Raw genomic sequence first — 72,089 nt, forward strand, 5'->3', positions numbered from 1 at the left:
CCGCTTAATATATTGTACTACTTCAATTCTTTAATCTATGTATTAATGCACCAATGAGTACTTCTGTCTCAGAGACTTGAAGGCAGGATCTGATTCTCAGGCTTTTGTCACAGATATTTCACAGTCAAGAGCAGAAGGTCCCACTCAACCTCGGCTAAAGATTTTTCCCAAGACTGTCCAAGGTGAGAAGAGGAGGTCGTTCAATCCGCCGTGGTATCAGCTGCATTCATGGCTTGAATACTCACCAAGCAGAGATTCAGCCTACTGTTATCCTTGCAGACACTTTTCCCTGCCTAGTGCACCACAGTCTGTTTTCACGTCAGAATCAGGTTTTTCAAATTGGAAGAAAGCAATGTTCAAAGATGGAGGCTTCAAGCAGCATGAGAAATCTGAGTGTCACACTAATGCCATGTTTGCTTTGAATGAGTACAAGAGGGCAGCACTTATAGATGCTTCCATAGTAGACCTGATTAACAAAGAATACAGAAAAAAAGTGCAAGAGAATCGCAGCTACATAAAAACAGTTGCAGATGTATTGCGTTTGACTGCAACTCAGAATATAGCCCAAAGAGGTCACAGTGACTCTGAAGAGCACAAAGGGAATTTCTTAGAAATTCTTGAAATGATTGCTAAACACAATCCTTTGGTAGCCAACAAAATGAAGGCACAAGGTAATGCAAAATACACCAGCAATACCATCCAGAATGAAATTCTGCAGTGCCTAGCTGGTATGGTGCGTGATTCTATTGTGGCAGAAGTGACGAAGAGTGAGTTTTTTTCTGTGATTGCTGATGAAACCAAAGATCTGCAAAAGAAGGAGCAGCTCTCATTGGTTGTTCGATATTATTACAACGGGGCTGTCCATGAAAGTTTTCTGGATTTCAAACATGCCCAACATCTAGATGCTAAGGGGCTTAGTGACATGATCATCCAGTCTTTAGAAAACTATGGCCTCGACTACAAGTCTAATCTGGTTGGGCAAGGCTATGATGGGGCCTCATTGATGAGTGGCAAACACTCGGCTGTGGCAGCCAGAATTAAGGCAGAGGCCAAGCATGCGTTTTATGTACACTGTAATGCGCACTGTCTGAACCTGGTCTTAGTTGACACTGTAAAGTCAGTCCCAGAGGCTGATTGCTTCTTCTCACGTCTTGAGAAGATCTATGTGTACATGTCTGGATCTTATGTGCACCAGAAATGGCTTGGTGTTCAAAAGGAGATGTATGGTGGCCAGGCCAGGGAGTTGGTAAAACTAAGTGACACAAGATGGGCATGTAGAGCATTGGCTTGCAGGAACTTGATGGATAGGTTACCAGCCATGTTGCGTGTTCTTCAAGATATATGCACAGAAAATCATAGAGACAGATCCATTGATGCTCGAGGTTTGCTTGCACAGATTGACCTGACCTTCATTGGCCTCCTTGCAACCTTCAGAAAACTGTTTGGAAACACAAAGCTCCTTTCTGACTTACTACAGTCACCTTCTGTTGACTTGGCTATGGCAGTGGACATGGTAGAGTCACTTTGTGATACGTTTCAGGAGTACAGGACTGAGACATTTTGTGATCAACTGTGGCACGACATAAAAGAAACAGCCAAACAGTGCAATATAGCTATTCAGGATGGTGAGAAGAGGTCACAAAAAGTTAGCTCCAGGCTTGGTGGGTCTTATGTGACATGTACTATAGGTCTGCGACAGGGTCATTATGATAAAGACGCATTCAGACAGAGACTACTCTACCCCATCCTTGATTCACTAATCGGTGAAATTAACAGAAGGTTCTCAAAACCAAACTGCTTAATAATGAAAGGCATACAGGCCCTACATCCTAAAAGCCATACCTTCCTGCAGGATGACCAGGTATTTGGCTTAAGTGAAACATATGGATGTGACCGTGAAGATCTTACTCATCAGCTTCACCAAGCTAGGAGAATTTTGAAAATGAAGGCAGAGAGTGGGGCTGTACAGTTGACAAGCACTTTAGACTTGTTTTTAGAGCAATACCCAGAAGTTTTTCATGAGCTTTTCAGACTTTGCAAAATAGCTGTAACCCTTCCAGTCAGCAGCGCTGGCTGTGAGCGGAGCTTTTCAGCTCTAAAGCTCATTAAAAATCATTTGTGGACAACCATGCTAGACAGCAGGCTAAGCCATTTAGGTGTGCTAAGCATTGAATCAAGACGAGCTAAGGCATTGAACATGGATGACTTTATAAAAGTGTTTGCAAGCAAACACAAGAACAGGCGAATTAACCTGTTTTGAGTCAGTGCAATGTATGCACAGTGTACTGATATTGTTAACATTCAAAAACATGTTGATTCTATTTCTGGACAAAAACTGCAAAATATTTTTTTATTTTTTTTTAAAATTGGAATATCACCTAACATACGTACGTAGGCCGACACACGTTACATTTTACAACATCTATTTATCAAATTAATAAATGAAATGAAAAAATACATGTACTGTATATGTTAGTTTTTTTCTTTGCAGTTTTTGTCCAGAAATAGAATCAACATGTTTTTTAATGTTAACAATACCAGTACACTGGTATGTACTGGTATTGTTATCCAGTACACTTCAGTAGATGTGGCTTTGAATTTCTCGTAATCTGATTTCATTATTTGCCAAAACCAAGTTTACAATGGCAGCTTCCTGTACCCCGGTGAACATTTGGCATTTTTTCCCCCACAGTAGAGTAAATTGTACAGGAAACTTGAAACTTTACAGTTAAGAGAAGCAATTAAAAAAATGTGTAAGAAAAAGAAAGGAGAGGCAGCTTATGTTAATGTAACATATGTTTAAGAATTATTGTTTTTCCTTGTACCTGTACAGTGTTTTTTGTTTTGTTTTGTGTTACAATTGGAGTGCCTGCATGTTAGTGTACAAAATGTGCTGGTTTGTTTAAAGAATAAAAAACATCTGAGTGTAATATTACATTTGTATGGAGCCACTCTGTTGTAGGGGTGTAAATCACCAGCTTCATCACGATACGATATTATATCGATTTGTTTGTATGACGATACAATGTTTGACGATATCACAATGTCAGTCACGATACGATTTCGATTCGATTCAAGATCGATATGACGATATGATCGATATGACGCGATATCATATGCCAATCTAACACAATTATCAATTGTAATAAGTGGTAATTAACATACAGCTCATTAACATACACACACACACACACACACACACACACACACACACAGGTTCAGAGAGACATCCAGTCACACACGCACACACACACACGTCCACACACGTGTCACACACGTCCAGCAGGTCTGATATTGGTCTGACTGGATTCGCCTCGAAGAGTAGATGTTAAAAAATATCTTTGGTGTCCAAAACGGTCAATGTATTCGCCCATTAGACTCCCGTTAGACGCACTCTCATTAGACGCACTCACACAAGCCGAACATTTCCGAAGATCACCGGAGATTGCCGAACGCGAGAGGAGGAGGAGCCGAGAAGTGGAGCCGAGCCAGTAGACAGACAGTCACACACGGTGAATGCGAAGTCATTGCGAACGCGAGTATGTTCACTTCCCTGGTTCAGAGAGATGTTCCAAAATATATATTAAAAGGGACAGACTTACTGTCTCTCATCAAAAATGAAAAACATTCGTATCTTTTTCAAGTCTCTCTCTCTCTCTGCGCGCATAAGATGACGATATATATCGATGTTTTTACATTGCGTCGATGTAATCAGATCGTTAGTCAATGAATCGATGCATCGATGTATCGTTACACCCCTACTCTGTTGTGTTGTGATTGGTAGCACTGGGACTTTTAAACAGGGATTGTAATTTTAGGGTGTGTTCTCACTAGAACATTTGCTTCACTTGGAATCAGAGTTTAGGATAAAATTCGCTTTGCTCTGCGTTGTTTGGAGCTGTGAGAACGGGCATTCGAAGTCACTCCCGGAGCAAACAACCAACACATGCTCCGGCGCTTGAAAAGGGTGGTTTCGCTCCGGTTAGAAACGACGCATCGAGGCTGTCCATAGGAAAACAACAGCGCATGCGTGTTGATCTGGATAAGAAAATTGTGCCACCCATGCATAACAAGGTGCCCCACCTGGGCCACCCCAGTGAAAAAGGTCTGGACACGCCACTGGGAGGTAGACAGCCGAGGGGCTTTGAACATTCATCATTATTTTTGTCCTTTTCAAGTCTTGCAGCTGCAGTAATGAAATGGAGCACAGACGCAACTGAGGAGAAAGGCAGTGTAAAGGTCTCTAGGCACAGAGGAACGGTGTACTCAATGAGTTTGTATTGTCCTGAAAGATTCAGCCCCGCCACTGACGGGCTGAAGAGGTTCCTAAATAATAACAGTCGTTCTATCTCTCTCTCTCTCTCTCTCTCTCTCTCTCTCTTGCTCTTCCTCTCTCAGTGGCCGCGTGTCTCTGCCTCTGCCTACTACCGGGGGAACAAACACACACAGGTTAAATAGACCAGTAGGATAACGAGTCTGATCACTGACACCTGTCCGTAATCAGCTCGTCACACCCCCTCCACCAACAGTCGCTATCTGATTGGCCGGTGATCTGCGCTGTTCTTTCGACAAGATGAGTGTTTCATACAGTTTCTACCACTCAGCAAATACGATAATACACTACGAGAGCACTTAGAATACATAATAGTTTACAAGTAATACGTTTATGTATTATATTATTTATCCCCCCTCACATGTATTGTGGTTAACCTACATGTTTTGCTCACTGCACTTCTTATCCACCACTGATGTAAAAACCGAACAATTTCAGAATGTTTGCTTTTATAATATAGACTACCCACTTCAGACACCTACACCACTGCTAGAAAGCATATGTTTGTAGTTGGAACAGGGAGCATTTTGAGGGAGGGGGTCAGAATATGGCAGCCTGCCTTTCGTGCTGGCATATTCTGACCCCCCCCCCTAACTATTGTTTGCAAAGTCTGAGACACTTCATATTGTTTGTGGTGACATCTTTAGGTCACTGGGTGGTACCCCTAAAAGCACATGCTTGTAGTTATAACAGGGAGCATTTTGAGCATATTCTGACCCCCCCCCCCCACTATTGTTTGCAAAGTCTGAGACACTTCACATTTATTGTGGTGACATCCTTAGGTAACTGGATGGTTGTAGGCTACAATTATTTGTACCTTCAAGGGCATGTGAATTGCCTATGTGTTTTGATTTTTCATGATTTATATGTTCATGCGTGACATAGGCTATGCCTATTTGATATGAACCATTTTCTATTGTCATAATAAAGATGATTTGTGAACATCTAAATCTTCCTTTATTTACAGCACCCTCTCCCAGAAAAAAGTTCCAACATTACATTAAAATGACAAATATATAAAAAATACATGTTTTATGCTTCTGTTGCAGGTTGTAAGAGATGTAGAGATGACGTGTGTGGCGCACTGGCTCAGCTGTGCAGTAAAAGTACTCTATTGTTGAATTGTTTGGTTTAACCTTTATCAAAGTGGACATTCAAGGCTAGGAATACACTTTCACCACTGTCGCAAATATATCCTCAAATGATTTGTTCGTTTTCTTTTATTTTCAGTGAATAGTTTGTGTCTTTATCGTCACGTTTCTTAAATGTAACTGCTTTGGGTGCGACAATGCGCTGTTTAGTGAACAAACTTGTTAAAGCTCGCATATTTGGTGGACTAAATAAAACTTTGTAGAGCGCCTTTTATTTTAACGTTTTGACAGTATCCAAACGATTCTAAAGCTGATAGTTTAACACTCTAAATTGTAAATGCAAAACTAAGTGTTAGGTAAACTGGGTAACCAAGCACAAAATATGACCGCAACAAGATTAATGAAAATCAATAACTTTACAAAGTTATGTATTTTCAAAGGGTATAGCTATCTAGAGAGAAATGTGTCATTTGCCATAACGCAAGTAAGCCTACGTGTTAGCTAGCAAGCTGGGCTAGCTAGCTACATTGTGGTGTTAGCTAGCTACGGCGTGGGTTAGCTAGCAAGCAGAGGACTAGCTAGCTACAGTGTGGTCCTATGTTAGCTAGCAAGCAAATGTTTGCAATGTAGCAGATGAGTTTTATGAGGACACTGCCGTCTAGAAAATGCAGCCACATTATTAACTAGCTACCAATTGATAGCAAGCTTCACAGTAGCTAGATTGATTTGTGCAGTAGAGTGATGCAATTAAACAGAACACAATTCTGCCTGATCACTTACGGAGTCAAAACTAGATTGAATGGTGTGCGTGCCTTGCAGACAGCTCCATGTGGGGAAAAAACTTGCAGGGGTACGTTTATTGTGGGCGAGTGGTCAGCTAGGAAGGTAGGAGGTAGACAGCCGAGGGGCTTTGAACATTCATCATTATTTTTGTCCTTTTCAAGTCTTGCAGCTGCAGTAATGAAATGGAGCACAGACGCAACTGAGGAGAAAGGCAGTGTAAAGGTCTCTAGGCACAGATAGTCAGGTTTGTTATATAATTTCGTGGGAATTTTTTTGGGATTTGCTAATCTATACATTTTTGGAAAGGGCATTGTATGAGGAATCAGAAAATATATGTTTCCATTTGCACAGATGTCTGAAAGGCGGCCATCTTTGCATTTACAAAATGGCTGCCATAATACACACGTTTTGTAATATCTTGGCTTCTAAATAAGCTAGAACATTGATTTTAACTGCTAAACCTACATTTTCAGGGTCAAGGAATCCAATGGTTGTAGTTACAAAGCAATTTTTTGTATTCTTTTATATTAATATCATCACATAAAAATGTGTAACTTATACTTTAAGAAATTTTTGTTTTTCTATTACTTCCATACGTGAGTCCACAGACCACAGTATGATCATGACAACCTCCTGCATTAGATAGTCTCAATGTTATGATTTAAACTTTTGTTGGCTTTTTGGGGGGATTTGCTAATCTATACATTTTTGGATGTTATGGCAACAGCCAGCAACCAGTAAGGCAATACAGAGGCAGGTAAATATTTAGCCTAATGGCATATTTAATGATCTTCTTTCGGCGTATGGGTAGTTGTTTTCCTCTCCACTCCACCAGGCTCGGGGCCGAGGGGCTACCCTTTTACCACCCCGAGACCTGGTTGAGGGGCTCACCCGGGCTATATTTCTGGACACCCCTCCAGAAGCCACGTCATCGTCTCGTCATCTAGTACCGACAGACCATGCATCCCGTTGGGTGGGTGGTACACCGGGCAATCCAGGATAACATGGTCTGCGGTTTGGTCCTCTGCGTCACACTCGCACAACGCATTTGGGGCCAAGCCCCATCTGTGCATTGATGAGCGGAAACGCCCGACGCCGGTCCGGAGACGATTGAGCCTCACCCAGGATAGCCTTGGCAAGTCCATCCTGAGGGGCTCAGGGCCGGCGACTGGGATGTGGTCGCGGAGTTTGGAGGTGTTTGCCTCCCACTCCGCGCGCCACATATAATCCGCCCATCCTGCCTCACTGATGTTAAGATCTCTGCATTGCTGCCTGAGATCCTGTGCGGCAGGCACAAATGGGTGTCTCAACTTGAGACGCCGGGAGGGCTCCGCTGTTATACAGACTATATCAAGTTCTGCGAGGAGAGCATCGTCCCCATTAAAAAGGTACGGTGCTTTCCTAACAACAAGCCGTGGATAAATGGGAACATTAAGAACCTTCTGAAAAGGAAGAGGAGGCTGTTTAAGGCAGGGGACACTGAGGGAGCCAGGGCCACTCAGAAGGAGGTGAAGAAGGAGCTGAGAGCAGCCAAAGAGGAATACAGGAGGAAATTGGAGGGCGGGCTAGAGGCCCACAGCTCCAAGGAGGTGTGGAAGGGCTTCAAGAAGATCACGGGCCACAAGCAGCCACATCCTGTGGTGGAGGGGACCCGAGAGCAGGCAGATGACCTGAACTGCTTCTTTAACAGGTTTGACCAACCATCCCCCTGCCACCCCCCACAGCCCCCCGACCCTGTCACAGCCCCCGACCCTGTCACAGCCCCCGACCCAGCCCCCGACCCTGTCACAGCCCCCGACCCAGCCCCCGACCCTGTCACAGCCCCCGACCCAGCCCCCGACCCTGTCACAGCCCCCGACCCAGCCCCCGACCCTGTCACAGCCCCCGACCCAGCCCCCGACCCTGTCACAGCCCCCGACCCAGCCCCCGACCCTGTCACCCCCCCCATCCCCCTGTCACCCCCCACAGCCCCCGACCCTCTCCTCCCCTCTCCAATGTACCGCACCCCTGGCAACAGTAGCCCCCACTCCCCCTGACACCCCAGCAGCACCCCAGCAGCAACTGCCTCCCCTTACCAACACCAGGAGCCAGGGAGCATGCTTCACACCTGGAGACACCGGTACTCACAGCTTTATAACATCTGAGCAGGTGAGAAGGCAGCTTTCCAGGGTGAATGTGAACAAGTCCAGAGGTCCAGACAACATCAACCCCAGGGTTCTGAAGGTGTGTGCTGGAGAGCTGGCGGACACATTCCAACATCTCTTCAGTCTATCTCTAAGACTGAGGAGGGTGCCACAGCTCTGGAAGACCTCTTGCATCGTCCCAGTGCCAAAGAAGGGACGGCCCAGCACCCCAAACGACTACAGACCTGTCGCCCTGACACCACAGGTCATGAAGATCCTGGAGAGGCTAGTGCTGCAACACCTTAAGCCCCAGGTGAAGGACTTCCTGGACCCCCGGCAGTTTGCATACCAGGAGAGCATTGGGGTGGAGGATGCCATCATTTACATGCTGCACAGGGCCTACACACACCTGGAGAGGCCACAGAGCATGGTGAGGACCATGTTCTTCGACTTCTCCAGTGCATTTAACACCATCAAGCCATCACTGCTGGCTGACAAACTAGCAGTGATGTGTGTGGAGGACTCCCTGACGGCTTGGATCCACAACTACCTCACAGACAGACGTCAGTATGTGAGACTGCAGGGCTGTCAGTCTGAGGTGGTGGTGTGCAACACCGGTGCCCCCCAGGGAACTGTTCTGTCACCCTTTCTCTTCACCCTCTATACCTCCGACTTCCAGTTTAGCTCCGACCAGTGCCACCTGCAGAAGTTTTCTGATGACTCCTCTATCGTCGGTTACATCACAGACGACAGGGATGAGGAGTACAGGGCCCTGGTGGAGAGCTTTGTGCAGTGGTGCGACACCAACTACCTTTTGCTTAACACCAGCAAAACAAAGGAGTTGGTGGTGGATTTTAGGAGGAAGAGAAGGACCCCAGCCCCCATCACCATCAAGGGGGTGGAAGTCGAGAGGGTGGACTCCTACAGGTACCTGGGAGTACAAATTAATAACAAACTGGACTGGACTGACAACACCGAGGCTCTTCTCAGGAAAGGGCAGAGCAGACTGTTTTTCCTGAGAAGGCTGAGGTCTTTCGGCGTCTGCAACGAGCTGCTGCGAATGTTTTATCAGTCGGTGGTTGCCAGCGTTCTGTTCTTCGCCGTGGCCTGCTGGGGTGGAAACATCTGTGCCAGGGATGCTGCGAAGCTAAACAAACTGGTGAAGAAGGCCAGCTCTGTGGTGGGGACCGGGCTGGACAGCCTAGAGGTGGTGGCAGAACAGAGGATGGGGAAAAAACTGGCGGCCATGCTGGCCAATCCCTCCCACCCGATGTACTGCGAGCTGGCGGGGATGAGGAGCAAGTTCAGCCACAGATTTGTTCTCCCCCGTCAAAGTACAAAAAGATTTGGACAGTCCTTTATTCCAGCTGCACTCCGACTCTACAACCAGGCCCTGCAGGGTGGGGGAGACCTGGAGATGGAACTTTTGGAACTTTTTACTTATTGAGCCTGCACTGTTTTATGTTTTTTATTGAATGTTTTTCTGTTTTCTGTACTGAATGTTTTCTGCCCTAACTGAGCTGTTTGACAACAAAATTTCCCCATTGGGGACAATAAAGGTTTTCAATCAATCAATAGTGAGCCTATCGTGGAGCAGATGGTTATTAAGCTCCACGGCCCGGCAGGCGAGACGTGCTGTGGCTCCCATGCGGCGGAGGCCTGCGGGCTGGATGCCTGCTAGGATGGGAAGGTTGTCCACGGGGGTAGGACGCAGGCATCCTGTCACAATGCGCAAGGCTTCGTTTATAGGCGAGTCGATGAGGCGGGTGTGGGCACTGCGACACCATACTGGGGCGCAGTATTCACTAGTTGAATAAACGAGGGCTAGGGCTGCCGTGTGCAAGGTCTTTGCGCCGGCGCCCCAGCCCGAGCCAACCAGTCGCCTCATCAACGCCACACAAGCTGTTAACTTCTTGCGCAGTGACTCGAGGTGCCGGCGAAACGTGAGCGTCCTGTCCAATGTCACGCCGAGATAGATTGGCTCAGCGGAACATGGCAGGGGAGTTCCATCTAGGTATACTCTAAGCTCACGTTTAGCCTCCCTGTTGTTAAGGTGGAAGGCAGCCGATACCGTCTTTGCCTCGCTAAGCTTCAATCTCCATTTCCGGAAGTATGCCACTAGTGTCTGCATGTCCTGGCTCAGAATCCCCTCCACAGACTGCCAATTTCCAGCAGAGTACACCACTGCGAGGTCGTCTGCGTAGGCGTACTTCCGCGAGAGTGTGTTGGGCAGGTCATAGGTGTATATATTATAGAGGAGGGGGGCCAGGACCGATCCCTGAGGGACGCTGTTCTTAAAGCGTCGAAGCCTGCTTAGCTGTCCGCAACCGGTGGTGAGAGTAAAGCTGCGGTTACGGATGAGCTCCATGATCATTCTGACCATGTGCCTGTCCGGCAGTAGGCGGAGCAGCTTGCAGGTGAGGCTGCGATGCCATACGGTATCGTAGGCAGCCGTCAGGTCTATAAAGACGGTCCCGGCCTTCTTTTTTGCCGAAAAGCAATCCTCGATGTCTTGAGTCATAAGGGTGACTTGATCTACGGTCGACCTCCCGCGTCGGAACCCGGCCTGCTCACGTGGGAGCAGCGGGTCGACAATTGGTTCGATGCGGGTGTAGATGAGACGCTCGAGGATCTTGAAGGGGATGCATAACAGAGAGATGGGACGGTAACTCTTAGGGTCCCCTTCAGGCTTATTCGGTTTAGGGATCGCAACAACTAGGGCTCTTCGCCAGATTTTGGGGATCTTGAGTTGGCGCAAACTGGAAGTGAGGAACGCTCTCAGCCAGGACTTCAAGGTGGGTGCGGCATGGAGAATAAGCTCCGTATATCATATTTAATGATAAAAATAGGGAATGAAACAAAATAAATGAATGGGAGGAATGTGGGGAGTGTATAGTGTGCTGGTTGATCTGTTTGTGGGATGTGTATTTACTCTATGTGTAATGACAGGCGGGTTGTGTCTCTTGACTATGTATAAGCGTTTATGCTATGTGTGATGTGATAAGTGAATGGCGAGTCCAATGCGTGCCAATGTGAGCTGGGCTGTTAGATTAGTTCATCATCATCACTTTCGTGCACGGCTTGGGAAACGTCATCGTTCTGGCACTGGCTGCTGCACTGACACATGTCGGTACAGGCTAAGTTCTTAGCTCTGCATGAACATCTGCCAGAAGAACAGTCAGTTTTGCATTTGCATTGTACCATCTCAATGATGGACTTTGGGGCTGGGAGGACGTCTGTGGTTGTTGGTTTAAGCATGCCATCCTCATGTTTGGAGTACCAATTTTGCAGGGGATCCAATTATGGATCCTGCAGAGCAATGGCTGCCTGTGCCCATATACTTTTATTTTTTTTGAAGAATACAAAAAATAGCTTTGTAACTACAACCATTGGATTCCTTGACCCTGAAAATGTAGGTTTAGCAGATGTTCTAGCTTATTTAGAAGCCAAGATATTACAAAACGTGTGTATTATGGCGGCCATTTTGTAAATGCCAAGATGGCCGCCTTTCAGACATCTGTGCAAATGGAAACATATATTTTCTGATTCCTCATACAATGCCCTTTCCAAAAATGTATAGATTAGCAAATCCCCAAAAAATTCCCACGAAAGTTTAAATTGAAACATAGTTAACCTGACTAAGAGGAACGGTGTACTCAATGAGTTTGTATTGTCCTGAAAGATTCAGCCCCGCCACTGACGGGCTGAAGAGGTTCCTAAATAATAACAGTTGTTCTATCTCTCTCTCTCTCTCTCTCTTCCTCTCTCAGTGGCCGCGTGTCTCTGCCTCCTCCTACTACCGGGGGAACAAACACACACAGGTTAAATAGACCAGTAGGATAACGAGTCTGATCACTGACACCTGTCCGCAATCAGCTCGTCACACCCCCTCCACCAACAGTCGCTATCTGATTGGCCGGTGATCTGCGCTGTTCTTTCGACAAGATGAGTGTTTCATACACTTTCTACCACTCAGCAAATACGATAATACACTACGAGAGCACTTAGAATACATAATAGTTTACAAGTAATACGTTTATGTATTATATTATTTATCCCCCCTCACATGTATTGTGGTTAACCTACATGTTTTGCTCACTGCACTTCTTATCCACCACTGATGTAAAAACCGAACAATTTCAGAATGTTTGCTTTTATAATATAGACTACCCACTTCAGACACCTACACCACTGCTAGAAAGCATATGTTTGTAGTTGGAACAGGGAGCATTTTGAGGGAGGGGGTCAGAATATGGCAGCCTGCCTTTCATGCTGGCATATTCTGAGCCCCCCCCCCCCCCCCCTAACTATTGTTTGCAAAGTCTGAGACACTTCATATTTTTTGAGGTGACATCTTTAGGTCACTGGGTGGTACCCCTGAAAGCACATGCTTGTAGTTATAACAGGGAGCATTTTGAGCATATTCTGACCCCCCCCTAACTATTGTTTGCAACGTCTGAGACACTTCACATTTATTGTGGTGACATCCTTAGGTAACTGGATGGTTGTAGGCTACAATATTTGTACCTTCAAGGGCATGTGAATTGCCTATGTGTTTTGATTTTTCATGATTTATATGTTCATGCGTGACATAGGCTATGCCTCTTTGATATGAACCATTTTCTATTGTCATAATAAAGATGATTTGTGAACATCTAAATCTTCCTTTATTTACAGCACCCCCTCCCAGAAAAAAGTTCCAACATTATACCTAGCGTTATACCCTATTCCTAACGTCAACTTTTTGTAATCAAGGACAGGCCCCTATCTGGGCCTACCTGCCAGAACCCAAGCTGTGGTTTTGATATAATTGTTTTACAGTTTTTCTCAATTGCTAAAACACATTTCACAAAACGTTCCTCCATTTTCCCAAAACTCTAAACACAACACACTTTTCTAAAGCTACATAAACAAAACCACACCTTCTCTCTTCAAAACTCAAACTTTCACACCAAAACAGCTGCTCAAACTGAGGGAGCCGGGTGCTTGTTTCTGTACGCCGTGCTCAAAGAAACTCGTCTACGGCAGTAGTGGGAAGAAGGTTATTGCTCGACATGCCTCAGATCCCGGTCACCAAGCTTCGGTTCGAGCGCTTGCTCATACAACAACCTTGCCGGGAGTGACGGCTACAGGTACCACATCATCTTCAATAAACGACCGTGTTTGCGAGCAAAAGATCAGAGTGTGCGCGTTTATAGCTGAACATGGTCTGTCTTTCACAATGGCTCAGCCACTCGTCGATTTGTGCAAGAAGCTATCAGAAGACAAAAATGCACTGACAAAGCTGTCCGTTTCCAATCAGCACGCCAGCTATTTAAACACACATGGCCTTGCCCCGGAATTTAAAAAACGGCTGTGTGAAAAGCTTAAAAAAGCAAAGTTTTCAATGAATATCGACGAAGCTACTAATCTTAACATGGACAAAATCCTCAATGTCCTTGTTCGTTTTTTTGATGATGATCTGGCCAAAGTAACAACACAACACCTAGCCAGCAGGAAAGTAAACATCGCCAAAAACATCGCCAACTCGTCAGCCCTCATGCAGGAGCTCAAAGATATCCTGGAGTCCAATGGTCTTGACTGGTCACTAGTCATCAGTATTCTACTTGATGTAGATCTATTGTTATACTGATAGTGGCTTAATAAGTGATGCAATCAGTTTGGCCTTAAGTGATTTAATCAGTTTGTTCTTTTAAAGTCATCAAAATATATTATTTTATTTTGTATTGAGTATAAACAGTATTAATTCATTTTAACATTGAGACCAGTGTTGCCACAGTTACTTTGAAAAAGTATTCTGATTACTGATTACTCCTTTAAAAAGTAATCTAGTTACTTTACTGATTACTTGATTTTAAAAGTAACTAAGTTAGATTACTAGTTACTTTTTTAGTTACTATTGGCAGCTGCCTAGGCACCCGACCCCCCCCCCCCCGCAACATAAAAATGAAAACTGGTTTTGCCAAAACTCACTTTATTTTAACAGTAACTTAAATTACATAATTAAACTTTAAACAATAACTTAAAACAACAAAATAAAGAGTCTTTCTTTGCCTCACCCAACATAAATACTTGTTTTTAAACAATAAAATAAATATAATCTTTATTTAACAGTAACTAGCAAGGAGTGGTTTCACAAAACCTAAAACCTACCCTGACCATTCAGATATGATCCTAATATAATCCTAATCCTAAACTGTGTGAGTCTGAGTTTATCAATGATCAACATTTATGTTCTTGTCATCCTTTGCTGACACAAACTCAAAATAATCCTTATATTTCCAGCTATTTAACGCATATCTCTGTTCTCGCTCCATTGTGTAGGCTACGCTTCTGTTTACACTGTGCAATCAGCGTGGTGATACATCAGGGAGTAGCAGCAACTTTCTGCTCGGCGAGAGAAAGTTGCCGACAAAAAACAGCAGTCGTATTTCTTCCCAGAATGTGTTATCATAATTTCAGCAAATAAAACCTCAACTGGGATGTTTTTACGCCATCTTTGGGATCTTGACAACTTGGAAGTATGACCAATATACTTACTACAATATACGTGGTAAGTTTCTTGCGTCTTGATCGCGACGCGGACGCGCACTGGGAACATGTTGACATCGATAGCTGCTGGAATGCAGCGGGTCATAATAACCCTAACCTAACTTTCTAAAGGATATCTAGATTAGTTGCCATTGATATGTGGTTGATTAGGTGGTTTGGTATTGCATTGTATTCATTTGATCTGCTTTTTGGTGCGATCATGACTCACACTACACTACAGCTGTGAACACAAATCCAAGATGGCAGCATGCCTATTGTCTCTGTACAATGTTTGTTAGTAATTAATAGTTTTTAGTGGATTTTAGAACTTTTAGCACCCCTTTATAGTAACTACGAGTTTTATTTGGTGTAGTAATAGTTTTTTACATTTTAAAACGGGAAGAAGCTTATTCCCGACGAGAAACTACGCGATCACAGACATGAGCGGTCGTTCCTCTCAACGCGCCTCCTGCTGCAACAATGCAACAACAAGGATTATTCCACATTTTCTCCTGTTCCTTCTGTGGATTACGGATTTATACATTAAATCACCACAGAACTTACATCTTATGGAGAAGGAGACAAACTTTATTGGAAAAAATGAGACCCATAGCGACTTTTATCTCCACGCCGCAACGAAGTATATAAACTTCGGGACGGCAGCTATCCACACAACGTTGACTGCTGACCCGACGCGAAAAAACAAGCCCCCGGCAGGTAGAATGGACCGAAGGACCATGATCTGGCTCTATCTACTTCTCTCGGGAGACATTCAGCTGAATCCCGGACCAGTCTCAACCAGGCAGGCTACACTTTTTTGCCGTTCCCAGGCAAATGGTACTAGCGAAGCCATTGACGGCATTGTCGACAAACCGGTCAAACCGGTCACACCGGCATCTGCAGCGGACTTCCTGGATTCAGACGAGGCTAACAAAACAATGGGTAGCTATGCTAATAACATTACCCCCCCACCTAACTTCCACCAGCTATCAAGTGAACACAGAGGCCTCCCACCCCCGGCAACGACCCCCCCCTCCCTCCCCCACCCGACGACGACCCCCCCCGCCCCTTCTCCGCCCGGAGACTCTCTGACGAAACCGTTGAACAATGGGCGACCCCCCCCATCCCCCAATCCTCAACGTGAAGATGACCAGAATGGTGGTGACTATTTCCAAGTCAAGGACATGAACTCTCTATTTGGACACAGCAGTAAGGGCCTGCATATTGTTCACCTTAATGTGAACAGTCTTGTGCCTAAACTGGACCAAATCAGAGAAATGTTCCATGACAGCAAGGTTCACATTTTGAGCTTCTCTGATGAAAGTTTGATGAATCAATAAAAGACCCAGAGATTGAAATAGTTAACTACACAGTCATCAGAAACGACAGGAACAGGTATTGGGGTGGTGTCTGCATGTACATTCACAACGATATTATCTTTAACACCCGGTGTGACCTGAATCGTGACAAATTAGAATCTGTTTGGGTTGAAATTATATTTAACAAAGCAAAACCGGTGCTGGTTGGTACTATCTACAGACCTCCCGATCAGAGTGATTTCTATGATATTCTTGAGGGGTGCTTGGATGACGCTGACTGTGTGGAAAAGATTCTTATTGGGGATTTGAACACGGACATGCTCAGAAATGAAGCATCCGTTTTCAAATCCTTCACTAGGTTTTCTGAATTGCACGGTCTCCGTCAACAAATTACCAAACCCACTAGGGTGTCTATTTCTACTCAAACCACCATAGATCTCATTCTAACATCGGATGAGTCCAAAATCTCCAAGAGTGGGGTTATTGTATGTGGGCTAAGTGATCATTACATGATCTTTTGCACTCGTAAAAAACATAAACCCAAGGCTGGCGGTCATAAAACTGTAACCACTAGATCCCTTAAATCCTATTCTAGTGAGGCCTTAAACCATAAACTGGAGAAACAAGACTGGTTAGATGAACTAAAATGCACACAGGTTGAAGAGGCATGGCTAGGTTTCAAAACCAAATTCCTAAATATTATTGACAGTATAGCCCCCATGAGAACCACCAGGGTTAAAGCCCGATCGGAACCATGGATGAATTCGGACATTCTAAATGCTATGAAAGTCAGAGACCTAAAATGCTCTGAAGTTCAAAAATGCAAATCAAAATTAGTGAAACACTTAAACGAAGATCACAAAACCCACTATGAGAAAATTAAAAAACAATGCAACAAACTATGCAATCAGGTAATTACCATGACCAAATCTGCTAAGAAAGAATACCTCGATAACAAAATCGAAGAAAACTTAAACAAACCACGTGCCCTTTGGAAGCTACTTAATAGCCAACTTCATTCCAAGATGGCCGCGCGCTTAGACGCTGAGGCTCGGGGGGCGACCACACTGGTGTTTCATTGTGTTTTTAATTACCTTTGTATGTTCACTCTTTTTTTAGTACTTATAGGGAACTCCCCTCCTAAATTTCGTCTCCCCTCCTAAATTTCGTTGTTTGGTACCTGTACTGTAACAATGACAAATAAAGTCTATCTATCTAACTAGGTTGCAGTCAAAAACTCAAAACCAGGTCTACAAACATCAGCATAAAATCTGGAGATTCTCTCCTTACAGACAAGCTGGATGTGGCTAAGTGCTTAAACACTTTCTTTACAACCATAGCCACTAAATTAGTTAACAATCTACCACCCCACTCAGGGCGTTATGGTGTAGAGCACATCCGTGCGTTCTACAATAAACTGGGTGTACGCAAAGATGATTTTAAACTCTCCATGGTGTCAAACGATGAGGTGTTTAAAAAGCTGGGCGCTCTACACTCAGAAAAGGCCACGGGCCATGACAATATTCCAGCCAGATTTCTAAAAGACTCAGCTGCCTCCATTACCCCAATCATCACCCACATAATAAACCTCTCCATCAAACAGGGACACGTCCCCCTTGACTTTAAAATAGCAAGGGTAACCCCACTGTATAAAAAAGGAAGCAAATTAGACCCAGGCAACTACCGACCTGTTTCTATTCTTAATTCCATCTCTAAACTTATGGAAAAAATAGTTTATGAACAGGTTGATAGGTACCTTACCGAAAAAAATCTGATGTATGAATTTCAATCAGGATTCAGAACATCCCATTCCACTGACACATGCCTTCTCTATTTGAACGACCACATCAACCATGAGGTGGACTCGGGCAAGTACTGCGGCATGGTCATGCTGGACCTCCAGAAGGCCTTCGACACAGTAGATCACCACATATTGTTAGATAAACTGAAAGCAATTGGGTTCGATAGAACATCGGTGGGCTGGATGCAATCCTACTTAGAGGGGAGGGAACAGGTGGTTAGTGTGAACGGAACACTGTCCCCCCCCCTCCCAGTGACCTGCGGCGTTCCACAAGGAAGCATATTGGGACCTTTACTGTTCCTAACATATGTGAATGACATGTCATCAGCATGTGATTGCAATTTGTTCCTGTTCGCGGATGACTCGGCTCTGCTGGTCTCTGGCAGGGACATATTGCAGGTGGAAAAAGCGCTAAGCACTGAACTGAGTAGAATCTGCATCTGGCTAGCTGACAATAAACTATCAATACACCTAGGTAAAACTGAAACCATCCTATACGGATCCCCATCTAAACTCAGAAAGGCTGAACATTTTAAAATAAAAGTGGGTAACATTAATATCACAAGAAAAGAGGATATTACATACCTGGGCTCCATCTTAGAGGCAAATCTTTCCGGAGATAAAATGGCAGCAAAAGTAATCAAAAAAGTGAACTAGATTCTTGTACAGGATATCCTCACTTGTCAGTAAAAACACACTGAGGACCCTATCAGGAGCTCTCATTCAATGTCACTTCGACTATGCCGTAACATCATGGTACTATAGAACCACAAAGGCCCATAAAACAAGACTCCAGACAGCCCAAAATAAACTGGTTAGGCTTCTGCTAGGCCTCAACCCTAGGACACATCTAACCGCTGCTCATTTTTTGAGCCTTGATTGGCTACGAGTAGTTGACAGAGTGCAGCAGCTTGCACTGGGCCTGGTCTTCAAGATACGCTACACCACAAAGACACCCAAGTACCTGTCAACATACTTCCAAAAAGTGAACAACGTCCACACATACAACACCAGAGGAAGCTCCACGAACCACGTTCAACCGCGTTGCACCACAAACAAGGGGTTAAACTCGTTTGCAAACTATGCAGTAAAAATGTGGAACGCCCTTCCTATAATCTTAAAGGAGTTCAAAACACTGCCCACCTTCAAAACCACTCTCAAAAAACATTTACAGGAGGCTGCAATCCGTAACTGGACCCTCTAAATCAAAAATCAAAAATCAGATTAAAAGACCCGAACTACCCACTGTACATACTTTGTGTTTTGTCCCCCGCCCCCACCTGTGGTGTATGTCCCCACCTGTCCTACCCGCTGTACATACCTGATGTTTTGTTGTATTGTATATCTAGTATTGTTCTTCCCATGATGGATGTATTTTTTATCTTGTAGATAGTAATAGTTATTTGTCTGTATTATCTTGTAGATAGTACTAGTTTTTTTTTCCCTGTCTGTCTTACATGTAACGATGAATTGAAAATCAAGGACCCCAATTGAAATAAGCCAGTGGCTTTCTTGGGTTTTTATCCTTTTAGATGACCTTGTATGTAATATGTACTTTCATGTACCTACTTCTGCAAATCTTCTAATAAAGTTTTCAATCAATCAATCAATCAATCAATCAATCAATCAAACACGTGAGCGATTCTGCTGCAATCTCGCGATAGTCGAGAGCCGTTTTTTGCGGGCATGGCCTTCCATAGTAACCTCGTGTTGAAAACGTGAGCACTGACGTCACTCCCCAAGACGCGAGAAAAGCGAACAAATGTTTGTTTACTATCGAACATTACAAAGAAATACTGCATTTAGCCTAAGTTATGAGGTAGTAACGCAATAGTAACGCACTGTCACTTGAATAAGTAACTTTAATCCGATTACTGATTTGGAAATAGTATCGCGTTAGAATACTAGTTACTAAAAAAAGTATTCGGACTAGAGTAACGCGTTACTTAGTAACGCGTTACCGGCATCACTGATTGAGACATATATTTTGTATTTACTATAAAATAGTATTAATGCATTTTGAGACAAGAAGCTGTCTTATGTACCCGCTCTCCCAATATCTCAAACTGTGACCCCCCTCCCCAAGAAAAAGTTTCAGGCACAGGATTTTTTCCCACTTTAAGCCCTGAATGTATTATTTGAGATTAATGTTTACCATTGGTTTTTATGCCATTACTTTTGAGTTATGTTTTGTTTATTTGTATTTTATGGATGGATAAAGTTGTGAGCTAACTAGCTAACAGCTAGCTAACAGCCATCTTAGCGTGAGCTAAGATGGCGGCAATGTAGCGTGTTCTGAATGTATTGTTTTGCTGACATGCAGGGGCGAGAGCTGTTTTGTGCTGGAGCCTACCATTAAATAACCACCATTTTGTTTGCACATTCAGGTATGTTGTATGTATGTTGTATCCATGGGTATGGTTTAGTCTTGTGTGTTATAATGATATGAATGGTATGATAACTAATAATTATTTGATGTTATGAAAAGATCCTTTTTCGTCTTTGTAAGCGGTTGAGATGGGGCGAGAGCTGTTTTGTGCTGGAGCCTACCATTAAATAACCACCATTTTGTTTGCACATTCAGATAAATAAACAGCTTGAAAGTGAACCTGTGTGCCTGCCTGGTCTGTCCGGATTGTGAGGGGTTACAACTGGTGCCGTGACCCGGATGTTTTGAATTGATTTTTGTGACCCGGATGTTTTGAATTGATTTACCCATGGCTGCATACGGTGTGTAGTGCCCCTAGTGGTGGTTGGACTGGCCGCATTTAATGTGATGACGAAGGCCACCGGAAATCACCCCTTTCGTCTTTGTATGCGGTTGAGATGGTATGTTAAAGTTTGTGCTCCGGTCCCGTTTTATATTTCCATTGATAAAGAGTTGCCACTAATGTAAACCGAATGTATTATTTGAGATTAATGTTTACCATTGGTTTTTATGCCATTACTTTTGAGTTATGTTTTGTTTATTTGTATTTTATGGATGGATAAAGTTGTGAGCTAACTAGCTAACATAAGATGGCGGCAATGTAGCGTGTTCTGAATGTATTGTTTTGCTGACATGCAGGGGCGAGAGCTGTTTTGTGCTGGAGCCTACCATTAAATAACCACCATTTTGTTTGCACATTCAGGTATGTTGTATGTATGTTGTATCCATGGGTATGATTTAGTCTTGTGTGTTATAATGATATGAATGGTATGATAACTAATAATTATTTGATGTTATGAAAAGATCACCCTTTTCGTCTTTGTAAGCGGTTGAGATGGGGCGAGAGCTGTTTTGTGCTGGAGCCTACCATTAAATAACCACCATTTTGTTTGCACATTCAGATAAATAAACAGCTTTAAAGTGAACCTGTGTGCCTGCCTGGTCTGTCCGGATTGTGAGGGGTTACATGAGCGACAACGACAAGGCCGACATCTGCCGCTTCCTGGAGTGTAACCCCATCCTGATCGATGCTGTGAAAGTGAGTCCTGCTCACAGAGCTCGCTACTTCTGGGGCAACCTGCCTGGCATGAACAGACCTCTAGCTACCTCACTGGATGACAAAGTCAACCTGCAGGACTGCCTGGAACTCGGACGGACGGCCAAGTTCAACAAAGTGCGCACGATAACCACCAAGTCCAACTCCATCAGACAGGGGAAGATGGGGCCGCTGCCGGTCGACATGAACGGGAAGGAACACTACCTCGGTGCACTACCGCTACTAATCCACAGCTTTGCACACTGGACGACAAGCTTTCCTCCTTAGATATATCTCTCCGGCTAAGTCAGGGATACTTCTGAATAGTCAGGACGGCAAGGCTGTGAATCTGAAAGGCCAAGCCAATGAAAGTAGAGGAAGTAAAGTTGTGTACAAGATAGTCAGAGCTGCTAATGGTAGTGGGTTTCTTACTGGTGGTGCTCACTCCTCAGCCAATACGCCTATTTACTTAGCCACTAGTTCCATGCAGACACCCTATTTTCTGATGTCATCAAACCCATCTGTCACTACTGGAATGACAAAATGTATACCCATCCAAAACGCTGCCAACAGACCTGTCACATCTTCAAGGCTGTCCACTCTGTTGTCCCCCCAATCTGTCAGAGCCAGAGAGCAAGAGGGCATAGAGGCGCTGAAGGGATCCTCCCTAGCCCTAAGGCCGAGTCGGCCACCAAGCCAAAGGAAGAGGCGCAGGAAAGCATTGTTCGACGAGATCCCGGAACCCCCGCCTAAATCTAAGAGGCTCTCGAGCAAGGTGTCGACTGAGAAAGAGGGTCCCTCGCTATGGGAGCCTGTACCCAAAGATGCGGAGAGGACACTGAGACTATCCCCGTTCAGCTCGCTACAGGAGATCAAGTGCCCGCGTCGCAATCAGCCAGTTGTGGTGCTCAACCATCCTGACATTGACATTCCTGAAGTGGCCAATATCATGAGGTCAGTCAGAAGGTACAAAGGTGCTGTTACCAAGGTGGCGCTGTCCCCAAAAACGGTCCAAGCCCTCTATGGCCTTAGCCAGACTGGACTCCCTCCTGAGAGATGTCCGTCAACAACAACAACACACAGCAGCGGTCTGATACTTTGGCCGTCAGAGAGCAACGTCAGAGAAAGGTTCATTTTAAAACTTAAGTTAAGAAAAACGAGCAGGAAAAAATACGAGGTTGTGAACACTTTATCGAGCGGCGTGGAGCGTCTGGCCATGTTCGACTGCTGGTTCTGTGGCCGACTCTTCAACAACCAAGAGGACTGGATAGGGCACGGTCAGAGGCACCTCATGGAGGCAACCAGAGACTGGAATAAGCTGTTTTAAAAGTTGTCACACAAAGCCCCTGGAAGGGCCCCCCAATACAGTCCTATAGAGTGGTGCAACAGATGCAGAAGCTAATGTATATATTTTTTGGGGGAATGAATGACAAACTATTATTATACTTTATTCTTGAAGTTGTTTCTATTTCCCATGAATCCACAAAAATTGCTTTGAATAAATCCGATTTTCTAAGGTTGCCGTGTGGTACAAGTTGTAACCTTTCCGTATGTATGTTCATATTCTAATCCCATATATAAGAACGACCGAAACTCCAATGTATGTACAGATTTTGAATTGAACTGTGAAAACTGGGCACACTGTAATGGAGAGAGAGAGCGAGAGAGCGAGAGAGCGAGAGAGCGAGAGAGCGAGAGAGAGAGAGAGAGAGAGAGAGAGAGAGAGAGAGAGAGAGAGAGAGAGCGAGCGAGCACTGGTGTAAAAGAGGGGGAGCATAGTCGACGAGTGGTTTTCTTTTTTTGTAGACAGAAATTTACCAAATGACTCAGGTGATTTCATGTTCTCTGATCAGCCGATCTGGTTTGTAATATAAGTTATTCTTCGTCATTTATCTGGTTTTAATACATTTTAGAGAAAGGTTTGAGGGGTGAAGGTTGCGTGTTTATTTTCTTTTTAGCAGTAACCCCAGGCAAGGAGGTCAGAGAATGTCATTTGTAAAACCTTGGTTATTCATGTTTCTTAGTTTTGATTTTAAAGTTGTTCAAAATGTATGGTTAAGAAATGTGTTTACGGGTGTACAAATGGGTCTTTGCTATACTGTATATGTATGCTCTAGTGCACCGAGATGCTCTAGTGCACCGAGATGGAGAGGATTTTCGGGTTTCCCAAACATTACACGGACGTCAACAACATGGGCCGGGCCCAGAGGCAGAAGGTGCTGGGCCGGTCCTGGAGCGTCGCCGTCATCCGCCACCTCTTCGCTCCGCTCAAGGACTACTACGCATGCCTGTGAATACTGATTCAAACGTGTGAATACTGATTCAGGCGTGTGAATAGTGATTCAGGTGTGTGAATAGTGATTCAAGCGTGTGAATAGTGATTCAAGTGTATGAATAGTGATTCAGGCGTGTGAATACTGATTCAGGGGTGTGAATAGTGACAGGGGCTCCCTGTGTTTCTGTGTAACAGCAGCCAAACAAAAGCAGATCATGATGGAGAGAGGAAAGGGTTAAAGCAGTCACATTGTCCCTCCTTCCTGTTCAGTGAATGGAGCTACAGTGGACTCCATGAGAGGGGGAAAGAGGGAGACATTTTGTCTTCTTTTAGCTCTATAACTCAGTAGAGAACAGTTTGGAATTGAAATAAAACCAATTACTATGGGTAAGTAAGCAGAAGGTTCTTGATTGGCCAAGTCAATCTTCAGATTACATCCAATTGAATGCATTTTTCCTGACGATAAGATTTTAGGCAAAAAGACCTCAAGACAAACAATAACTGAAGGTGGCTGCAGTACTGAAAAAACAAACGATTGAAAATTGAAGCTGAGAATCTCTGCTTTGACCCTGTAGTAATTGTTTCATTTCAAATGCAAACTCTGTGGAGCTACAGGAGGACAAAGTGCTTCCTCTTTCCAACCCTTATGGAGGGCGCTGTATACAGTGTTTATCAGACCGACCTCATAGAGTATGTTTGTATCACTGTTTTGCATGGATTTATACATTTTCCCCAATGCACTGACACTTTTTGGTTCTCGGGTGAGTTTCCCGAAAGCTAAAGATGGCAAAAGATAGCCTTAGTATAGTAGTATGGTAAATATAGCCGTAGTATAGTAAATATAGTCTTAGTATAGTAGTATAGTAAAGATAGTCGCGACAGTGGGAAATTCAAACCTTGGCAACAACGTCGCGTCGAAGATAGTTGTCATTTTAACTTGCAGAAACATATGTTTGCGCCTACGTGATCGCGTTTGCATCGCTGACATAGCCCAGGTTCGCATTTAAGCTGAAGAGTGTTGTGTTGCCATGGATACCAGTTCATCGGAGCTCCTCAAGTACTATGAGGTGTACGAGACGATTGGCTCAGGCGGGTTTGCCAAAGTCAAGCTGGGGAGACACATCCTGTCTGGGGAGAAAGTGGCCATCAAGATCATGGACAAGAACGACCTCGGGGAGGACTTGCATCGTGTGAAGCTGGAGATTGAGGCGATGAAGAACCTCAGCCACCAACACGTGTGTCGCCTCTACCACGCCATAGAGACCACCACCAAGATCTACATGGTGCTAGAGTACTGTCCGGGTGGGGAGCTGTTTGACTACATCATCGCTAAGGACCGTCTGCCTGAGGAGGAGACCAGGGTGTTCTTCAGACAGATCATCTCAGCACTGGCCTACGTCCACCACAAGGGCTACGCTCACAGGGACCTCAAACCGGAGAATCTGCTGATCGATGAAAATCACAACCTGAAGCTCATCGACTTTGGGCTCTGTGCCAAACCTAAGGGAGGTATGGGCTATGAGCTGATGACGTGCTGTGGAAGTCCTGCCTACGCTGCTCCGGAGCTTATCCAGGGAAAATCCTACATCGGTTCTGAGGCGGATGTGTGGAGTCTGGGGGTGCTGCTGTTCGCCCTGCTGTGTGGATACCTGCCCTTCGATGACGAGAACTCTATGGTGCTCTACAGGAAAATCATAATGGGTAAATATGACAACCCTCAGTGGCTGTCTCCCGGGAGCGTTCTACTCCTCAACCAGATGATGCAGGTGGAGCCTAAGCGCCGTGTGACAGTCAGACAGCTGCTGGACCATCCCTGGGCCATGAGCGGCTACAGCAGCCCCGTCGACTGGCACAGCAAGCAGCCGTTGGGTCACATTGATGAGGACTGTATTACTGAGCTGGCCGTCCACTTCAAGAGTTCCAGAGAGAGCATGGTCCAGCTGGTCAAAGAGTGGCGGTACGACCAGACCACCTCCACCTACCTGCTGCTGCTGAGTAAGAAGCAGAGAGGCCGGCCTGTCCGTCTGAGACCTGACCTGGCTGTGCCTGACCTCATCACCTCCTACCCTCTGCACCAAGGAGTACAGTCTGAGAAGGCCCTTCGCTTCACTGAGGATGAGGATGCGGTGGTCCTGGGTTCCCTGGACTCCCTCGGTGACTATGACGACGACTGTTCCTGGGTGCCCCGCCCCCGCACACCCCAGGGGGTCAGAGGTCGCCCTGATGGGGCCATAGAACAGAAGCCGCCCTGTCAGTCAGTAGAGAAGAGGCGGGACCACCGCCCCACCCCAGAGAGAGAGCGAATCACACCCCACCGCTGGCAAGAGAGGCGGGACCGAGACCAGGAAAGGACCAATGAGAAAAAAGAGAATGTTCCTGTGGTGGATAAGGACGCTGATAAGTTCGCCCTGCCCGCCCCCCGAACCCCATTACCCAATAGGAAGAGTGCACGGAACAACAGGAACGTTCTGACCACGCCCACTCACAATAATAACGTTGGCAGCAAGTCCCCGACAAACTCACCCAGAGCAATGATGTCCAGCCTACTTGAGACTTCACAAATGGGACTAAGTGTGCTACAATCCACAATCTTAGACGGCCACGTTAAGCGCCCAGACTATGATCTTTCAATCATTAGAGGGGGAGGCAGTGCCTCCAAGGACCCGTCCAGGAAGAGAGCGATGGAGGGAAAAGAGCCAGGAGAACTGGAGATACTGGCCTTCAGTCCTGAGAGAAGGTCACGGTCGTTGGACCTGCCGGTACTCCAGGGCGACAGCGGTCAGAAGCGGCGCGGGGGGAGGGTGTTCGGCAGCCTGGAGCGCGGCCTGGACAAGGTGATCACCCTGCTGACGCCCAGCAAGAGGAGGAGGGGGGACGGCCCCCGCAAGATCAAGGCCCAGTACAACGTGACTCTGACCAGCCAGACCAACCCTGACCAGGTGCTCCAGCAGATCCTCTCTGTCCTGCCAGACAAACATGTCGACTTCATACAGAAGGGGTACACCCTGAAGTGTCGTACGCAGGGGGACTTTGGGAAGGTGACCATGGCCTTTGAGCTGGAGGTGTGTCTGCTGCAGAGGCTGGAGGTGGTGGGGGTGCTGAGGCAGAGGCTGAAGGGCGACGCCTGGGTCTACAAACAACTGGTGGAGGACATCCTGTTCCATAATTTCCAACAAGGAAACACATGGCTGACGTTATGTTTCGTTGCGTCTATTTTAATACCTTTGAAAAGGACATGTTAACCCGTTTTACAGTAGACCCGATTGTTGTGTGGGTGTATCGGACATATATCACACAGTAGTATAGGAACAAACAGGGTACTTTATTTCTCTTCTTCACTCAACACGGAACTACCTTCTTCTTCTCTTCATACATAGTACGTCTCACGTAACGCCACAGCGCCCTCTAGGGTCATCCTAGGCAAGTGCAGTGTAGGCCTATTGTATGGACACAACATCTTCCCCTTTGCAACAAAGGATACTTCTGGTACTCTAACATGAGTATTCAACATAACATAGAACATTCACAAACTACACTCTGCATAATGTATGTAACCCAAAATAACAATTAAACTTCCACAGATTAAGCATATCTTTTCACTCACTTAGACATGACAAAGTCCCTAGTCCAACTAGGTGGATTTCTACTTCTGGTAGGTCTGAGTTGGGTACCTGTGTCAGAGTCCGGCGGTTTGTCAGTCCCTTGCTCAGTACAGTCCAGTGCATTGTCAGAGTCAGTACCTGGGGTCAACTCTGGCAGTGCAGATAAGCGTGAGGCGTTCCAGACTCTTCCATCATCCAGCAGGTAACTGTTTGAGCTTCTCCTGGTCACAACAGTCTTTGGTCTGGTGAACTTCAGTTCTCCTTTCTTTACTTTCCATGGCTTCCTAACCCGTACTTGGTTACCAGGCTGGAAGTCTGTTGCTTTGGCATGGCGGTGAGCATCTGTGTATTGTTTGGATTTGACTTGTTTTTGTTTCACTCTTTCACGCACAGCATGTTCATCCATGGAGGGTACAGGCATGTCTTTTATCACAAGCTTTGTTCTCATTCGTCGTCCGTGAAGCAGTTCTGAAGGGGATACTCCAGTGGTAGAATGAGGCGTTGCTCTGTAGTCCATCAGGAATGTTCTCAGAAATGGTTTCCACGGTTCTCCTTGGATCGATGCGGTCTGTAGGCAGTCTTTTATAACACGGTTAAATCTTTCAACTTCTCCGTTAGCTCTTGGATAGTAGACTGCTGATTTCAGGTGTGTAATCTCCCTCTTCTTTAGAAAGTCGGCAAACTCAGCGGAGACAAACTGAGGTCCATTATCACTGACCAGCTCCTTTGGATTCCCCTCTCGAGAGAAGATAGTGGTGAGGAACTGGATGACCGTAGCGGTGTCGGTGCGGGGAGCGAAGGCTACTTCAGGCCATTTGCTATAGTAGTCCACCAATGTTATGGCAAACCTACAGTCAGCAGGTGCTATCTCGAATGGACCTACGATGTCCACTGACACCTTCTCCCAGGCAGCAGCTGGTAGAGGTACAGGATGAAGTGGAGCATCATGGGTAATGATCGTTTTATCATTCTGTCGGCAGGTCGTACAGTTCTTCACGAGTGTCTCTATTTGAGAGTCCATTCTGTGCCACCAATACAGGTCTCTGAGGCGCTGTTTCGTCTTCACAATGCCTTGGTGGGTTTCATGAGCAATGTCAATGAGTCTCTTCTGCAATGACTCAGGCACAAGCAACCGATGAGTACCTCTGACGATGCAGTCCTCCATGACTGCAAGCTCATGTCGAATCAGGAAGTATGGTTGTAAGTCAGGATCAAGGGTGTTTTTCTTTGAGGGCCAGCCCTCCCTAATCTGTGCACGGAGCTTTGTGAGCACTGGACAGGTGCAGCTGGCAGACTGGAAGTCATCCTCGGAAATAGCACTCAGAGCAGAAATAATGGATGCAACAGACTCTACATTTTCTGCAAATGCAGCATCTGTTTCAGGAAGTGGGAGTCTAGATAGACAATCAGCAACATTATTCAGAGATCCTTTTCTGTATTCCACATCATAGTGAAACTCCATCAGGCGAGCAGACCACCTGGCGATCCGTAGGCCAGCACGGTTGTTCCCTTTTGTTGTCAGTAGTGTTGTTAGTGCTTGATGGTCAGTGCGCAAACGGAATTTCCTTCCCCACAGCCATGTACGCCATTTCTCAGCAGACCAGACGCAGGCGAGCGCTTCCTTCTCAACGATCGAGTACTTCCTCTCAGCATCCGACAGACTGCGAGAAGCGAAGGCGACAGTCTGTTCTTCACCCTTGTTGTCTAGTTGAGTCAAAACGGCTCCAAGCCCATAGTCTGAAGCGTCTGTGGACACAATGGTAGGTTTGGTGGGGTCGAAAAGAGCTAATGCAGGGCTGTTCACAATCAGCTGTTTGACTTGGTCAAATCGTCCTTGTGCCACATCGTTCCATTGGAATGTACTGTTCTTTCGCAGTAGGGCTCTCAGGGGCTCCACAATAGCAGCGTAGTTCGGCACAAACTTACTGTACCAGGCTGTCAGACCCAGGAACGAGCGGAGTGTAGAAGGATCAGTAGGAGGCGGGGCCTTCAGGATTGCAGTTACATGAGAGTCATCTGGCAGGAGACCGTCCGGGCCAATCTTAGAGCCAAGAAAGGTCAAAGTAGTTTGACGGAACTTGCATTTATCAACATTGAGTTTCAGTCCTGCGGTGTCGATCTTGTGCAGCACAGCCTTGAGATTGTCGTCGTGCACAGCTTCTGAAGATCCATAGATGATTACGTCATCGAGGTAGCATTGCACACCCTTGAGGCCACTGAGAATCGTCGACATCATCTTCTGAAACGCGGCAGGGGCGGAGCTAAGTCCGTAAGGTACTCGGCGGTACCTGTACAGGCCTTCGTGCGTAATGAAAGCGGTGAGCCCTCTGCTTTCTTCATGCAGCTTCAGTTGGTGATAGGCAGATTTAAGATCCAGTGTAGAGAAAATTATGGATCCACGTAGCTCAGACAGTATGTCCTCGATCAACGGCAAGGGATAGCCATCAACAACCACAGCTTTGTTAGGTTCCCTTAGATCAACGCACATGCGGATGCCACCCGTCTTTTTCTGGGTGACTACAATTGGGGATACCCATTCAGATGCATCGACTCTCTCAATGATTCCATTGTCCTCCAGGTTCTTCAGTTCACTTGTCACAGCGTCACGGACTGAAAGCGGTAAGCGTCTGAGCTTTTGCTGTACTGGCTTCACGTCTGGCTTTACCTTGACCTTATGTACAAAGTTTTTTGCACATCCAAACGCAGCTGGAGTTCCATCTTGCTGTTTGCAAGCCGTAGCGGAGGCTTTGGTTTGGTGGAGGGTTGCGCAGACAGTAGCTGTCTCGGTTATCAACTGTCCACCTTTTATCTGTAACTCAAGAGCAGTCACAAGGTCCATACCTAGTATAGGAGTTCCCGTTTTTACTATGTAAAAGTCTGTAGTTGCACACTTGTCCCGGAAAGTAATGTCAGCAGTAAGACATCCTAGCACATCCAACTTCTCTTTAGAATAGGTAACAAGTTGCACCTTAGGTTCACATAGCCTACTCAAACTAAAATAATCCCTGTATACATTTTCAGGCAGTATAGAAACACCAGACCCTGTATCAACAAGTAGCTCAATCGTAACAGTCTGTGCAGTAGGTGCAGTAATAGTAGTAGCACACATCAACTTATTCATGTCATAACCCTTTCTCACAGATAAAACACGAATTTCAGGCACAACAACTTCATCATTATCATCTGTCACTTCATTTACAGACTTAGCAGAGGATTTGCATACTCTAGAAAAATGTCCCATTTTTCCACATGTCTTACATTTGCATTCTTTTGCAGGGCAGGATTTATCATTGTCAAGATGGCTTTCTGACCCACAGCGGTAGCAGGTGGTGTGAGTCCCGTCCATTTTAGGCTTGCCGCGGTTTGGCTTGAAATTGCCTGCCTTCATTTTCACGTGAACGGCAGCCACATCCCTAGTGTCAGCAATGGCTTTGGCGTCAGCTATGGCAGCTTCAGTGCGCCTCGCTACATCCAGAGTTCTGTCCAATGTCAGAGTCTCTACCATTAACAGTCTTTCACGTATGCGCGGATTGTTTGTCTTCTCTACAATCTGATCGCGCAGCAGTTCATCCTGCATGGCGCCAAACGCACATTTGTTTAACGAGCTCGCGCAGGGCTGCAACATAGTGATCCGTGGACTCACCGACAGCTTGTGCTCGTTGCCGAAAACGGTACCTTTCCGCGACAACATTCACTTTCGGAGAGAAGTATTTCCTCAAAGCACTCACAGTTCCAGTGTAGTCATCAGTAGCGAGTGGCAAGGTGCTGTAGATTCGTTGTCCTTCTGTTCCTAAGCAGTGAATGATCAGGGCTCTTTTCCTCTCGACGGCAAAGTCTTGTCCCCCGATAGCTAGCAAGTAGTTGTCAAACAACCGTATCCACGCATCAAATGCTATCTTCGGTCCACCTGGGCACTCCAGGAACGCGGCAGGAGGTTGCAAGGAAAGTAAAGCCATCTCCTCTTCTTCACTACTACTCTCGTCGCCACTTTGTTGTGTGGGTGTATCGGACATATATCACACAGTAGTATAGGAACAAACAGGGTACTTTATTTCTCTTCTTCACTCAACACGGAACTACCTTCTTCTTCTCTTCATACATAGTACGTCTCACGTAACGCCACAGCGCCCTCTAGGGTCATCCTAGGCAAGTGCAGTGTAGGCCTATTGTATGGACACAACACCGATGCAACGCGACGTGGTTGGGTGGGCAGCACTGGGCACTGAGACAGTCCGACCGGGATTACAGTCGCGCCGTATGGAAGCATATAGTGGACCCAATTCAAATGTTAATGCAATTTGAGATTGCATTTGTATGTTCCACTTTTGCATGCATTCTTTCAGACAATATTCAAATTCAAATGCAATTCTAATGATTTGCATTTTCATTTTTATGTACCTGATGTGCACATTCGCTGTCAATATTAAAATGATAATGCAAAGCCATTTGACCTTTAATTTTCAAAGTCATGCGCTGCTTTGTAGCTGATCAAATTCAAAAGTTCATTCTAATGTGAAAATGACTATGCAATCCCAAAATAGCATATTCATTTGCCACTTTTGCCTGCGTTATTTGAGTCAATATTCAAATTGTAATGCAATAATGTGATACGCAATTGCATTTAGGCCTACATGTTCTAGTAAACACATCCGCTTTGTAGCTGACAAAATTCAAATTTTCATTCTAATGTGAAAATGACTATGCAATCCCAAAATAGCATATTCATTTGCCACTTTTGCCTGCGTTATTTGAGTCAATATTCAAATTGTAATGCAATAATGTGATTAGCAATTGCATTTATATGTTCTAGGAAACACATCCGCTCATTAGAATTGCATTTGAATTTGAATATTGTCTGAAAGAATGCATGCAAAAGTGGAACATGCAAATGTCAGTGAGTTACGTAGCTTTCTGGGCATGGTCAATCAGCTAGGACGATTCATACCAAACCTAGCAGAGAAGGACAAGGTCTTGCGGGACTTGCTGTCCAAGAAGACACACTGGTACTGGGGGACAGAGCAGCAGGGAGCCTTTGATCGTTTGAAGAAAGAGCTTTCCTCCACACCAGTGCTCACACTGTATAACCCTAACAGTGACCTGAAAATCTCTGCGGATGCATCTTCATTTGGACTGGGAGCAGTCCTACTGCAGAAGAGCGACACTGTGTGGTCACCTGTAGCATATGCGTCGAGGTCAATGACACCAACGGAGCAGCGATATGCACAAGTGGAGAAAGAGGCGCTGGCATCTACATGGGCGTGTGAGAGGTTCAGCAGCTTCATCCTCGGTAGATTCTTTGAGCTGGAAACAGACCACAAGCCGTTGGTGAGTCTACTGGGAGGGAAAGCCTTAGATGAGCTACCGCCGAGGATCCAAAGATTCCGAATGAGGCTCATGAGGTATGACTACACAGTCACACATGTTCCGGGCAACAGTTTAATGACAGCCGATACCCTATCACATGCTCCACTGTCTAATGCACAGGGACAAGCGGATGCGAGTCTCCTAGAGGACACAAACATATATGTGGACGCGATCATCAGTAACTTACCTGTCAGTGGAGAGTATCTGAACAACCTTCGTGAGCAGTTGAAGGCAGCACATGCTCTGCGCTGATGGAGTACTGCAAACTGCATCCTCACCTACTGCATCTGCAACTGGTTCTCCAGCTGCACAGCCGCAGAGAGGAATGCGCTACAGAGAGTCGTGAGATCGGCCCAGAAGATCACCGGCGCCCCCCTCCCCTCTCTGGAAGAGCTGTACAACACACGCTGCCTCAGGAAGGCCTCCAAGATCTCCAGAGACCCATCCCACCCTGGGTACGAACACTTTGCTCGGCTGCCCTCGAACAGGCGGTTCAGGACCATGTTCGCAAGGACAAACAGACTGAAAATCAGCTTCTACCCCAGGGCCATTCAGGCCCTGAACACAGCAAAGACCTAGGTTCTGGGCCCTGGACAGTCTGGACCGATTGATGGCAGCTGCTGGATTGAAATCAGGTGTAGTGCTGAGGCACAAATGTGTACATTTCAAGCCTGCAAACTGCGACACTTTAAATGAATGTGCAATAACACTATGTGCAATATGACAACCCTAGGGTACATAAGGTTGCAGAGAATAGGAAATGTTAGAATAGGTATAGCATAGCATAGAGTACAGCACAGTGTTTTATTTGTATAGTATAGTATAGTGGATAGTGTACATAGCCTTTATTTATGTAAACCAGCTCCTTTCCCTTCTTGTTTTTTAGTTTTTTTTCTTTCCTGGCACCAGGGGAGCCCCCCCTCCCAAATGTCGTTGTTTGGTACCTGTACTATATCAATGACAATAAAGACCATTCATTCATTCATTCATTCAAAGAAGGCTGGCCAGACAAAAGCAGACTACAGGGAGTGTTAAGACACTACTGGGCTGAGCGTGCGGTGCTGAGCATACATGATGGACTGCTGTTGAGGGGATCTAGGCTGGTCATTCCAGCGGCCATGAGAGATGACATGCTGGCGAGACTACATGAGGGGCACCTGGGAGTGACAAAGTGTAGAGACCGGGCCAAGCAGACGGTATGGTGGCCAGGACTCAGCAGCCAGCTGAATGAACTGGTGCTGAAATGTAGAACATTCATCCAGGAGCGGACAAACGTCAGAGAGCCACTTATGCCAACCAAGCTGCCGGACAGGCCGTGGCAGAGACTGGGAGCGGACCTGTTCACACTGGAAAGTAGGAATTATCTACTAGTAGTGGATTATTACTCAAGATATGTGGAGATTGCACAGATGACACCCACAAGGTCCGTGGATGTAATTTCAAATCAATGTTTGCACGCCATGGTATCCCTGAAGTACTCCAGACTGACAATGGCCCATAGTTTTCAGGAGGACACTTCACAGCCTTTGCAGAGGAGTATGGCTTTAGACACGTCACAAGCAGCCCCAGGTTCCCTCAGAGTAATGGGGAAGCAGAACGTGCGGTGCAAACAGTGAAGAACCTGCTGAAGAAAGCATCAGACCCGTATCGTGCGTTGCTGGCTTACCGAGCAACCCCTCTGCAGAACGGCTACAGTCCTGCTCAGCTGTTGATGGGGCGCCAACTCCGCACGACAGTTCCGACCCTTCCCACTTTGTTGGATCCGGCTCTGCCTGACTATGTGAGGGTGGATGCTAATGAAAGGGAGAAGAGGTGGACTGATGCAAGGAACTTTGACAGGCGACACGGAGCGAAGAACCTGGAGGCACTGGCACCCGGAGAAGATGTGTGGATCACTGACGCAAAGGTCCAGGGCAAGGTGCTAGCAGCACACCATGACCGGGAGGGGGTTCACATGGAAGAGCCTGCAGTAGCGGCTCATGGAGAGTCAGAACCATCAGAGACTACTTCACCATCAGAGACTACTTCACCCAGCAGACAGGTCTCCACGAGTCCTACCAGAACAAGGTCTGGGAGAGAGGTTAGGAAACCAAGTAAACTTGATCTGTGACATGATCCATGTGATGTGAAACTGTTCTTTTATGTTATTATTAGAGCAAGAGTAGTATGTTATATAAGTTAATTAAAATGTGAAAAGTAAAACAGAATGGAAGTCATTCACCATGTTTAGAATGTTCAGATCTTCCAGCACAAAGAATAATCTGTTAAAACATGTAGTCTACCCTTTGTTCTCAAGAAAGGGAGATGTGGTATTATGCATGATAGGAGATGCATTATGGGTAATGACCCGACTCACTGTTGAGCTGAGTGTGGATTAAACTGGTTGAGTTAAACGTGCGCAAGTTGTCCGAGTCCAATAATTATATTATAACTTCACAAAAAGCACTTATGACAATTATGAAAAGGAAACAGTTATAAGTCACCTTAGTGTGTTTAATGGCTTGTTGTCGGAATTGATGGAATATCACGTGACTGTGCAGTAATTTTTGTCTCTTGAAGAACAAGAGGCTGATCATATTGACTGGTATGAGCCTAAATTATTGCGCTTCAAGGACTTTATAACTAGCGTGAATGAGTGGTTGAATGATGATGCGTCTGCAGACAAACAATCACCCGATGTTAGTAATAAAGTTGTGCCTACAGAACAGGCACTCACTGGTGATGATGAGGATGATGTTGGGCCAGGGGACAGTGCGTCTCAGACGGGTTCAAGTGGAACGAACAGCTCAACCACGTCCAGCGCTCTGAGGAGAGCGACAGCTGAACACGCTGCTCTTAAAGCTAAAGCTGCTGTTTTGAGCCACAAGCATGAAGTGGACATGGAATTTGCAAAGCTCGAGGCAAGGAGAGAGAGGTTGGAACTTGAAAGTGAATTGGCAGCCGCTAATGCAAGAATTCAAGTGCTGGCGGAGGGCAGCATCTCATCTTCCACAAGGAGGAAGAAAAGCGGCCCGACGTTTACAGCATCTACACCAACAGAGTACAACCCAACAACTCCAGTCCATACCCGCGCAACCAACGTGCGCACAGCGCTACCGTCTAAGCAAACGAGACAAATTGCAAATTCAGCCTTAAATACAAATGAACAGACCCTGGTCAGTGTTATGGAAAAACAACATAGCATAACAGAAATTATGGTAAAACAGTTACAGCAGTCCCTTCTTCCTTCAAAGGAAATACCACTTTTCAATGGTGACCCACTCCAATACAGGTCGTTTATTAAAGCTTTTGAACATGGCATTGAGGCAAAAACTGATAATAATCAAGACAGACTTTATTACCTAGAGCAGTTTACAAATGGACAGCCAAGGGAACTAGTTCGCAGCTGTTTACAGAACTCTTTACAGAATGTCCCAAAACTCTTTACAGAATGATAGTAAATTTGAGGTAGTCATATTTGGTCCTCCTACCTCCACGGTAGCGAAACAGCAAAACAGTCTTAGCTCAAAACTCAAAACAGTTGTACAGTCATCTTTTTTATCAGTTGAGAAACATTTCCAAAATACAGCCTTTCTTGTCATTTGCCAATCTAGAAAAAGTAATCTCAAAAAGTAATCTCATCTTGTTTAGATTATTAGAACTCTCTATTCTTCCCTCAGTAAAACGTTCTCCTCACAGGCCCAGAATGCAGCAACTAGGCTTTTAACGGCAAACTGCTGACATCAGAACATGAAGTGTTGAAGAGATGGAAGGAGCACTTTGCTGAGGTCCTGAATCGCCCAGAACCAGAGATACTGGCAGAGGTGGATACCGATGGAGTTGAAGAAATTCTTGTCTGCAGTGATTGCATCTCCAGTGAGGAGATTAGGAGCGCACTGGATGACCTGTTAAACAACAAGGCACCTGGATCAGACAACATCACAGCAGAAGTTCTGAAAGCTGACAAGGCTGTCACTGTCAAGGAACTTGAGAAGATATTCAGGTTGGCTTGTGGGCTAAGGATCAATGCAAACAAAACGGAATCGATGAGGATGAACGCCAAGAAAAGCACAGCCTTCACAGTGTATGAGAAAGATCTCAAGGACGTCAACACCTTCACATATCTCGGTGCAACAATGACAACGTCAGGTGGTGCTTCTGAAGACATGAAGATGTGTATAGGAAAAGCAAGGAACGCCTACCATCGTTTAAAGAAGTTGTGGAACAGCAGTCAGTATCGGAGGAAGACCAAGATGAAAATCTTTCAGTCAAATGTAATCTCAGTGTTGTTATATGGTTGTGAGACATGGAAGATGACAGCAGCTGACGAACAGTGCCTAGACACATTTGTCCACAAATGCCTAAGAAGGATGCTGAGAATATTCTGGCCTACACGGGTGTCAAACGAAGAAGTGAGAAAACTTGCTAGTATAGAGATGGTAAGCACGCAGATCAGAAAGAGAAGATGGAAGTACATCGGCCACGTGTTGAGGAAAAGCCCGGATGACCATCAACGCATAGCCCTCAGATGGACCCCTGATGGACGAAGAAAAAGGGGACGCCCCAAAGAAACCTGGAGAAGAACCGTCGAGAGGGAGCATGACATGCTGGGTCTAAGATCCTGGGAGGCGGCGGCTGCTGTGGCGAGGGACAGAGACCGGTGGCGTAAACTCGTTGGAGGCCCTACTCTTCACACCCGAAGAAAAAGGACCTAAGTCAAAGTAAGTCAGGAAAAGAGACCACACCACACCAATTTTAGCCTCTCTACACTGGTTACCTGTTAATTTATTTAAAGATTTTACTGATAACTTTTAAGCCTCAATGCAGCCTAAGCCCCTCAGGCAGGGCCTTCTGGCCGATCCGGACTGAAGACAAAAGGTGTCCGTGCCTTTGCCATTAGGGCCCCTAGACATGGAAGACTTCTGCCTGATGACATTAGGATAGCAATATCTGTATTTTCTTTTAAATCTCTTCTTAAGACTCATTTTTGTACACTAGCCTTTGCAATTGAAGCTGCCTTTATTCTTTTAAATGTGTTTTACAGTTTTCTACTTAGATTTTTGTTATATCTGTTTTATCTGTACATGTGTAACTTTGTAACAATGTTTTAAAAATGTGCTATATAAATAAAGTGTATTCATATTATATTATTATATTAAATGCAGGCTTATCTGAGAGGAGAAAGTTAGCTTGAAAAATGGATGCAGAGGTATTCAACTTAGTGTATGCATTACTTTGCAGTTAACATGAAAAGAATAAAGGTGACCCGCCCAAGCAATGACATCAGTGAGCAGCAGCACCCCATGAAGACGCACTGTGGTAGCATTGGCCAGAAAGGAGACAACCCCCAAGTGTCCAACGACTCATGGACCACCTTCATGGACACCCGCTACCAGATCCTGCAGCTACTCTCCCCCTGCGCCCTCAAGGCCCGTATCAACCGCCTGGACCTCCTTCAGAAGTGCTCCTTCTACCTGGATGTCAAGCAGCAGGACCAGCCATCCTTGGCTCAGGACCTGCAGCAACAGCAGCTACAACTGCAGCAGCAGCAGCAGAACTACTTGCCCCCCGCCACCTTCTTTCAACTCATAGACCCTTGGAAGCTTGCACGCATGAAGAAGCTTGGAACCAGCCAGGTGAAGATCCAGCTGAGCCTCTTGGAGGAGCTCTGTGAGCTGATCTGTAAAGGCAAGGAGGAGCTGGAGGCCATGCTGGAGTCCAAAGACCACCAGGTGGACCTGTTCTCCCTCGCCCAGGAGAACGAAAGGTGGCACAGCTCAACAAGGCCCTGCTGGACTTTGACTCCCTAGTGGGGCCTGGCAAGCTGCACCCCAAGCACCGGCTCATCCCCGACTGTGGCCGCAGCACCAAGATGCCCATGTATCAGCTGTCACTGACCATCAAGATGCCCGTGGTGTTTGACAAGCTCCACTCAGAGGCGTTGAGCATCAGTGCCAAGCTGCACTGGTTCGTCTTTGGGCAAGCGCCCCAGGACCCGCGGGAGAAGTTTGAGATCTACTACAAGCTCTTGCAGCCGGCCAACGCAGAGGAAGGGAGCCATCTGGGAATGGTCACCTGTACCGCCTACTCTGTTCTGATCGGGAACCTGCTGCCTGAGACGTGCTATGAGTTCACAGTCAAGAGGGAAGACGGCCTTGGCCAGGTCTACGGTCACTGGAATGAGACCCTTATCCTCAAAACCACTGCGGGGTCCATGGAGAGCCGGTAGAGGAAGAGGAGGCTGTTTCTCTGGTAGTGTGTTGCTGCCGTTAATGCCTAGCTATTTGAAATGAAAGACGTTTAAAAAAAGATGGTGTTTGTTGTTATGTGCTTATCCTTGGTAGATACAATCACACTATTGGAAGACATGTGGTATTGCATCTGTGTGCTTGGGATTGTTATTCACAAACCCAGCAGTCCTGATGTTTAACTTAACAAACTGTGTTTGGGTCAATGACGTGACATGTACATTTTGTGTCCGAATGTAATATTTTCTAAAATTAACAATTAATATATATGTATACATTATGTTAACTAACACTATTTGCTCTCCTTTATTGAATACACAAAGAGTTTATGGTGATTTTTTACAATATCAGGCACTTTCAGCTCTTTAATGGGTTAAAAAGTCATTCGGTACAACCGTCCGAACACAAATGCAACCAGCTAATGTGCCATTAAAATATCTAAAATGATATTACAACTATTATATAAACATTCTGGCATGGTTTTACAAGGGTTTATAACAATATACTGCTAAATGGTTAAGGATTTTTAAGTAGAAATGTTTGCTTTCCTCAAATCACTTTTGTCACAAAAAAAATATTTCACTGATATCATTCGGAGCAACCAATTTCAAGACACCATTTTGGATCAAATCAACTGATAATCATCATGTGACAGGATATTACATCATTAAGACCCCTGCAGCAGACCCTCTGGGTGAGAAGAAAAGTAGCCAGCTCTCTCTTAAATGTTTGATAAATGCTCTTTTCCGCTCCCCGTAATGAATATCCTCAAATATCACATCATTCAGTACAACCGCTAAAACACACTGGAAATGTTTAAATATTTTAGAAAGATATATTTAATATGAATTCTTATATTGCTAAGTTCAAGCTCAAGTTCTCACATAGGTAGCTAAACATGTGCCTGTTTTAACTGTTTACTTGAAGAAAATAATTCGGTACAACCAGAAATCTGGTTAAATATAAATATAATGGTTGTACCGAATGATTACAATCTATGTTAGTCCTATTTGCACATCTTTGGGTGCAAAAAATATAAAATATTGTAGTTGTTGGTTTGAGGGATATGAAGAAGGACTAGGAGCACATGGTTAATGTGTAAACAAGAGCTGTGTTTATTGCACACTCTGCATTCACTTACTCATTCACACTTCCTGGTCGCCTTAAATACACCTCATCACCCTGCTAAGGCACCTGGGTAATGTAGTGAATTCGCCCTGATCACTCAGTGGGTGTCTAGTCACCACACAGGTCCCCCCCAGAATTCACAAACACTGACTTCCCATAACGTGCCGGAGCTCGGAGGACTCGTCCAAAGCGATTACGGGACTCCGGAACTTGGGCTGGACGGAAATCTCTTGGCTGCTGACAGCCTGGCCCGGAACCACTGGGAGGTTTTTTTGTTGTGCTTGTAGGAGGGCGGCCACGACGTGGTGGACGGGCCACCTCCACAGCCCGTTCTCCATCTAGATGAGCTGTCTTCAGGCGGTCCACTGAGATATGCTCCATACTTCCCCCTATGTCAATGATAAAGGTCTTGTCGCCTGTCTCCACAACTCTGTAGGGGCCATCGTAAGGCGGCTGTAGAGGGTTCCTATGTGCGTCGTGGCGGATGAACACATATCTTGCTGATTGGAGATCCAGAGGGACATGGATACGTGGCAGGCTGTGATTTGAAGTAGGGGTCGGCATAAAGGCACTTGCCTTGTCCCATAGATTACGAAGTTGTTCTGGTGCAGACCAGGGAACGTTAACAGAGGGGAAAAAATCACCCGGTACTCTAAGGGCCTGGCCATAAACAAGCTCTGCCGAAGAAGAGAGGAGGTCCTCCTTAGGTACAGTACGAAGTCCCAGCATCACCCAGGGTAGCCTGTCGATCCAGCTATTGCCCTGGAGGTCCACTTTCAGGGCTGCTTTCATGGAACGGTGAAATCGCTCACACAGGCCATTGGCCTGGGGATGATATGCTGCAGTCCGATGGAGTGAAATACCCAACTGTTGGGTGATAGAGGTCCACAATTGTGAGGTGAATTGTGGTCCCCGGTCTGAGGAGAGGTCAGAGGGAACCCCGAACCGGGCGATCCAAGTACCAATGAATCCGCGGGCCACCTCAGCTGTCGTTGTTCCCGACAGTGGAACCACCTCTGGCCACCGTGTCGTTCTGTCCACCATTGTCAAGAGATGGGTGAACCCTCCAGAAGGAGGAAGAGGTCCAACTAAATCCACGTTGATGTGGTCAAAGCGCCTTTCTGGGACTGTGAACTGCTCCAATGGTGCCTTCACATGTCGATGGACTTTTGTGAGCTGGCATGCGATGCATGTTTTGACCCAGTCGCGAATGTCCTTCTTCATGCCATGCCAGACAAATTTTTCTGTCACCAGACGCTGTGATGGCTTCCGGCCTGGGTGTGACAAGCCATGTATGACATCGAAAACCTTCCGTCTCCACATCTTGGGTGCCAGAGGACGGGGCTGGCCAGTAGAGACATCGCATAGCAGTGTCGTACCCTTATCGTCAAAAGGGACATCCACCAACCGAAGCCCTGTAGTCGCCGTCCGAAAGGCCTGAATGTCAGGGTCTGCATCTTGGTCCACAGCCATGCGGGCATAATCGATGCCGAGGTGGACGGTGCTTGTGAAGGTGCGAGAAAGGCAGTCAGCCACGACGTTCTGCTTTCCTGCTACATGTTGTATGTCTGTAGTAAATTCAGAAACGTAGGAGAGATGACGCTGTTGCCTGGCTGACCATGGCTCCGACAGTTTAGACATGACAAAAGTTAAAGGCTTGTGGTCTACAAAAGCAGTGAATGGTCGAGCCTCTAGGAGGAAACGGAAATGTCTGACTGCCAGGTAAAGGGCTAGTAGCTCACGGTCGAACGTGCTGTATTTCTGCTCACTAGCACGGAGCTGCCGGCTAAAAAAAGCGAGAGGCTGCCAAACCCCGTCAATCTGCTGCTCTAAAACAGCACCAACTGCGCGGTCTGAGGCATCAGATGTCAAGGCAATGGGGGCATCTGGCACTGGATGTGCTAGCATGGTTGCATTTGCAAGAGCTTCCTTGGTGGCAGAGAATGATCCTGACATTTCACTGGACCAGTCAACAATGTGCTTGGGAGGCTTGCCCTTGAGGGCCCCATACAGGGGTCGCATGAGGCAGGCTGCTTGTGGAATAAAGCGATGATAAAAATTCACCATACCCAGGAACTCCTGTAGGGCCTTCACTGTTGTGGGGCGTGGGAACTGCAGCACCGCCTTCACCTTTAAGGGCAGTGGGGTTGCACCGGCAGAAGTGATGTGATGGCCGAGAAAATCAATGGAGGGCACCCCAAACTGGCATTTTGCTGGATTGACAATCAAGCCGTGCTGCTGCAATTGAGCAAAAAGGAGGCGGAGGTGTGACATGTGTTCTGCCTTGGATGTACTGGCCACCAGGATATCATCAAGGTAAACAAAAAGAAAAGGCAGATCACGCAACACTGAGTCCATCAACCGCTGAAAGGTTTGGGCGGCATTCTTCAGGCCGAAAGGCATTCGTAAATATTCAAAGAGGCCAAACGGTGTGATGACTGCCGTTTTGGTGATGTCTTGAGGATGGACTGGCACTTGGTGATATCCTCGAATGAGATCCACCTTTGAAAAAATAACTGCTCCTGCCAGGTGGGCTGAGAAATCCTGAATGTAGGGAACTGGATACCGGTCAGGCGTAGTGGCATCATTAAGCCGCCGGTAATCACCACACGGGCGCCAGCCTCCATTGGCCTTGGGAACCAGGTGCAAAGGCGAGGCCCAGGGACTGTCAGACCTACGAATGATGCCCAGTCTCTCCATGGAGCTGAACTCCTCCTTTGCTATCGCCAACTTTTGTGGGTCCAGCCGGCGGGCTCGAGCATGCACAGGCGGACCACTGGTAGGTATGAAGTGTGTCACATTGTGTTTTATGGAGCCAGCCAAAAACGTTGGCGTTGTGATGTCTGAAAACTCCAGCAGGAGTTGGGCTACATCATCAGCCGGTGAAAGGAGAGCGGCCAGTCTTGTCGATGTAGCGGTGGTGTGCTCACAAGCCAGTGAGCAGAAGGTCTCAGCGTTGACAAGCTGACGGTTACCCACATCCACCAGCAGCCCATTAGCACAAAGAAAATCAGCACCCAGGAGCGGGGTGGACACCTTCGCCAACACAAAGTCCCAAGAGAAACGTTGTCCAGCAAAGCACAGTGTTAAGGGGCGTGTGCCAAACGTGGGGATGGGGGTGCCATTAGCTGCTTCAAGGTTGGGGCCCAGTTTGGCTGCTCGGATATCCAAGGCTGACGCCGGCAGAATGCTGACCTGAGCTCCAGTGTCACAAAGAAATCTGCGGCCAGATATAGAGTCAGTAATGAACAGCAATCCGCTGGAAGGGCCGACACTCAGGGCTGCTAACGAGTGGCGGCCAACGCGTTTCCCGACCAGCTACAAGGTGGCAGGCACTTCTTTGCTTTGTTGCCGAACTTGCCGTGATAGAAGCAGAGACTTGACTTCTCACGGCGGGCCACAGCGCTGGCGGAGACAGAGTGTGTGTGCGGTTGATGCATGCATTCCTCCCAGGCAGTGCTGGTGTTGGTAAGGGGCGTGACTGAAACAGTCTTTCTCCCAGCTGAAAAAAAAACATCAGCTTCTTTAGCCAATTCACGAAGGTTTGCCTTTACAGAACTGGCTAAAGGCAAACGAATCTGGTCTGGGAGTTGCTGCAAAAAAAGCTCTTTAAAAAGGAAACATGGTTGATGATTGCCAAGCAGAGCCAGCATATGGTCCATTAACTCAGAGGGCTTTGAGTCTCCAAGCCCAGGGAGAGATAGGAGCTGCCGGGCTCTTTCTGGTTCTGACAATCCAAAAATTCCTTTCAGGTGCCCTTTAAGAGTGGTATATTTGTCCCTGGCTGGTGGGTTTTCTATCAGGTTTATCACCCGTGCGGCAGTTGAACCCTTCAGAGATGCCACCACATAGTACTACTTTGTGTCTTCTGCAGTTATATCCCTGATGGCAAACTGAGCTTCAGCTTGCACAAACCAAGCACTAACATTTTGCTCCCAAAACTCAGGCAATTTGAGAGCAACTGCATTAGCCATGTTCAAAAAAGTTTCAGAAAAACGTCCAAAAAACTCACTTGTCAGGGTCACCAATGTAGTTGTTGGTTTGAGGGATATGAAGAAGGACTAGGAGCACATGGTTAATGTGTAAACAAGAGCTGTGTTTATTGCACACTCTGCATTCACTTACTCATTCACACTTCCTGGTCGCCTTAAATACACCTCATCACCCTGCTAAGGCACCTGGGTAATGTAGTGAATTCGCCCTGATCACTCAGTGGGTGTCTAGTCACCACAATATATTATTAATGGAAAATGTGTTATTAACTTTTTGCACTTCTGAAAACCTTATCCGTAATTGACCCGTTTACAGCATCAGATGGGGATGGTGTGTGTGTGTGAGAGAGAGAGAGAGAGAGAGAGAGAGAGAGAGAGAGAGAGAGAGAGAGAGAGAGAGAGAGAGAGAAAAGAGAGTGGGAGAGAACGAGTGTGTATCAGGGATTGCCTTTCTCTTGCCAAATGGAAAATGCTAATATTTAAAGGCTAATCAGAGACAATCTATAAGATGGCTTAGACAAAAAAAACGATCATATCAGGACACCCACTCAATAATGAATGAATTTGCTTTCAGTTGTTGCCAATTTGGTGTGAATGAGCCCTGTTGAGAAAACAAGAGGAAAAAGACTTAGATGACACACCACAGTGCCCTCAGTATTGTGTAATCAACTTTCTGGATATTGGGTATGGAAGCATGAGAATGTTACAACGTAGCTATGCGGGATGTGTGTAAATTATTTCACACGTACGAGGGTACTGTGGTCTGGGGAGGTGGGGGGCTTTGGGCAGTTGATGCCGCTGCCTTCTGATCATGTACAGTATGTACACAAATGTTTCTTTCCTTCAAATAAGGTATGTAAGACATAATGTAAAGGTGTTGTGGTGCTGAGGTTCGTCCTGCTCAGTTATGGGTCCAGCCCATTTTCACACCAGACGACGGTACACACCCATATCCTTCTCCTCCTTGCACTGTATTCCTGTTTATACTGGGAGTCATGGAGCCAGAATTCAAACCAGAGAGGAAGTGAGCCATAGATTCAAACCAGAGACTTAAGTGGGCCATGGATTCCATATTAATTATGGTATAATGATCCTGAAGATCCTGTCATCTGCACAGCTTGGTCAAATGTCATTAACTTCAAGCCAGAGTGGTACAGGGGCAAAGCATGTGACACTGACACCCATTCTGACTGTGACTTCATAACCTCACCTCTCTGACCTCCTGCTCACTAATCTGGTTTCTTCTCTATTGATATTGAATACTGAATATCGAACACAAGGAGATTGATCAACTTAGCTTGAAGCCTTTTATTTATAAAGTTACATGATAGTTTACAGCATCAACAACATTTATTACAACTTTATAGAACAATAAAAGATCATTACAATATGTGACAGGGCATGGTTAAAAAGTCCCCAAGTAGGGCAAAAACATTATTCTGTTTTTTCCAGATTATGAAAGGGTAGTTTGTAAGCTTTAAAATGATATGTCATACATTGAAATCTGAAACAAGTTGAAGAAGTCATGGATATTTGAATGGTGATACCCCCTGAACCCCCTGAACCACCGTACTGAGATATCTAGCCTCAGTCTTCAGAGACGTTTTTCACAGAGGTAATGGGTGGGAACAATAGCTGGTTAACTCCACCCTAATCACTCCCTCAAGACAACTACACCCTCAAGACAACCACTCCCCCATTACACTACCTGTCATTATCTACCTGTCATCTGTCAGTGGGGTTGTCAGCTAACCCTCAGGTAACAAACTTGCAGGGCTGACATGTTTAAATTGCTAAATAATAATAATAATTCAAGATTCATGATTTTTTATTGCCATGTGTGCCAGAAGTTACGTCCCATTACAAGTACAAGAGAGTAAAATTCATGGCAATGTAAAAAATTAGGCAAGATACAATTGAGCAATACAGTAATAGAATGTGCCTGGTCTATTCCGCCGCCGGGGCACCTGCTTGGCCGTCCTTGTGCGGGGCCTTTATGGTCTGTGCTTGCTTGGCTGGGCCGGGTGTGCTGGTGGTGGGGCGGGCTGGGTGTGTGGGGCGGCCGAGGCTCCCCATGGGGGTGTGTGGGGGTTCACCGCTGGGTGCTGGTAGGCAAACTGGTTAGTAGTCGCTCTATGTGTAGAGGGCTGCAAGGGAATTTTCCTGGCTACATAGTGTACAGGTTTTTACTTTTGCCTGCTTGCGGCTCTGTCAATATGTGAAGCGCATTGAGTTGCATCTTGTAAGAAATGCGCTATACAAATAAAATTTGATTTGATTTTATTTGATTTAAAAAATAATAATGTTGTGTCCGTGTGTATGCATTTATCATTATAGTCCATAAAGCATCTAGACTGTCTACGCTGAGCCTGAGAGTGACAGAGTGGGGAGAGAGAATACGCAGGAAGGAAATTACACACACACCACAACGTTCAAGTTGTCTGCGTTATCCCTCTGGAGTCGGCAAGACCGGAGGCGGTTTTGGGGGGAAAAAGGGAGTCTTTTAGAGACTCTCTTCATGTGCAAATGGCTCCAGTTCTGACGTTAGTAACAATATTACTAAAACGATATTTTTTGCTATTTAGATGTTGGATGTATTTTGTTAACAGTAGGCTACATAGCCAAGAGTTTGCTGCACAACTTAGTTTTATAACATAGTTTTAGCTAGTGTTATACTAATTCTAATTATTTACACATCCAACAGTGCACAGTGCTAAGCGTCGAAGACGAATTAGGCGCGGCGCTGTGAATGAAGCGGGAACGTCAGGACCCCCTTGTCGGATGCAAGTCAGTGAGTCATTCCCTTGCTAGAGGTAAGACACAGATCTCTACCAGCTGGTGCGGGCGGAAATATAGTTTTAGTTAGTGTTATACTAATTCTAATTATTTACACATCAAACAGCGCACAGTGCTAAGCCTTCAAGCCCCCCCCCCCCTGTTGGATTCGGGTTCAGACCTAGATTGGACCCGAAGTGCAAGGTCACGTTCCCCTGTCCAAGGTAACACACAATCAGATCATTTTATTGTATTTATATTTCTACCAGCTACCTTGTCTTATTAACTGTTTTATCTATTTACCTGTTATATTTGCTTTTATTCATTGTAATTTTTATTTTCTTACTATGCTCCTCTTGCTGTATTTTTAAATAATACATGTAAAGCACTTTGAATTGCCCCTGTTGTATGAAATGTGCTATACAAATAAACTTGCCTTGCCTTACAGGCAAGTTTACATGATTATTTTCAAATGCGTCACATGTATAAAAATAAAAACATTCTTTTATCTTCTCAAAATATCCATTACTACTGATCCTGTTCATAATGAATATTAGAAAATTAACATAACATGTAGGACTAAATGGCTCCTACAATGAGATTCATTATGTGTATTATAGTTTTATAATGTCAAATGGGTCAAACGGGTCTTGGGGGTGAAAATAAACAGTTTTTCACAAAAACACGTTTTTCTCTGTTTTTTGTCCGAAAAGTAGTTTTTTGATGAAAATGACCAACATTGAAGTGTTCACTGAACATGCTAGGAAGAAGATAGAATCAAACTTGTTTTTTTGTGTGCAAGAAGGTCTCTTCTTTCTTCTGATGTATTCAGTGTTTACATATTCATAGAACAGAATATTCTGGGAATTTTTGAAGATGAGTCAAAATGATCAAAAAGGCTGCGCTGGCTGGCAACTTTTTCAGAAAACTCTGGCGGTGAAAGAGTTAACAAGGCGAGGGAAATGGTTTGGCAAGAAATTGCTGACCGATTAAATGTGTAGGTCATATAGCCTCAGTTATTGTTATATGTTCATATTTTAATAAATGAATATTTACTACTGTGGTGATATCAGCAGCAGGCTACAAACAATCATATTGTCATGATGGCATAGTGGTATTGACCGCTGCCATAGTATTTATTCGTCATTTTAAGACGGTGGTTCAAATCCTTCTTCTTCTGCTGGATGACATTTGCAAGCGCCGTCTTCCTAATGTTGCACCAACGCGGTGGCAATATACAGTACATCGAGGTTGGCCAATGCAGTCTTTGAGAAGAGAGTTGCCCTAAAGCAACTGTTTGACCACATACCGGAACATCATGAGGAGTATGATGGGGATATACTGTGCCTAGCACTGAAGGATTTAATGCAGGTCTGGATGATTTTGAGTTTTGCTTTCTGCTTGAAACATTCAATGGGATTTTTAAGCATTCAGATGTGCTCTTTGGAATACTACAGAAACAAACATTGGATGTACAATTCTGTCTGACAAGGGTGAACGAGTTTTGTGACAAAATTGAGCGAGAGAGGTGCCGGTCTAGTCAGATCTACGAGGACACAGCACGCATCTCAAGTGGTCCGAGCACACGCGGAGGCCCACGTACAGCACAAGGAGACCGTCGCGCACACTACCAACAACTCTACAGCAATATTCTGGACATCATTATTTGCCAGAAACGGAATAGGTTTCAAGACCACGAAAAATGCATGTTTCTTTCCCTCCTCAACCCCCAGCACTTTCAGACCTACCGGAAGAAATTCCCTCAAACAGCCTTCTCCAGCTTAACACAGAGTCACAGAACACTGTTCGATCTGTCCCGGCTAAAAACAGAACTAACTGTAATGAATGCCATGACTGATTTTGAAGGGAAAGTCCCACTGATCTCCTCCCTGAAGTCCCACTGAAGCAGAAACATCTGAGTGAGAGCATGGGGCAGCTTAACACATTGGCATGTGTGGCAGTGACCATCAGGCGGTCATTCTCGGCCTTAAAGCAAATTAAAATGTATGCCAGAAATGCTACTGGACAGACTTGGCTTTCAGCATTAGCCTCCATGTCTATTGAAAAGGACTTATTGGTGGAACTGAAATGCACAGATTAACTGTACAACAGAGTAATTGAAGTCTCGAGGAAAGAAAGGAGGATGGATTTTGTGTTCAAATATTCAGTTGTTTTGGTGAGTACAAAGCATTTTATCTTTTATTTTATTTGTATATATTGTTGTCATTTTATTTCTGCTAATATACTGTATATGTAATTAAAATGACAAATATATTTTAAAAATACATGTTTTATGCTTCTGTTGCAGGTTGTAAGAGATGTAGAGATGAGGTGTGTGGCGCACTGGCTCAGCTGTGCAGTAAAAGTACTCTATTGTTGAATTGTTTGGTTTAACCCAGGGCTTGACTGGCCATCTGGGGCCGCGGTAGTTTTGGGCCATTTTTATTTATTTATTTTTACACCAGCCGGCCCGGCCGAAAGCTACCATCGAACGGCCCATAAATCGAAAGCTACCATCGAACGGCCCATAAATCGAAAGCTACCATCGAACGGCCCATAAATCGGGGACAGCGGCCCATTTGACACTTTTCTATACAGACACTGGGCTGGCCCAATCAACAGAGAGAGGGGGGGGGGTCAGGGGTCACGCACGCACGCACGCACGCACGCACGCAGCACCAGACCTCCGTCTCAGTTTCGCGGTAGTTTTGGGCCGAGTCGGCCGGCAAAATACATTTAGTTAGCCTGGATAGTGGATACTGAGAGAGATGGAGCGCAAAAGCACACAAAAACGGAAGGGAGGCTGGGAAAAACTTAGGGAGAAAAACAAAAAGAAACTCGAGGCAGATTCTGCCAAATGTGTAAACATTAGGGACATGTTTGCTGCAGGGGCTGCTGTATGCCGGTAGATGTGGGACTTTAATCGTGAGGTTGTGGGTTCGTTTTGCGCACTTGTATCTTGAGATTTGCACTTGTAAAATAAATATTTGCACTTGTATCTTGAAAGTTGCACTTGCAGATTTGATTTGAGAACTTGTACAATACATATTTGCAGTTGTATCTTGAAAGTTGCACTTGTAAAATAAACATTTGCACTTGCAGATTCGATTTGAGAACTTGTACAATAAATATTTGCAGTTGTATCTTGAAAGTTGCACTTGCAGATTTGATTTGAGAACTTGTACAATAAATATTTGCAGTTGTATCTTGAAAATTGCACTGCAGATTCGCGACTTTCGCTGCTCGAGTTAAGTCCCATTTCTTGCAGTCGGTATGGGACAAAACAAATCTGTGACTTGTGTAAAGCAATGCGAGAGCGCAGGGAAGGGCGGGCATGCAATGATTGATTGACCAATGACAAGAGAGCATTTTCGAGCGGGCATTGAGTGATTGACTGCAGTGATTGACCAATCACAGAACATTTGAGAGAATTTCAGCACGAGGTGAGTGGTCTCATGCAATGATTGATTGACCAATGACAAGAGAGCATTTCCGAGCGGGCATTGAGTGATTGACTGCAGTGATTGACCAATCACAGAACATTTGAGAGAATTTCAGCACGAGGTGAGTGGTCTCATTACAAGACAAGATGGATAACCAGCAATCGCACACCCCTCAGGTAAGTGTAGCTAGATAGCTATATTTAGAAGAAAAAAAGTTTGTTAACTCTCTAAACCTTATCAGTATTATGCTTCACTTGTTTTCTTTCATCGAAATACATGTGGAAGAGTCCCTCTGAATGGTCACTTAAGTAGTTTATGCTAGCTAACTCATGACCATCATGTAAGCTAGCTAGCTAGCATGGGTTGATTATGATTGCGCTAAGTTAGCTAGCGTAGAGCTACTGTTGTTTAACCCGATAAGCACATTTTAAAACTTATTTTACCTATTTTCACTTACCTATTTTACTTTTATGCTTATGTTAGCTAATGATATGTCAATTTCAGAAAACTTGCAATCTATAATCCGAGTGGCTACATTTTATTTTTTTCAGGGAGAAAATTCTGATGTAGAAAATGCTGTTAGAACTCTTTTCAGCTGCCTTAGACAGGCCCACAGCCCACAGCCTAGGCCCACAGCCCACCAGCCGTAGCTACCCCACAGTGCGCCAGCCCGTGGGCACACTAGCTGGGGCAAGTGGTGCCCTTGGGGTTGGCCAGCCTGTTAGGAGACCTAACACAACGCAGCAAGAAATGCAACCGTAGGTAATTGTGTACTCAAACTCTCATTCATTATATAATACTGTATTTGTGAGTGGATAGTGAATTACATTTGTGTAATTACATTTTAATTACATTTGTGTAAATATTGCCATATTGTTCTATTTTACTCCTATTAAAATAATCTATGTACACAATACTTTTACAAAACAGAAAATACTGCAGATAGAATAACCCATATTAGCATGTTGTGTAGTGTTATTGTTTTTTTTGTGGTGCACCTACTCATTTGTTGACATTACAACACTTGTACAACAAGTGTTGTATGTTTTTACTGTGCTTAAAGAAGAGCTTTAAACACATTGTTGAAATATATTGCTATCAACATTAGATTAGGCTAGATTAAATATAGTCAGCTTTGTTAATTTTCCTTTTCAAAGTTATTTTTTCTTCATTTTTAATTACAGAAGTTTTCCAGGAATGTACCCGTGGAAGTAAGGGGAAACTAAAAAGAAAAACACCTGAACCTGTAAGGTTATTAGAACTCCAGTTCTGTTTGCTGTCAGAACATGCTGCCAAGACTCCCAGGGACGAAACACTGCTTTTGCAAGCGGGCCTGGGAAGGAGAACTGTGAATCTGGCAGACGACGCTGATCACACAGAGGTGCGCCAGTGTGCAAAAACTGATGCTTAAGTTTGTTGTACACTGAGAAAAGATACCGCAACATTTGTTTTGTAATGCCCTTAGATTATTTGTTTGTTTTCAGCCATGAAGATCAATTTTAGCCATTTCTCTGGTCTCATTACATGTTTTGATTGAAGCTATTTCTTTGACTCTTCAGATAACCACAGTCCTCCTCCAGGAGTTCCCCAAGTTGAACGATGTGCATGGTGGTTGGCTACTTCAAAAAGCCACAGGTATGTCACTAAACACATTATCCACTCTAAACAGGACAAAAGGGTTGTTCAGCCACACCTTTTACTATTTTACATATTTCATAGTTTATAACTCTGGAAAGAAGATTGACTTTTCATTGTTTGATTTAATGTGTCCTTTAAAAGGGGGCAGTGGGCAAAGAAAGTTGAATCCGCTGCCGCAGGCTTCCCAAGGCTACAATGCCAAACTCCTGAAGGCCTCCTCAAACAATGGCAAAAATGTCATCTACATTGTCCCCCTGCAAGAATCAATTGGCACAGCCCCCTTACCCTATGATGCACCAGAGTTCGAGAACATGCCAAAGAACTTCTGCATGACCTGTGGCGTATTAGTTCCACTACAGCTGTTGCCATCTCATTATCACATTGTCGGTGTGACAATAATGTAAGTAAACCAATTTAGTGCAAACTACAAAAGAGGAGGTCCACTGTTTAAATTAGTTTCATGATTGTTGAACTGACCTTTCTCTTATAGATTAGCACATCTGTAGCCGAAGAGGAGGGGAGCCAAGACCGAGATATGGTTTGTATGGTAAGAAGTTCAGGTTGAAAATAATGAAATCGCCCAAGCTGAAGTTGAAGTTGAATCTTCTTCATGTCCAACATGATGAATGCCACTTGTATACTTACTTGGGAAACTGTCTCCTCCATATACTGTAGTAACAGAATGTCCTACTCTCCTTTATCAGATTAGTAGTAACAAGCTGTATTCCAGTGACCCTGAGTCAGATGGGGGAGACGGACGGAAAAGGAACTGTAATCAGAAGGTAGTACCTTTACTAGCATGTCAGGCAATGCCAGTTACCATTTTTGTGTATTATCATGTTTTCCATAGGCTTAAGCAAACAAATGTCAATTAAATCCTTTGGACATTCTCAAATAGTTATTAAATTGGGGTATGCATACCCAAGCTATATTGGAGTACTTATTAGGGGGACATAAAACTTCTAAAAATGTTAATCACAAATATATATTTAATGTTAAATAGAGAACAAATGTTCATTATTAGACAGATTTCAACATAACTTGTATAGTGAGCTATGTATGGAGCCAGATTTAATGTGTTTTTTAAAGATATTTTAACTGTTTTCAATAGAAGACTATATTTATAATTGAACAGTTTCTGCAGAAACATTGTTGCATCGGCATCACATCTAAATACCATTAGTCTTTAAAACTGCCCCTATTCCTCCCATTCCATTCCCTTTTCCTCTTGACAGCTTACAGAGGATGATGTGGTGGCCGTGTCTTCAGACACAGAGGTTTGTTATGTTTTGTGTATATTTTAAGATAATATTGTGTCCACCTGTCATATTCTTTTAGCACTGCTGCCTCACAGCACGAAGGTTCTGGGTTCAAATCCCAACTGCCCAAAGACTTTTCTATGTGGAGTTTGTTCTCCCCGTGTTTGCGTGGGTTTCCGCCAGATTCCATAAAGTCATGTATGTTATGGTTGATACTCAGACATGAGAATACATTATTATTAGTAGTATTATTATTAATAATAAACATTTCTGTGCTTCCAGTTACAGACCGTGTGCCCAATCTGTGGCCAGATGTTTCCTCAGCATGAGCTAGAGATGCATGCAAGCATATGCGGAGAGAGGTAATGGAATCTTTTAGCTCAATTTCAGAAATGCTGTATGCCATACAGTGTATGACATTGTAGCATCTGAGTTTGCGATCTCACTTAAACCATCTGTTTTCCCTCCAATGGATTAATATATTGATCAGTTAGATTTAATACTTTGAAATGGACCGAGTTATCCTAAATACTGACTGCTATTTGTCCGGGCTGCTATATGTCATCATGTATGATGCTGTATGTGATGTATAGTGGCTTTTAACACTACTCTCAATTTCATATTCGCTTTGTCATTGCAGCAATGAAGACTTTTGTCCTCCAATTTCAAATGACAGCATGAGCATTTCTAGGTGTGTATGTCTTCTTCTCTTACTTTTTTGGGTGATTTGTTATTTAGAAAAATGAAAAAAGTAGTCCCACACATTTTAATAGGTTTTTCAAGTGGTTTTATTAAAAGGCTGGTGTTTGTCACTCTTGTGTACTGTACCTATTATGTGAAATAATACAGTTATTAGAAGCAAGACATAACACACACTACCGACATTAATAAACACACAACATACTGTACACAGTTTTCCTTTAATTAAAATTTCTCCTTCAGCGTTGGTGATGTCCTTCAAACCATCTCTGCTGCTGTCAACAAAGAGGAAGAATTTCTCATCACGGTGTCAAGATTCGAGTTGGTGGAGCGCAGTCTTATTCAATGGAAGCGCCAAAAGAAGTCAGGCCCTACCAACCAGCTGAAGATCCGGCTCATAGGAGAGGCAGGCATCGATACAGGGGCACTCCGGAAGGAATTCCTCACAGGTACACATTCCATATGTGTACCAAATTGAAAATAGGTAGAAGTTACCGTCAATGGTTCTTTGATTCTTGATTCTTTGCTTTGACAGACATGGTTGCAGGCATTGAACGGAGGCTGTTTGAGGGTGACCAGAGTGGAAAATGTCCAAAATACTCTCTTTTGGATCTGGACCAAGCCAACTTCAGGCATGTCATGTGGATATACTACGTATACAGTGGAATCGGTCTGAGACTTCAAACATAATATTCTTTACATATTATCATGCCAATGATTGTTTAGTAAGCTTTGCCAATGATCTTTTTACAGTATTGTCCTCTATAGGATAGGCCTATGTGACTGCTATGTATTGCATCTCTTTTAGGAGTGCTGGTGAAATATGGGCTGCTAGTCTTGCACAAGGTGGACCACCACCCTGCTGCCTCAAACCATGGTGTTACAAGTACCTCTGTGCTGGAGAGGTTCAGTTGGAGCACCTTTCAAAAGAGGATATTTGTGACTCTCACTATACAGCACTTATCTCCAAGGTAAAAAGTATTTAGTTTTACTGCTGTAAATGTTTGGCATCACATCACGGTAATGCAGAATTTCCAGCTATTACAGAATTATGAGAAATTGCTTTAATGTTGCTGGAGATGGGTATAGTCAGGGGCTTTCACAGTGAATGTTAGATGGTAAACCCATGTGTTGTTGCATTTTGTCTAAAAGGAGTTTACAGATATACCTTGAGTATTTAGGATACCTAAATGCTCAAGAAGGATAGGGTTACTTTTGGATTTAAGGGCCTATTCTCTGTCAATTATTGCATACACTTCATTATCTCTACAGTAGTGTGTGCTGTACTCTATATTAAACTGTCATGCTGGCATGCTCAATGTGGACATTCCAATTATTACACCGCCATGCCCGCTTGACATGTTATTTTATGTTTGTTTGTCTGTCTGGCTTTTAAGGTTGAGTCAGCCACAGAAGATGAGATGCTTGAGATGGTTGAAGATATTTCTACCTGCGGCTACCGTGGACCTGTGATTATTGAAAAGAGAGAAGAAATTGTTCGGTATAATTCTTGCCTTTACACTCTTGCCTTTGTGATGTGTTACTATTTACATTTTTATTTTCAACTCCATACTTACCCCTACATTTCAGCGCTGTTGTTCTTCATGCCATACTCCGACTGGTGGCCCTTCTCTCCCAGCTACGTGATGGTCTTAACCTTTATGGTCTTGCTGCTCTTATGAGCCAATACCCAGACATCTGCCAATCACTCTTTGTTCCTGGGATGGAGGTGAAGGTGAGTTAATGCTGTAGCAGGGTTGGACTGGTATCACTTTTAACTGTTAACAGTGGTTGCAAACCCTTTAATTTGAATTATGTATAAAGATGTGTATTATCCAAAGGGTCAGACAAATGAATGCCAGGTGTGTCTAGAGGTGTGAAATGAATGCCAGGATATTGCTCTTAAAGAAAAGCAGATTAATCTATGTTGCATGTTATTATTTTGATTAACTAATGATGCTATTTGTTTTCTCTCACCAGGCCGATGCTGACTTTGTTATCTCAATATGCCACCCTGAGTTCAGCGAGAAGGGCTCCAACAAAAAACAGGATGAAGTGAGAGTCATGAACCATCTCCAGGACTTCTTGCAGGATCTGGATGACTGTAATTGCTGGTTTCTTCTTGCAAACTCTTTGTACTTAGTGTCTCTCATACACATGTCATGTTTCCATGTAGTTTACATCATCATTTAAGTATTGCGATTACATTTCCAAAATCTACCCTGTGCTAATAGAGATAAACGGTAATTGTAATGCCCTGTTGAATGAAGTGATTAATCGGGTGTGGCTGACTGTAGCACAATGATCAGACACACCTGATTCACTTCATCCAATAGTGTAGGACAGGAAATAAAATAGCAGTTCTCATTTCAGGAAGTAGTGGAGTTGTATAAGTATTCTATTGTTTCCTTTCTGTCTCTGAAAAGGTGAACATCCAGAAGTGGGTGATTGTCCGGGTCCCCTCACCCCCAGTACCTTTCTGCAGTGGCTTACAGGACAGGGCCATATTCCCATCTTGCCAGAAGAGAAGGACATGAAAGTGTTTGTGCAGTTCAACCACACATGCCATATCCAGTTTGGTGCTCATACAGTTTGCTACCCAACAGTTACTGCCTGTACCAACACCATCTGCCTGCCTGTTCAGCATATGCAAACGTATGAAGACTTCAAAGAAATTATGAGAGAGGCCTTCCACGGCGGGGCAGCTTTTCTTACTGTTTAACTCATAAGAACCCACAACCCAATGGTGCCACATTTCGAATATTTTTTGCAAAATTAGGCCTTATGTTCCCACAGCCCAGTGGTCGCACAGCCCAATCTGGTGCCACATTGCTAATATTTCATAGGTGGGCTATGGATAGGGTTAGGGTCAGTGTTAGGACTAGGGTTAGTGTTAGTTAGATTACTTCGAAATGTGGGAACATAGACACACTCCCCATCTAGGAGGTCTGGAATATGACTATTTGGTAGGAAAATCTTTTTTGTCTGTTTATTTTATTTATCGATAGGTAAAAATGGCTTCCTTATACATTTTATTAATACTTTAATTAATATAACATGATGTTTTGTTTACATTTGTTTTAATATGCATTTGTTTTAATTGAACAATTGATATCTGATTTGTTTATCAGTTTTTCAAGAAATGTGTTCAGGAAATGTTAAATATAATAAAGGACATGTTATGCAGCATTAGAATTCTTAAATGGGTGAATCTTATCTTTAGCAATGAAAAACAAGCTTTTTAAATGTAACTAATTCTGTCAGATCTGTGACAACCTGGCACAGCCATCTTGGAAATGTTATGGGACGACAAAATCACATGACCCATCAGGATGTTCAGTAGGTGTCTCTTTGGTAGTTCATGGGTTGAAAACAAGGATAAAGCTGTATAAGGACTATTGTATAATGTCATGGACTTTTCTAGCCCACCTAGCTATAGCCAAAAGATGTTACAGTAGACATCTCAGTAGATGTTACAGTAAGTTCTATCTTAACTACCCCCACACACACACAGACACACAAACACACAACTATACAAGTCACTGCTTTATCCGTGCCAACAAATTATTTTCAAAGTACAGTTTATTTTTAATTTTACATTTACTTAGTTAGGCTTGCAACTTACTTGTATGATATTAATACAATATAGCCTACAGTCTTAATATTTACAACAAGATTCCTATGGAGGAGGTAGGGTGTCACCACATTAGTGAAATTAGGTTTGTTAATGGTGCCGTAGTAGGTACAAAGGTACTATACTTGAGTCAAGTATGGAGATGTGTACCCCATGTCCACCACCGCCAGTCAAGAGTGAGTGAGTACACTGCTCTACTTGCACTGGTACCATTGCTTACTGCATGTAGTCGTCTTTGTAGTGGTTTGGGGGAATACTACAGTTTGTCATATGACTGTACAGCACAGTATATAAGACGAGTATATAAGGCAAGTATTTTTGTGCTGGTGGGTGTGGTCCGACTGATTGGGGTGGGCCTGTCTGGGCCAAAAATGCCAGGGCCTAATTTTTGTCCCAGTCCAGCCCTGCTCGGTGGAAGCCCCTGCAACGACCTGGCCATGGTCAACCCTGCTCGTAAGGGCCTCTATGAGGGCACAGGCCGGCTGTTCTTTGAGTACTACAGGATGCTGACCATGATGAGGCCGCGGGAAGACGACAGCCGGCCGTTCTTCTGGCTGTTTGAGAACGTGGTCTCCATGAGCGCCAACGACAAGGCCGACATCTGCCGCTTCCTGGAGTGTAACCCCATCCTGATCGATGCTGTGAAAGTGAGTCCTGCTCACAGAGCTCGCTACTTCTGGGGCAACCTGCCTGGCATGAACAGACCTCTAGCTACCTCACTGGATGACAAAGTCAACCTGCAGGACTGCCTGGAACTCGGACGGACGGCCAAGTTCAACAAAGTGCGCACGATAACCACCAAGTCCAACTCCATCAGACAGGGGAAGATCTATCTATATATCTATATCTATATCTATATATTTACAGTATACGTCTGTGTAAAATACTCTTCTGGATAGAGGTGTTCAACTTGTATTGTATTATGGTTATGTATTGATTATACTGTTGTTTCTGTATGAAATATAAAAACACATTTGCAGTATAAAGAGTTTATTCTGAATTGTCAATTATGTTAATAGACAGACCAATATACCATTTATTAGAAGTTTAAAGCAAGTCTCTGAGGCTACGTAAGTGGTCAGTCCTTTTGGTGATGCAATAGAAACAATGCAAATTGACTTGAGTAAATGGCATTTTAACACATAGTGAATTCCTGGAGTGTAACCCCATCCTGATCGATGCTGTGAAAGTGAGTCCTGCTCACAGAGCTCGCTACTTCTGGGGCAACCTGCCTGGCATGAACAGACCTCTAGCTACCTCACTGGATGACAAAGTCAACCTGCAGGACTGCCTGGAACTCGGACGGACGGCCAAGTTCAACAAAGTGCGCACGATAACCACCAAGTCCAACTCCATCAGACAGGGGAAGATGGGGCCGCTGCCGGTCGACATGAACGGCAAGGATCACTACCTCTGGTGCACCGAGATGGAGAGGATTTTCGGGTTTCCCAAACATTACACGGACGTCAACAACATGGGCCGGGCCCAGAGGCAGAAGGTGCTGGGCCGGTCCTGGAGCGTCGCCGTCATCCGCCACCTCTTCGCTCCGCTCAAGGACTACTACGCATGCCTGTGAATACTGATTCAAACGTGTGAATACTGATTCAGGCGTGTGAATAGTGATTCAGGCGTGTGAATAGTGATTCAGGTGTGTGAAGTGATTCAAGCGTGTGAATAGTGATTCAAGCGTGTGAATAGTGATTCAAGTGTATGAATAGTGATTCAAGCGTGTGAATAGTGATTCAAGCGTGTGAAACGATTGAAAATTGAAGCTGAGAATCTCTGCTTTGACCCTGTAGTAATTGTTTCATTTCAAATGCAAACTCTGTGGAGCTACAGGAGGACAAAGTGCTTCCTCTTTCCAACCCTTATGGAGGGCGCTGTATACAGTATTTATCAGACCGACCTCATAGAGTATGTTTGTATCACTGTTTTGCATGGATTTATACATTTTCCCCAATGCACTGACACTTTTTGGTTCTCGGGTGAGTTTCCCGAAAGCTAAAGATGGCAAAAGATAGCCTTAGTATAGTAGTATGGTAAATATAGCCGTAGTATAGTAGTATAGTAAATATAGTCTTAGTATAGTAGTATAGTAAAGATAGTCGTAGTATAGTAAAGATAGTCTTAGTATAGTAGTATAGTAAAGATAGTCTTAGTATAGTAGTATATTAAAGATAGTCTTAATATAGTAGTATAGTAAAGATAGTCTTAGTACTCTGAGGCTTTCGAGAAACTCACCCCATAATGTTTGTCTGGAACAGTTTACGTTTGTTTATCACTTATTTGATGTTTGTTTAGTGGTCAATGATGATGATGATCAGCCTTCAACTGTCCGTCAACTTTTTGTGGTCAGTCCAAACAATGAACGGGTGCACAGGGTTTTTCTTTGTGGCCAAGAAGGACGGGAGGCAGCGGCCATGCATTGACTATAGGGGGTTGAACAATATTACCATTAAGAATAGATACCCTCTTCCTTTGATGAATACAGCGTTCGAGTCATTGCAGGGGGCCCGGATCTTCACTAAACTGGACTTCCGGAACGCGTATAATTTAATTTACCTCTGGCCCATAACCCTCCCAGTCCCCCTCTGTTTGACGGGATCGCTACAGGATACCTGGTGCTGAAAGACCTGGGCTTCAAGATCGAACAGTACATCGCCTCAGAGATCTGCGACGACTCCATCGCCGTGGGCATGATCAAGCACGAGGGTCACATCCAACATGTCAACGACGTACGCACCATCACCAGGAAACACCTAGCTGAATGGGGTCCCTTCGACCTCCTGATTGGTGGAAGCCCCTGCAACGACCTGGCCATGGTCAACCCTGCTCGTAAGGGCCTCTATGAGGGCACAGGCCGGCTGTTCTTTGAGTACTACAGGATGCTGACCATGATGAGGCCGCGGGAAGACAACAGCCGGCCGTTCTACTGGCTGTTTGAGAACGTGGTCTCCATGAGCGCCAACGACAAGGCCGACATCTGCCGCTTCCTGGAGTGTAACCCCATCCTGATCGATGCTGTGAAAGTGAGTCCTGCTCACAGAGCTCGCTACTTCTGGGGCAACCTGCCTGGCATGAACAGACCTCTAGCTACCTCACTGGATGACAAAGTCAACCTGCGGGACTGCCTGGAACTCGGACGGACGGCCAAGTTCAACAAAGTGCGCACGATAACCACCAAGTCCAACTCCATCAGACAGGGGAAGATCTATCTAAGACCGGCACCCCATCTATCTATATATCTATATCTATATATTTACAGTATACGTCTGTGTAAACTACTCTTCTGGATAGAGGTGTTCAACTTGTATTGTATTATGGTTATGTATTGATTATACTGTTGTTTCTGTATGAAATATAAAAACACATTTGCAGTATAAAGAGTTTATTCTGAATTGTCAATTATGTTAATAGACAGACCAATATACCATTTATTAGAAGTTTAAAGCAAGTCTCTGAGGCTACGTAAGTGGTCAGTCCTTTTGGTGATACAATAGAAACAATGCAATAGAAACAATGCAAATTGACTTGAGTAAATGCCATTTTAACACATAGTGAATTCCTGGAGTGTAACCCCATCCTGATCGATGCTGTGAAAGTGAGTCCTGCTCACAGAGCTCGCTACTTCTGGGGCAACCTGCCTGGCATGAACAGACCTCTAGCTACCTCACTGGATGACAAAGTCAACCTGCAGGACTGCCTGGAACTCGGACGGACGGCCAAGTTCAACAAAGTGCGCACGATAACCACCAAGTCCAACTCCATCAGACAGGGGAAGATCTATCTATATATCTATATCTATATCTATATATTTACAGTATACGTCTGTGTAAAATACTCTTCTGGATAGAGGTGTTCAACTTGTATTGTATTATGGTTATGTATTGATTATACTGTTGTTTCTGTATGAAATATAAAAACACATTTGCAGTATAAAGAGTTTATTCTGAATTGTCAATTATGTTAATAGACAGACCAATATACCATTTATTAGAAGTTTAAAGCAAGTCTCTGAGGCTACGTAAGTGGTCAGTCCTTTTGGTGATACAATAGAAACAATGCAATAGAAACAATGCAAATTGACTTGAGTAAATGCCATTTTAACACATAGTGAATTCCTGGAGTGTAACCCCATCCTGATCGATGCTGTGAAAGTGAGTCCTGCTCACAGAGCTCGCTACTTCTGGGGCAACCTGCCTGGCATGAACAGACCTCTAGCTACCTCACTGGATGACAAAGTCAACCTGCAGGACTGCCTGGAACTCGGACGGACGGCCAAGTTCAACAAAGTGCGCACGATAACCACCAAGTCCAACTCCATCAGACAGGGGAAGATGGGGCCGCTGCCGGTCGACATGAACGGCAAGGATCACTACCTCTGGTGCACCGAGATGGAGAGGATTTTCGGGTTTCCCAAACATTACACGGACGTCAACAACATGGGCCGGGCCCAGAGGCAGAAGGTGCTGGGCCGGTCCTGGAGCGTCGCCGTCATCCGCCACCTCTTCGCTCCGCTCAAGGACTACTACGCATGCCTGTGAATACTGATTCAAACGTGTGAATACTGATTCAGGCGTGTGAATAGTGATTCAGGTGTGTGAAGTGATTCAAGCGTGTGAATAGTGATTCAAGTGTATGAATAGTGATTCAGGCGTGTGAATACTGAGCGCCAACGACAAGGCCGACATCTGCCGCTTCCTGGAGTGTAACCCCATCCTGATCGATGCTGTGAAAGTGAGTCCTGCTCACAGAGCTCGCTACTTCTGGGGCAACCTGCCTGGCATGAACAGACCTCTAGCTACCTCACTGGATGACAAAGTCAACCTGCAGGACTGCCTGGAACTCGGACGGACGGCCAAGTTCAACAAAGTGCGCACGATAACCACCAAGTCCCAACTCCATCAGACAGGGGAAGATGGGGCCGCTGCCGGTCGACATGAACGGCAAGGAACACTACCTCGGTGCACTACCGCTACTAATCCACAGCTTTGCACACTGGACGACAAGCTTTCCTCCTTAGATATATCTCTCCGGCTAAGTCAGGGATACTTCTGAATAGTCAGGACGGCAAGGCTGTGAATCTGAAAGGCCAAGCCAATGAAAGTAGAGGAAGTAAAGTTGTGTACAAGATAGTCAGAGCTGCTAATGGTAGTGGGTTTCTTACTGGTGGTGCTCACTCCTCAGCCAATACGCCTATTTACTTAGCCACTAGTTCCATGCAGACACCCTATTTTCTGATGTCATCAAACCCATCTGTCACTACTGGAATGACAAAATGTATACCCATCCAAAACGCTGCCAACAGACCTGTCACATCTTCAAGGCTGTCCACTCTGTTGTCCCCCCAATCTGTCAGAGCCAGAGAGCAAGAGGGCATAGAGGCGCTGAAGGGATCCTCCCTAGCCCTAAGGCCGAGTCGGCCACCAAGCCAAAGGAAGAGGCGCAGGAAAGCATTGTTCGACGAGATCCCGGAACCCCCGCCTAAATCTAAGAGGCTCTCGAGCAAGGTGTCGACTAAGAAAGAGGGTCCCTCGCTATGGGAGCCTGTACCCAAAGATGCGGAGAGGACACTGAGACTATCCCCGTTCAGCTCGCTACAGGAGATCAAGTGCCCAAGTCGCAATCAGCCAGTTGTGGTGCTCAACCATCCTGACATTGACATTCCTGAAGTGGCCAATATCATGAGGTCAGTCAGAAGGTACAAAGGTGCTGTTACCAAGGTGGCGCTGTCCCCAAAAACGGTCCAAGCCCTCTATGGCCTTAGCCAGACTGGACTCCCTCCTGAGAGATGTCCGTCAACAACAACAACACACAGCAGCGGTCTGATACTTTGGCCGTCAGAGAGCAACGTCAGAGAAAGGTTCATTTTAAAACTTAAGTGAAGAAAAACGAGCAGGAAAAAATACGAGGTTGTGAACACTTTATCGAGCGGCGTGGAGCGTCTGGCCATGTTCGACTGCTGGTTCTGTGGCCGACTCTTCAACAACCAAGAGGACTGGATAGGGCACGGTCAGAGGCACCTCATGGAGGCAACCAGAGACTGGAATAAGCTGTTTTAAAAGTTGTCACACAAAGCCCCTGGAAGGGCCCCCCAATACCGTCCTATAGAGTGGTGCAACAGATGCAGAAGCTAATGTATATCTTTTTTTTTTTAATGAATGACAAACTATTATTATACTTTATTCTTGAAGTTGTTTCTATTTCCCATGAATCTACAAAAATTGCTTTGAATAAATCCGATTTTCTAAGGTTGCCGTGTGGTACAAGTTGTAACCCTTCCGTATGCATGTTCATATTCTAATCCCATATATAAGAACGACCGAAACTCCAATGTATGTACAGATTTTGAATTGAACTGTGAAAACTGGGCACACTGTAATGGAGAAAGATTGAGAGAGAGAGAGAGCGAGAGAGAGAGCGAGCACTGGTGTAAACGAGGGGGAGCATAGTCGACGAGTGGTTTTCTTTTTTTGTACACAGAAATTTACCAAATGACTCAGGTGATTTCATGTTCTCTGATCAGCCGATCTGGTTTGTAATATAAGTTATTCTTCGTCATTTATCTGGTTTTAATACATTTTAGAGAAAGGTTTGAGGGGTGAAGGTTGCGTGTTTATTTTCTTTTTAGCAGTAACCCCAGGCAAGGAGGTCAGAGAATGTCATTTGTAAAACCTTGGTTATTCATGTTTCTTAGTTTTGATTTTAAAGTTGTTCAAAATGTATGGTTAAGAAATGTGTTTACGGGTGTACAAATGGGTCTTTGCTATACTGTATATGTATGCTCTAGTGCACCGAGATGCTCTAGTGCACCGAGATGGAGAGGATTTTCGGGTTTCCCAAACATTACACGGACGTCAACAACATGGGCCGGGCCCAGAGGCAGAAGGTGCTGGGCCGGTCCTGGAGCGTCGCCGTCATCCGCCACCTCTTCGCTCCGCTCAAGGACTACTACGCATGCCTGTGAATACTGATTCAAACGTGTGAATACTGATTCAGGCGTGTGAATAGTGATTCAGGCGTGTGAATAGTGATTCAGGTGTGTGAAGTGATTCAAGCGTGTGAATAGTGATTCAAGCGTGTGAATAGTGATTCAAGTGTATGAATAGTGATTCAGGCGTGTGAATACTGAGCGCCAACGACAAGGCCGACATCTGCCGCTTCCTGGAGTGTAACCCCATCCTGATCGATGCTGTGAAAGTGAGTCCTGCTCACAGAGCTCTCTACTTCTGGGGCAACCTGCCTGGCATGAACAGACCTCTAGCTACCTCACTGGATGACAAAGTCAACCTGCAGGACTGCCTGGAACTCGGACGGACGGCCAAGTTCAACAAAGTGCGCACGATAACCACCAAGTCCAACTCCATCAGACAGGGGAAGATGGGGCCGCTGCCGGTCGACATGAACGGCAAGGAACACTACCTCTGGTGCACCGTGATGGAGAGGATTTTCGGGTTTCCCAAACATTACACGGACGTCAACAACATGGGCCGGGCCCAGAGAAAGAAGGTGCTGGGCCGGTCCTGGAGCGTCGCCGTCATCCGCCACCTCTTCGCTCCGCTCAAGGACTACTACGCATGCCTGTGAATACTGATTCAAACGTGTGAATAGTGATTCAGGCGTGTGAATAGTGATTCAAGTGTATGAATAGTGATTCAAGCGTGTGAATAGTGATTCAAGCGTGTGAAACGATTGAAAATTGAAGCTGAGAATCTCTGCTTTGACCCTGTAGTAATTGTTTCATTTCAAATGCAAACTCTGTGGAGCTACAGGAGGACAAAGTGCTTCCTCTTTCCAACCCTTATGGAGGGCGCTGTATACAGTATTTATCAGACCGACATCATAGAGTATGTTTGTATCACTGTTTTGCATGGATTTATACATTTTCCCCAATGCACTGACACTTTTTGGTTCTCGGGTGAGTTTCCCGAAAGCTAAAGATGGCAAAAGATAGCCTTAGTATAGTAGTATGGTAAATATAGCCGTAGTATAGTAGTATAGTAAATATAGTCTTAGTATAGTAGTATAGTAAAGATAGTCGTAGTATAGTAAAGATAGTCTTAGTATAGTAGTATAGTAAAGATAGTCTTAGTATAGTAGTATATTAAAGATAGTCTTAATATAGTAGTATAGTAAAGATAGTCTTAGTACTCTGAGGCTTTCGAGAAACTCACCCCATAATGTTTGTCTGGAACAGTTTACGTTTGTTTATCACTTATTTGATGTTTGTTTAGTGGTCAATGATGATGATGATCAGCCTTCAACTGTCCGTCAACTTTTTGTGGTCAGTCCAAACAATGAACGGGTGCACAGGGTTTTTCTTTGTGGCCAAGAAGGACGGGAGGCAGCGGCCATGCATTGACTATAGGGGGTTGAACAATATTACCATTAAGAATAGATACCCTCTTCCTTTGATGAATACAGCGTTCGAGTCATTGCAGGGGGCCCGGATCTTCACTAAACTGGACTTCCGGAACGCGTATAATTTAATTTACCTCTGGCCCATAACCCTCCCAGTCCCCCTCTGTTTGACGGGATCGCTACAGGATACCTGGTGCTGAAAGACCTGGGCTTCAAGATCGAACAGTACATCGCCTCAGAGATCTGCGACGACTCCATCGCCGTGGGCATGATCAAGCACGAGGGTCACATCCAACATGTCAACGACGTACGCACCATCACCAGGAAACACCTAGCTGAATGGGGTCCCTTCGACCTCCTGATTGGTGGAAGCCCCTGCAACGACCTGGCCATGGTCAACCCTGCTCGTAAGGGCCTCTATGAGGGCACAGGCCGGCTGTTCTTTGAGTACTACAGGATGCTGACCATGATGAGGCCGCGGGAAGACGACAGCCGGCCGTTCTACTGGCTGTTTGAGAACGTGGTCTCCATGAGCGCCAACGACAAGGCCGACATCTGCCGCTTCCTGGAGTGTAACCCCATCCTGATCGATGCTGTGAAAGTGAGTCCTGCTCACAGAGCTCGCTACTTCTGGGGCAACCTGCCTGGCATGAACAGACCTCTAGCTACCTCACTGGATGACAAAGTCAACCTGCGGGACTGCCTGGAACTCGGACGGACGGCCAAGTTCAACAAAGTGCGCACGATAACCACCAAGTCCAACTCCATCAGACAGGGGAAGATCTATCTAAGACCGGCACCCCATCTATCTATATATCTATATCTATATATTTACAGTATACGTCTGTGTAAACTACTCTTCTGGATAGAGGTGTTCAACTTGTATTGTATTATGGTTATGTATTGATTATACTGTTGTTTCTGTATGAAATATAAAAACACATTTGCAGTATAAAGAGTTTATTCTGAATTGTCAATTATGTTAATAGACAGACCAATATACCATTTATTAGAAGTTTAAAGCAAGTCTCTGAGGCTACGTAAGTGGTCAGTCCTTTTGGTGATACAATAGAAACAATGCAATAGAAACAATGCAAATTGACTTGAGTAAATGCCATTTTAACATAGTGAATTCCTGGAGTGTAACCCCATCCTGATCGATGCTGTGAAAGTGAGTCCTGCTCACAGAGCTCGCTACTTCTGGGGCAACCTGCCTGGCATGAACAGACCTCTAGCTACCTCACTGGATGACAAAGTCAACCTGCAGGACTGCCTGGAACTCGGACGGACGGCCAAGTTCAACAAAGTGCGCACGATAACCACCAAGTCCAACTCCATCAGGCAGGGGAAGATGGGGCCGCTACCGGTCGACATGAACGGCAAGGAACACTACCTCTGGTGCACCGAGATGGAGAGGATTTTCGGGTTTCCCAAACATTACACGGACGTCAACAACATGGGCCGGGCCCAGAGGCAGAAGGTGCTGGGCCGGTCCTGGAGCGTCGCCGTCATCCGCCACCTCTTCGCTCCGCTCAAGGACTACTACGCATGCCTGTGAATACTGATTCAAACGTGTGAATACTGATTCAGGCGTGTGAATAGTGATTCAGGTGTGTGAAGTGATTCAAGCGTGTGAAACGATTGAAAATTGAAGCTGAGAATCTCTGCTTTGACCCTGTAGTAATTGTTTCATTTCAAATGCAAACTCTGTGGAGCTACAGGAGGACAAAGTGCTTCCTCTTTCCAACCCTTATGGAGGGCGCTGTATACAGTATTTATCAGACCGACCTCATAGAGTATGTTTGTATCACTGTTTTGCATGGATTTATACATTTTCCCCAATGCACTGACACTTTTTGGTTCTCGGGTGAGTTTCCCGAAAGCTAAAGATGGCAAAAGATAGCCTTAGTATAGTAGTATGGTAAATATAGCCGTAGTATAGTAGTATAGTAAATATAGTCTTAGTATAGTAGTATAGTAAAGATAGTCGTAGTATAGTAAAGATAGTCTTAGTATAGTAGTATAGTAAAGATAGTCTTAGTATAGTAGTATATTAAAGATAGTCTTAATATAGTAGTATAGTAAAGATAGTCTTAGTACTCTGAGGCTTTCGAGAAACTCACCCCATAATGTTTGTCTGGAACAGTTTACGTTTGTTTATCACTTATTTGATGTTTGTTTAGTGGTCAATGATGATGATGATTAGCCTTCAACTGTCCGTCAACTTTTTGTGGTCAGTCCAAACAATGAACGGGTGCACGGGGTTTTTCTTTGTGGCCAAGAAGGACGGGGGGCAGAGGCCATGCATTGACTATAGGGGGTTGAACAATATTACCATTAAGAATAGATACCCTCTTCCTTTGATGAATACAGCGTTCGAGTCATTGCAGGGGGCCTGGATCTTCACTAAACTGGACTTACGGAACGCGTATAATTTAATTTACCTCTGGCCCATAACCCTCCCAGTCCCCCTCTGTTTGACGGGATCGCTACAGGATACCTGGTGCTGAAAGACCTGGGCTTCAAGATCGAACAGTACATCGCCTCAGAGATCTGCGACGACTCCATCGCCGTGGGCATGATCAAGCACGAGGGTCACATCCAACATGTCAACGACGTACGCACCATCACCAGGAAACACCTAGCTGAATGGGGTCCCTTCGACCTCCTGATTGGTGGAAGCCCCTGCAACGACCTGGCCATGGTCAACCCTGCTCGTAAGGGCCTCTATGAGGGCACAGGCCGGCTGTTCTTTGAGTACTACAGGATGCTGACCATGATGAGGCCGCGGGAAGACGACAGCCGGCCGTTCTTCTGGCTGTTTGAGAACGTGGTCTCCATGAGCGCCAACGACAAGGCCGACATCTGCCGCTTTCTGGAGTGTAACCCCATCCTGATCGATGCTGTGAAAGTGAGTCCTGCTCACAGAGCTCGCTACTTCTGGGGCAACCTGCCTGGCATGAACAGACCTCTAGCTACCTCACTGGATGACAAAGTCAACCTGCAGGACTGCCTGGAACTCGGACGGACGGCCAAGTTCAACAAAGTGCGCACGATAACCACCAAGTCCAACTCCATCAGGCAGGGGAAGATGGGGCCGCTACCGGTCGACATGAACGGCAAGGAACACTACCTCTGGTGCACCGAGATGGAGAGGATTTTCGGGTTTCCCAAACATTACACGGACGTCAACAACATGGGCCGGGCCCAGAGGCAGAAGGTGCTGGGCCGGTCCTGGAGCGTCGCCGTCATCCGCCACCTCTTCGCTCCGCTCAAGGACTACTACGCATGCCTGTGAATACTGATTCAAACGTGTGAATACTGATTCAGGCGTGTGAATAGTGATTCAGGTGTGTGAAGTGATTCAAGCGTGTGAAACGATTGAAAATTGAAGCTGAGAATCTCTGCTTTGACCCTGTAGTAATTGTTTCATTTCAAATGCAAACTCTGTGGAGCTACAGGAGGACAAAGTGCTTCCTCTTTCCAACACTTATGGAGGGCGCTGTATACAGTATTTATCAGACCGACCTCATAGAGTATGTTTGTATCACTGTTTTGCATGGATTTATACATTTTCCCCAATGCACTGACACTTTTTGGTTCTCGGGTGAGTTTCCCGAAAGCTAAAGATGGCAAAAGATAGCCTTAGTATAGTAGTATGGTAAATATAGCCGTAGTATAGTAGTATAGTAAATATAGTCTTAGTATAGTAGTATAGTAAAGATAGTCGTAGTATAGTAAAGATAGTCTTAGTATAGTAGTATAGTAAAGATAGTCTTAGTATAGTAGTATATTAAAGATAGTCTTAATATAGTAGTATAGTAAAGATAGTCTTAGTACTCTGAGGCTTTCGAGAAACTCACCCCATAATGTTTGTCTGGAACAGTTTACGTTTGTTTATCACTTATTTGATGTTTGTTTAGTGGTCAATGATGATGATGATCAGCCTTCAACTGTCCGTCAACTTTTTGTGGTCAGTCCAAACAATGAACGGGTGCACGGGGTTTTTCTTTGTGGCCAAGAAGGACGGGGGGCAGAGGCCATGCATTGACTATAGGGGGTTGAACAATATTACCATTAAGAATAGATACCCTCTTCCTTTGATGAATACAGCGTTCGAGTCATTGCAGGGGGCCTGGATCTTCACTAAACTGGACTTACGGAACGCGTATAATTTAATTTACCTCTGGCCCATAACCCTCCCAGTCCCCCTCTGTTTGACGGGATCGCTACAGGATACCTGGTGCTGAAAGACCTGGGCTTCAAGATCGAACAGTACATCGCCTCAGAGATCTGCGACGACTCCATCGCCGTGGGCATGATCAAGCACGAGGGTCACATCCAACATGTCAACGACGTACGCACCATCACCAGGAAACACCTAGCTGAATGGGGTCCCTTCGACCTCCTGATTGGTGGAAGCCCCTGCAACGACCTGGCCATGGTCAACCCTGCTCGTAAGGGCCTCTATGAGGGCACAGGCCGACTGTTCTTTGAGTACTACAGGATGCTGACCATGATGAGGCCGCGGGAAGACGACAGCCGGCCGTTCTTCTGGCTGTTTGAGAACGTGGTCTCCATGAGCGCCAACGACAAGGCCGACATCTGCCGCTTCCTGGAGTGTAACCCCATCCTGATCGATGCTGTGAAAGTGAGTCCTGCTCACAGAGCTCGCTACTTCTGGGGCAACCTGCCTGGCATGAACAGACCTCTAGCTACCTCACTGGATGACAAAGTCAACCTGCAGGACTGCCTGGAACTCGGACGGACGGCCAAGTTCAACAAAGTGCGCACGATAACCACCAAGTCCAACTCCATCAGACAGGGGAAGATCTATCTAAGACCGGCACCCCATCTATCTATATATCTATATCTATATATTTACAGTATACGTCTGTGTAAACTACTCTTCTGGATAGAGGTGTTCAACTTGTATTGTATTATGGTTATGTATTGATTATACTGTTGTTTCTGTATGAAATATAAAAACACATTTGCAGTATAAAGAGTTTATTCTGAATTGTCAATTATGTTAATAGACAGATCAATATACCATTTATTAGAAGTTTAAAGCAAGTCTCTGAGGCTACGTAAGTGGTCAGTCCTTTTGGTGATACAATAGAAACAATGCAATAGAAACAATGCAAATTGACTTGAGTAAATGCCATTTTAACATATAGTGAATTCCTGGAGTGTAACCCCATCCTGATCGATGCTGTGAAAGTGAGTCCTGCTCACAGAGCTCGCTACTTCTGGGGCAACCTGCCTGGCATGAACAGACCTCTAGCTACCTCACTGGATGACAAAGTCAACCTGCAGGACTGCCTGGAACTCGGACGGACGGCCAAGTTCAACAAAGTGCGCACGATAACCACCAAGTCCAACTCCATCAGGCAGGGGAAGATGGGGCCGCTACCGGTCGACATGAACGGCAAGGAACACTACCTCTGGTGCACCGAGATGGAGAGGATTTTCGGGTTTCCCAAACATTACACGGACGTCAACAACATGGGCCGGGCCCAGAGGCAGAAGGTGCTGGGCCGGTCCTGGAGCGTCGCCGTCATCCGCCACCTCTTCGCTCCGCTCAAGGACTACTACGCATGCCTGTGAATACTGATTCAAACGTGTGAATACTGATTCAGGCGTGTGAATAGTGATTCAGGTGTGTGAAGTGATTCAAGCGTGTGAAACGATTGAAAATTGAAGCTGAGAATCTCTGCTTTGACCCTGTAGTAATTGTTTCATTTCAAATGCAAACTCTGTGGAGCTACAGGAGGACAAAGTGCTTCCTCTTTCCAACACTTATGGAGGGCGCTGTATACAGTATTTATCAGACCGACCTCATAGAGTATGTTTGTATCACTGTTTTGCATGGATTTATACATTTTCCCCAATGCACTGACACTTTTTGGTTCTCGGGTGAGTTTCCCGAAAGCTAAAGATGGCAAAAGATAGCCTTAGTATAGTAGTATGGTAAATATAGCCGTAGTATAGTAGTATAGTAAATATAGTCTTAGTATAGTAGTATAGTAAAGATAGTCGTAGTATAGTAAAGATAGTCTTAGTATAGTAGTATAGTAAAGATAGTCTTAGTATAGTAGTATATTAAAGATAGTCTTAATATAGTAGTATAGTAAAGATAGTCTTAGTACTCTGAGGCTTTCGAGAAACTCACCCCATAATGTTTGTCTGGAACAGTTTACGTTTGTTTATCACTTATTTGATGTTTGTTTAGTGGTCAATGATG

General features: G+C 45.0%; 2 protein-coding genes across 2 annotated transcripts; both read left to right on the forward strand.

Moving 5' to 3' along the window:
* Window positions 1-24,748: 24,748 nt before the first annotated feature.
* melk (maternal embryonic leucine zipper kinase) lies at window positions 24,749-27,528 on the forward strand (the record flags this gene model as incomplete). The annotated part of the gene is made up of 3 exons (XM_080538235.1): window positions 24,749-26,226; window positions 26,359-26,918; window positions 27,431-27,528. 3 exons carry the CDS (start codon window positions 24,749-24,751, stop codon window positions 27,526-27,528), a joined length of 2,136 nt encoding a protein of 711 aa, XP_080394361.1.
* A 10,383-nt stretch (window positions 27,529-37,911) lies between these two features.
* On the forward strand, window positions 37,912-38,894 carry LOC308164078 (fibronectin type III domain-containing protein 11-like; the record flags this gene model as incomplete). The annotated part of the gene is made up of 2 exons (XM_080538236.1): window positions 37,912-38,397; window positions 38,442-38,894. 2 exons carry the CDS (start codon window positions 37,912-37,914, stop codon window positions 38,892-38,894), a joined length of 939 nt encoding a protein of 312 aa, XP_080394362.1.
* Window positions 38,895-72,089: the final 33,195 nt, after the last annotated feature.

This window comes from Nansenia antarctica (assembly GCF_963989245.1).
Source record: "Nansenia antarctica genome assembly, chromosome: 8".
Lineage (NCBI taxonomy): Eukaryota > Metazoa > Chordata > Actinopteri > Argentiniformes > Microstomatidae > Nansenia > Nansenia antarctica.